This window comes from Dendrobates tinctorius, unplaced genomic scaffold, assembly GCF_039654945.1.
Source record: "Dendrobates tinctorius isolate UK_male_01 unplaced genomic scaffold, ASM3965494v1 ptg000211l, whole genome shotgun sequence".
In the NCBI taxonomy this organism is placed as follows: domain Eukaryota; kingdom Metazoa; phylum Chordata; class Amphibia; order Anura; family Dendrobatidae; genus Dendrobates; species Dendrobates tinctorius.
The window spans coordinates 28,387,851-28,459,939 of NW_027361878.1; the positions used below are offsets into that span (position 1 = coordinate 28,387,851).

The following is a 72,089-nucleotide window of genomic DNA, read 5'->3' on the forward strand; positions in this document are numbered from 1 at the left end:
GAAAATCATGTTTTTCTTGAACGATACCGACTCCTTCCTGTGCCACTGCTTGAAGAAGGTGTCTTCCAGAAACTGCCAGTAGGTCTGGGAGTTGAGCTTCTCTCCATCCTCAACCCGAAAAGGTCTCACAAGTTCATCTTTGATTATACCAGCACCCCACCTCCACCTTGCTGGCGTCTGAGTCGGAGTGAAGCTCTCTGCCCTTTACTGATTCAGCCTCAGGCCCATCCATCTGGCCAATCAAGAGTCACTCTCATTTCATCAGTCCATAAAACCTTAGAAAAATCAGTCGTAAGATATTTCTTGGCCCAGTCTTGATGTTTTATCTTATGTTTCTTGTTGAAAGGTGGTCGTTTTTCAGCCTTCCTTAGCTTGGCCATGTCCCTGAGTATGGCACACCTTGAGCTTTTTTGATACTCCTCCAGTAACATTGCAGCTCTGAAATATGGCAAAACTGGTGGCCAATGGCATCTTGGCAGCTTCACACTTGATTTTCCTCAATTCATGGGCAGTTATTTTGCACCTTTTTTAATAAACACACTTCTTGTGACCCTGTTGGATATTTGCCATGAAACGCTTGATTGTTCGGTGATCATGCTTCAAAAGTTTGGCAATTTCAAGACTGCTGTATCCCTCTGCAAGACATCTCACAATTTGACTTTTCAGAGTCCGTCAAATCTTTCTTCAGACCCATTTTGCCAAAGGAAAGGAAGTTGCCTAATAATTAAGCACACCTTATATAGGGTGTTGATGTCAGTAGACCACACTCCTCCTCATTACAGAGATGCAAATCACCTGATTCATATAATTGGCAGTTGGCTTTCAAGCCTATACAGCTTGGAGTAGGACAACATGTATAAAAAGGATGATGTGATCAAAATACTCATTTGCCTAATGATTCTGCTCGCCATGCATCAGACTACATGTGATCACATTTCTAGAATGTACCTGCCGTGTCTCAGACCACAGGTGAGGACATTCCTACATTATGCCTGCCATGACTCAAAGTGCCGCAGAAAGTTGGTCATTGTATTGTAAGTCACTACCTGTGGGGTATACTTACTGTATATACAGGGGATGTGGTGAGTATATCTAATATATAATTGCCAATCGGCTCTGTCACAGCTTCCGGCGATTGTGTCGCTATCCCACCGCGGCCAGAAGCTGTGACAAAAACGGCACCGCCATATTGGAACACCCAAGTTATGGGTATTCCGATATGGCGGCTGGGATTCAAATTGCAGAGTGGGATTTAAATCCCCCGTTGGCTGAGCCAATGAGCGTTGCCGTGCAGGATTTGAATCCACGCCAAACCACGTGGCTCCGCTCATTGTCTGAGCCGCCTGCCGGCTGAGGCTTGGCGGGGGATTCAAATCCTGCGTGGCACTGCTCAATGGCTCAGCCGGCGGGGTGTGGGATAACATACCTGACTGAGAGGAGTGTTGCTGCTGCACTTCTCACCGGAGACTGGGGCAGGAGTGCGGTGTTGGAATAGCGCATGCGCATAGTGCTATCCGACGCCATTTTACTGAAAACACATTTGCAGTGTGCCTTCAGCAATATGGCGCTGGACAGCGCGGTAATGGGCATGCATGTACTTCGGCGCCACACTCCTCCCCCGGCCTCCAGCAGAACGTGACAGCGCTAAAGCACAGAGAAGAAAGGTAAGTATAAATGTTTTTTTGTATGTGTGCAGTTTAATAAGGGTTAGAGGACCATACATACCAGGATGGGGGGGGGGAGGGGACCATGCCTATCAGGATTGGGGGTTGAGGGGACCATGCATACCAGGATAGAGGGGTGAGAGGGCCATGCATGCATTCAAATCCTGCGAGGCACCGCTCATTGGCTCAGCCAGCGGATTCAATTCCCCCGCCAAAGCCGTGTGGCACTGCTCATTGACTGATCCGCCGACCAGATGTTCATTTCACCGCACTCCCGATACAATGCTATCGGGCCTATTTCTAGTACTTCATAAAGCTCTGTGTGACCCTGTACTGTACAGTGATGTGAAAAAGATTTTGCCCCCCCTACTGATTTTTTACTCTTTTGCATGTTTGTCATACTTAAATGTTTCAGAGCAACAAGCAAATTAAAATATTTGACAAGGTTAGCACAAGTAAACACAAAATTCAATTTGTAAATGAAGGTCTTTATTATTAATGGGGAAAAATAGTGATTGCCCCCTACTTTGTTTTAATTGTGGTTTGTCACATCTTTGAAAAGCGGAGTTCAGTTTCCCTAGCCACACCCAGGCCTGATTACTGCCACACCTGTTCTCCATCAAAAAATCACTTAAATAGGACCTGACAAATTGAATTAGACAAAAAGTCTTAGTTACTCACCGGTTAACGGTATTTTTCGGAGTCCATGACAGCACCACCTGAGAGAGAGGGATCCGCCCTTCCTAGGAACAGGAAAACCTACAGATACAAAAAGGGCGGCACCTCTCCCACGCATAAGTTGGATTACAGAGCATAAAAGAGGACCTCCAAGGTTAATGCATGATTATATGTACAACAATATTAATACTTAAATTTTTATCACCCGTGGATATGTACAAAGGGAAGACGTGCACACCCAAATTGACTAAGGGAAGGGAATCTATGGGTGCTGTCATGGACTCCGAAAAATACCGTTAACCGGTGAGTAACTAAGACTTTATTCGGTCGTCCATGACAGCACCACCTGAGAGAATTACAGAGAGTAATCACTACTTTAGGGGGGGAACTACAGCCTGCAGAACCCTGATACCGAAGGAGAGGTCTGCAGAAGCACCCAAGTCTAGCCTATAATGACTATAAAAAGTGCTCGGAGAGGACCAAGTGGCCGCCTTACAAATCTGGTCGATGGAGACTTCCGATCTCTCGGCCCACGAGGTCGCCACGGCTCTGGTGGAATGCGCCTTCAATTTCTCCGGAGCTACTCTACCTTTTGAGGTATAAGCTAACGAGATTGCTTCTCTAATCCATCTGGCTAGTGTACTTTTGGACACCCTAAGACCTTTCCTAGGGCCTTGGTAGGAGACAAAGAGGGCATTGTCCTTCTTCCAGGGATCGGTAGCCGCTAGATACTCTAAGAGGCATCTCCTAACATCTAAAGTGTGTAGCTTCTCCTCTTTCTCATTAGTTGGTTTAGGGAGGAAGGATGGGAGGACTATTTCCTGCGACCTATGAAAACTGGAGGCTACTTTTGGTAGATACGCTGGGTCAGGTCTAAGTATTACCCTATCCTCTTTTACCTGAAGAAAAGGTGGGCGCCTAGACAATGCCTGAATGTCGCTTACCCTACGGGCTGACGTTATGGCTATCAGGAAAGCTATCTTGAGGGACAGGCTCCTAATAGAGGCTGACGAGATGGGTTCAAATGGCGCTTCTGTCATAGCTGTGAGGACTAGGTTCAAATCCCATGGCGTGAGTCTATTCTTTACTATTGGTCTGGATCTACTTGCTGCTTTGATAAACCTATTGACCCAGTAATTAGCCGCGATGTTGCAGCTAAAGAGGGCCCCTAAGGCGGATACCTGTACTTTAAGGGTACTGGTGGAGAGACCCAGGTCCAGCCCTTTTTGTAAAAATTCCAAGATCTGGCCTATAGGGACGGAATCATCAGTATTTATATTTGAGCTTTGGAGGAATCTTTTCCAAATTCTGACGTATATCTTAGTTGTCACCACTTTCCTACTTTTTAGTAGAGTGTCAATTAGGTCTGGGGAGAAGCCTTTACTTTTTAGCAGTGACCACTCAAATTCCACGCCGTGAGATGTAGGCCAGCCACCTGAGGGTGGAAGACCGGGCCCTGGGACAGAAGGTCCGGGATGTCCGGGAGAACCCAAGGATCGTCTACCGACATGATCCTGAGGTTCGAGAACCATGCTCTTCTGGGCCAGAACGGGGCGATGACTATGACCCTTGCCCTGTCCTTCCTGATCTTCCTCAACACCAGAGGAAGTAGAGATAGGGGAGGAAAGGCGTAGGCTAGCCTGAAGTCCCATTTTATCAGTAGCGCATCTACTGCCAGAGGAGTCTCCCTGGGATTTAGGGAGCAAAACTGTCTCGTTTTCGAGTTCTCCTTGGTGGCGAATAGATCCACCTCTGGTTGACCCCATCTCTGCACGATCTGAACGAAAATGGAGGTGTTTAAGGCCCACTCTCCTTGTTTTAACAGATTGCGGCTTAGGAAATCTGCCGCGACGTTCTCTTTTCCTCTTATGTGAAGAGCCGTGAGAGATAAAAAATGCCGCTCTGCTAGCTGGAACAACTGTCCTGCCACATTCATCAGAGTTTTGGATCGAGTTCCGCCTTGGTGGTTGATATAGGCCACGGCCACGCGATTGTCCGAGAGAACTCGTACGTGATGGCCCTGTAGATACATAAGGAGCTCTTTAGCTGCGTGTACTACCGCTGTCAATTCTTTCAAATTAGAAGACATTTGTATCTGATCCCGTTCCCATAGGCCCTGGACCAGAATTTCCTCCATATGCGCCCCCCAACCGGAAGGACTTGCATCCGTAGTGACCACGCAGGTAATGTTATACTCCCAAGGGACCCCTCTAACCAAGTTATTTCTTTCTAGCCACCACTCCAGGGACTCTATTGTGTTTCTGGATAAGGTCAGTCGACCTTCTAAGTTACCCCCAAGAATCCTCTGATACCATAAAACTTCGCCCTGTAGAGTTCTCGTATGAACTTGGGCCCACTGGACCGCGGGAATGCAGGACGAGAGGGAACCCAACAGGGACATGGCTTTCCTGAGGGACATGGAGGGGTTGTTGGAAGCGTTCAGGACCCGGCCATGCAGGTGCAGCAGCTTCTCTGGGGGCAGACGGCATTCCTGCTTTTTTTAATCTAGGGTTAGGCCTAAAAATTGTTGAATTTTTAATGGCTGCAAACGGGATTTTTTGATATTAAGTAGCCATCCCAACCGCTCTAGAGCCGCCGTTGTTTTCTGTAATTGTTCTAAACACTGCTCGGCTGAACTGCCTATTATAAGGAGGTCATCTAGATAGGGAACGACTAGAATGTTTAGCTCGCGCAGATGGGCCATCACCTCTGCCATCACTTTGGTGAATACTCGGGGCGCAACTGCCACCCCGAAGGGTAAGGCCGCGTACTGGAAGTGCTGGATTGACCCCTCCAACTGAACCGCCAGTCTAAGGAAAGGTTGGTGTGCTAGACATATGGGTATATGGTAGTAAGCGTCTTTCAGATCTAGGACCACCATGAAGCAGTTTTGAAACAGCATTTTTATTGCGGTGTTAATTGTTTCCATTTTAAATGGACATACGACCAGGAATTTATTGAGGGCTTTGAGGTTAACCAAGAACAGGGGGGAATAGAAGCCTTTCCCCCTCTCTTCCTCTGGAACGCTCGTCAGGACTTTTTTGTCCAGTAGCTCGAGGACCTCGGTCTCCAGGGCAGCTTGTTCTAGCGGGGAAGATTTGAGCGGAGTTACCCTGAACCGATCTTGGGGAACGCAGGAGAACTCTAGGTGCAGTCCTGTAGCTATCACCCCCAGTATCCAGCTGCTATTTGAGATTCTGGCCCAGGCCGGGTAGAAGGCAGATAATCTTCCTCCTACCGGAGCCACTAGTCATTGGGGCGGCTTCTTATTATCCCGTGATGGACCTTCTTGGCGCCCCCCGAACATGAAGCCCGTACCTCTGGTTTTCTTGTTGTCCCATCTGTTCTGATCTCTGGCCTGCCTCCTGCAGGAATACCCTTTCCTAGAAAAGGGACGTCTCCAGGATGTATTCGGCAGACTCGGAAATTTCTTTTTCTCATCCCCGGCTTTCTCTAACAGTTCGTCTAGGAAGGGGGCGAACAAGTATTCACCCTCACAGGGGATAGAACAGAGACGGGACCTGGCTTGGATATCTCCCAGCCAGCATTTTAACCAGAGGGCTCTTCGGGCTGAATTAGACAAACTTGCAGACCTGGCCGCCATTCTTACTGAGTCTGCCGAGGCATCTGCCAGAAAGGCAGCAGCATTCTGGATAATTGGAAGAGACTTACGGATGGAAGCTCGCGAGGTTCCATCCTTTAGCTGGGAGTCCAATTGATCCAGCCAAACCATCATGGATCTGGCTGCGCACGTGGCTGCTATTGCTGGCCTTAGGGCGCCTGCTGACATCTCCCATGTGCCCTTTAAAAAGGAATCTGCCTTTTTATCTATGGGGTCTTTAAGGGAGGCCATATCGTTGAAGGGTATAGATGACTTTTTGGAGGCCTTAGCTACCGCTGCATCCAGCTTGGGGGCCTTATCCCATCGACTTACTATTGGGTCCTCAAAGGGGTATCTTCGCTTGAAAGCAGGCGGCATAGAACCCCTTTTTTCCGTTCTTTTTCCACTCCCTGTCTATCAGGCTCTGGACTCTTTCGTTTAATGGAAAAGTCCTTTGCTTTCTGGGGTCTAGACCCCCGAACATAATGTCCTGAGCAGACAGTTCTGTCTTTTTTTCTTCTACCCCCATGGTTGACCTTATGGTTTTAATTAATTTATCCATTTGGTCCAAGGGAAAACAGAACCGGCTGGAATCCTCTTCGGAAGAAGAAGAGGAGGCCGAGGACTCTAAGGAGATATCTTCCCTCCTAGGGCCGACTGAAGATTCTGAGTCTGAAACACTAGCCCGTCTTCTTTTAGAAGAATCTTCTTTTGATAGGGCTTTTATTTCAGTCCTGATTAATTGCCTCAGGTCTGTAGCGAAGCTTGGAGCTTCTTCCGCTACCTGCATAAATAGGGAAGAGTGTAAGAGTCTGATACTCCACTCACGTTCTACCCCTCATCTCCGTCCCTACCGTCTGTCTCACGCAAGACTGACACAATCTCTTAGGGTGGCCATCTGGTAAGGGGCAACTACAGAGGGCACATTCCTTGTGCTTCTTCCCCTGAGAATCAAAAAACATAAGGGGACACTGCATCAGGGTACATTCTCGCAGATCTCTTACCCTTGCAGATGAGGACAGGTACCGGATCATGGGGGGCTGCAGGAGGATCCTTTGGCCTAGAGGAACTACTGTGGCTCTGTCCACTCGAACGTCCCTCCTTCCGCCTCTTAGGCTGGTCACTGGGGTGCTTTGCCACGGCCTGCACCTCTTGTGGGTCCATGGGGGCTTCTGTTGTGTCCATCGCTGGGCCTCCAGAAGCACCTCAGCAGCAATGCCTTCTGTCTTAAGAAGGCTTCCCCTCCGGATCAGCAGGAACTCCGTCCGGTGTTCGGGCCCCCCATTGGACCGCTCCTCGCGATCCTCCCCTTCCCCTTCAGGCCTGCCCGGCCCCCTCAGGCGGCGGGCGCGCATCGGCGCGTGTCCACAACAACCGGAAGTCGACCGGCATCCGACTTCCGGTTTCGGCGCTAGGCCCCGCTTCCTCCGCCGCGTCACTTCCGCCGCGCGACAGAGGCCGCGGGGACGCGCGGCAAGGGGCTAGCACTGCGCCGCCGGCTCGGAACCGCCGCTCCCTTTGTGGGACACCGCCGGCGGCGCCCGCCCGAACGGACCGCACCCCCGGGGGAAGGAGACACAGGGGGACACCGCTTACCTCACCGGCCCCATGGAGGAGGCGTCCACCGGACCCTGTCTCCGCCTGCTCTTACCACTGCCGTGGAAATCCTACCCGGACCCACCGTGGCGCATCCAGGGCCCCCAGCGAGACCGAGGTAGGAGAACCCCCCGCTACCTGAGTCGGTCCGCTGGCCTGGGAATTCAGTTATCCATGACGGACGATCTGTAGGGAGTTTTGTCCTTGTTAGGAACAAGAAACCAACTGATGCGTGGGAGAGGTGCCGCCCTTTTTGTATCTGTAGGTTTTCCTGTTCCTAGGAAGGGCGGATCCCTCTCTCTCAGGTGGTGCTGTCATGGACGACCAAATAAAGATCCTCTAAAGCTAGACATCATGCTGCGATCCAAAGAAATACATGAACAAATGAGAAGCAAAGTAATTCAGATCTCTCAGTCTGGAAAAAGTTATAAAGGCATTAATAAAGCTTTGGGACTCTAGCGAACCACAGTGAGAGCCATTATTCACAAATGGAGAAAACAAGGAACAGTGGTGAACTTCCGCAGCAGTGGTCTAGTCATTAAAGTGAAAAAATGCTGGTGTGATGAAAAGGTTACAGACATTTACATTTTATCAGTTGTATTTTTTATTTTATATGAAAAAAACTTATGTTCTTCAACTGTACAATATAGAAACATAGAGATACATTGTACATAGCAATGTATCTCTGTGTACCTATGTCATCTGCTTCTGAACTCACAACCTGCAATACAGCTCACTGTTAACACAGGTTGCAATCTTTTTTCAGTATGGGCTGTGGATCACTGATAAAGCTGTTACCTGTGGGCGTTATTTTTTATTGATTTTAATATGGCTTGAATAAAGTTTTTAGATTATTTCCATTTTTTAATGGTGATGCAGAGTTTTTCTATCTCTCTATATACTCCATTCTGATGTTATCACTACAATATACCTACCAGGAGCCCATACATTCTGATATCATCACTAATATATACCTGACAGGAGCCATACAGTCTATATCTACAATAATATACCTGACAGGAGCCCATACAGTCTATAGCTATAATAATATATACCTGACAGGAGCATGTACTGCCTATATCTACAATCATATATACCTGACAGGAGCCCATACAGTCTATAGCTATAATAATATATACCTGACAGGAGCATGTACTGCCTATATCTACAATCATATATACCTGACAGGAGCCCATACAGTCTATAGCTATAATAATATATACCTGACAGGAGCATGTACTGCCTATATCTACAATAATATATACCTGACAGGAGCCATACAGTCTATATCTACAATAATATATACCTGACAGGAGCCCATACAGTCTATATCTACAATAATATATACCTGACAGGAGCCCGTACAGTCTGTATCTACAATAATATATACCTGACAGGAGCCCGTACAGTCTATATCTACAATAATATATACCTGACAGGAGCCCGTACAGTCTATATGTATAATAATATATACCTGACAGGAGCCCGTACAGTCTGTATCTACAATAATATATTCGTGACAGGAGCCCATACAGTCTGTATCTACAATAATATATACCTGACAGGAGCCCGTACAGTCTATATGTATAATAATATATACCTGACAGGAGCCCGTACAGTCTGTATCTACAATAATATATACCTGACAGGAGCCCATACAGTCTGTATCTACAATAATATATACCTGACAGGAGCCCGTACAGTCTATATCTACAATAATATATTCGTGACAGGAGCCCATACAGTCTATATCTACAATATATACCTGACAGGAGCCCGTACAGTCTATATCTACAATAATATATACCTGACAGGAGCCCATACAGTCTGTATCTACAATAATATATACCTGACAGGAGCCCATACAGTCTGTATCTACAATAATATATACCTGACAGGAGCCCGTACAGTCTATATCTACAATAATATATACCTGACAGGAGGCCGTACAGTCTATATCTACAATAATATATACCTGACAGGAGGCCGTACAGTCTGTATCTACAATAATATATACCAGACAGGAGCCCGTACAGTCTATATCTACAATAATATATACCTGACAGGAGCCCATACAGTCTATATCTACAGTCATGGCCAAAAGTTTTGAGAATGACACAAATACTAATTTTTACAAAGTCTACTGCTTCATTTTTTCTAATGGCAATTTGCATATACTCCAGAATGTTATAAAGAGTGATCAGCTTAACAGCAATTACTTGCAAAGTCAATATTTGCCTAGAAAATGAACTTTATCCCCCAAAACACATTTCAACATCATTGCAGCCCTGCCTTAAAAGGACCAGCTAGCTAACATCGTTTCAGTGATTGCTCCATTAACACAGGTGTGGGTGTTGATGAGGACAGGGCTGGAGATCAATCTGTCATGATTAAGTAAGAATGACACCACTGGACACTTTAAAAGGAGGCTGGTGCTTGGCATCATTGTTTCTCTTCTGTTAACCATGGTTATCTCTAAAGAAACGCATGCAGTCATCATTGCACTGCACAAAAATGGCCTAACAGGGAAGAGTATCGCAGCTAGAAAGATTGCACCTCAGTCAACAATCTATCGCATCATCAAGAACTTCAAGGAGAGAGGTTCCCTTGTTGCCAAAAAGGCTCCAGGGCGCCCAAGAAAGACCGGCAAGCGCCAGGACCGTCTCTTAAAAGTGTTTCAGCTGCGGGATCGGGCTACCAGCAGTGCAGAGCTTGCTCAGGAATGGCAGCAGGCAGGTGTGAGTGCATCTGCACGCACTGTGAGGCAGAGACTCTTGGAGCAAGGCCTGGTCTCAAGGAGGGCAGCAAAGAAGCCACTTCTCTCCAGGAAAAACATCATGGACAGACTGATATTCTGCACGAGGTACAGGGAGTGGACTGCTGAGGACTGGGGTAAAGTCATTTTCTCTGATGAATCCCCTTTTCGATTGTTTGGGACATCTGGAAAACGGCTTATTCGGAGAAGACCAGGTGAGCGCTACCACCAGTCTTGTCTCATGCCAACTGTCAAGCATCCTGAAACCATTCATGTGTGGGGTTGCTTCTCAGCCAAGGGAATGGGCTCTCTCTCAGTCTTGCCTAAAAACACAGCCATGAATAAAGAATGGTACCAGAATGTCCTCCAAGAGCAACTTCTCCCAACCGTCCAAGAGCAGTTTGGCGATCAACAATGCCTTTTTCAACATGATGGAGCACCTTGCCATAAAGCAAAGGTGATAACTAAATGGCTCAGGGAACAAAACATAGAGATTTTGGGACCATGGCCTGGAAACTCCAGAGATCTTAATCCCATTGAGAACTTGTGGTCAATCATCAAGAGACGGGTGGACAAACAAAAACCTTCAAATTCAGACAAAATAAAAGCATTGATTTTGCAAGAATGGACTGCTATCAGTCAGGATTTGATCCAGAAGTTGATTGAGAGCATGCCAGGGAGAATTGCTGAGGTCCTGAAGAAGGGTCAACACTGCAAATATTGACTTGCTGCATTAACTCATTCTAACTGTCAATATAACCTTTTGCTACTCATAATATGATTGCAATTATATTTCTATATGGGATAAAAACATCTGACAAACACACATAAAAACCAGAGGCCAGCAGATCATGTGAAAATATAATATTTGTGTCATTCTCAAAACTTTTGGCCATGACTGTACAATAATATATACCTGACAGGAGCCCATACAGTCTGTATCTACAATAATATACAATTTTACGGATTGGAGGCTACAAGGAGATCCTCAAAAAACCCTCTCCGATCTAGATGGCTCATTGGTGAATCAGCTAGAATGAAGTTGCTAAAATGAGGTCCTCAAAAAATCCACTCCGATCCAATGTTGTAAATTATGAGGACTGTCGGTCGCACTCTGCTATGTTTTTCTCCGTGAGGCTACAACTACTCTTTGAAAACCTCAATTCCTGTCACCTCAGCAACAAACTGTACAGAATGGAGACTATATGGAGATCCTCAAAAAACCCATTCCGATCCAGACGGCTCACTAATGAATCAGCTAGAATGGAGTTGCTAAAATGAGGTCCTCAAAAAATCCACTCCGATCCAATGTGGTAAATTTTGAGGACTGTCGGCCGCACTCTGTTATGTTTTTCCCCGTGAGGCTACAACCACTCTTTAAAAACCTCAATTCCTGTCACCTCAGAACAAAACTGTACAGAATGGAGGCTACAGGGAGGTCCTCAAAAAACCTGCTCCGATGTAGACGGCTCACTAATGAATCAACTAGAATGGAGTTGTTGAAATGAGGTCCTCAAAAAATCCACTCTGATCCAATGTTGTAAATTATGAGGACTCTGCTGCTACGCTCTGTTCTGTTTCTCCCTGCAAAGCCCCACTCACTCTTTGAAAAACTTGATTCCAGTCAACTCAGCAGCAAACTGTACAGATTGGAGGCTACAATGAGATCCTCAAAAAAACCCACTCCGATCTAGACGGCTCACTAATGAATCAGCTAGAATGGAGTTGCTAAAATGAGGTCTTCAAAAAATCCACTCCGATCCAATGTTGTAAGTAATGAGGACTCTGTTGACGCGCTCTATGTTTTTCCCCTTGAGGTTCCGCTCACTTTTCCAATGTCGGAGCTGCGGCCAGTACTGGTGGAAATACAGTAAAAGTAAATTTCAGGCAAAACTGAACTATCAGCGCTATGTGTAATTATTTATATTACAAAAAGTGATAATAAAATGCAAGTTTGATTTAATCATAATAAAAAAAATTTTGCCCTTTGGAAATACATAATAAATATAACAGTTTGAGCAAGTACCTAAAAAATAAAAACATTAAATCATTACAATTATAAAGGTTTTATATATATATAATGTACGTGTACATTCCAATTCCACTACATTGCAGCCTATGAGGATCCTGGAATTAGCTCCATTCTGGACACTGGAGTGGAGTTTTTGAGGAACATCACTGTAGAATCTGAACTGTCTAGAATGGAGAAGCTGCAGAGAGATCATCAAAAAATCCACTCCGATCTAGTCACCTCACCAGTGAATCAGCTACAGTGGAGTTGATAAAATGAGGTCCTCAAAAACATGTGACTACAGAGAGGTCTCAAAAATTCAACTCCAATCTAGTCATCTCACTAGTGAACCGTCTAGAGTGGAGTGGCTGGAGTGAGGACCACAAAATATCCACTCCGATCTAGTCACTTCAGTAGTGAGACGTCTAGAGTGGAGTTGATAGAATGATGCCTCAAAAAATCAACTCCAATCTAGACGGCTCACTAGTGAAACTGCTAGAAAGGAGTTGATTTTTTGAGAACCACAAAAAGTCAACTCCAAACTAGATGCAACCGCACCGGCAGGCACGTACCGCAGCAATGAATAGAGGAGGCGGCGCAGCCTGATGACGTCACCGCTCTGCCAGGGAGCACCGCGTGGTACAGTGTGTTGTTGCGGGGAAGAGGCTGTGTGGCGGGGGGGGTCACGTGACCAGGGACGTGTGGCAGCCGCCGGCCGGGGACTCCTGTCCTGTAGGGATACCGTGCAGGAATGAAGGAAGGAAAGGTGGGATGTGTTGGCTACTTTTAAAAATATCACGACAGGCGACATTTATCCATTTACAAGTGTCCTCTTTGTAGGTTAATATGGATGGAAATGCGAAGGAGAGGGTAAAAATAGAGAAAAGTATAAAAAAAAAAAATATATCCCTTGAAGAAAAAAGAGGATGTTTATGTAAAATAATAAAAAGATGGCACCACAAGAAGTTGTCCCACACGCCATAAAAGTGACCCTGACGAATCCTGCGTCTCGGATCGCTCTCGTACCGTTTTGTGTCTACAGCTCCAATGCAGAGCAATGTGTCTCCATGGCGATAGACTGCAAGAAAAACTGCAGGCGGAGAACCTGGGCACATGCCGAGGCCTTCAGCACCTGGAGAAGGCCCACCAGACCCAGATTACTAATGGTGACTGTCACTGTAGAAGCACTGCAGGGAGGAAGTGAGTGCAGGAGCACCTGAGGCTTAAAGGGGCTGTCCGGTCAGTCACATAGACCTGTAGGCACGAAGACCACACAGCCCCTTTAACTGCTGCCATGTGGTTCAGACCTTTAGCTTGATAAATGACTGTCTATTCTGGAATGATGGCATAAAAAACCTTGAGATTGTGCAAAAATGATTTTTTTTTTTTTTTGCCATCTCCGCCAGAGCGTCCATACCTGGGACCGAGGACCCTGAACTTAGTCAAAATTTACACCCCTTTAGTAATGTAAATTGCAGCAGAAATGTAATGAAGTCCCCGGCTGGAGTAACATTTCTGATGGAGGCGCCTTCATCAAGACTGGTGTGTACAACTCCAGTAATAACAGTCTGTATTAGGCTTATGTGGCACTCTTATAGGGTGCTCAAGTAGGGTGCCAACCCATATACAAGAAGAAAAATAGAACTTGGCACTCCTTTTCAATGAAGAAAAATAATATATTTATTGCAAATAGAATAAAAAACAGACAGATCCACATAAAAAAAGCGTTGACGTTTCAGCCAAATCGGCCTTCCTCAGAACATGAGGTGGATCAATGGTGAATAATAATTTCTGTATACTGTACAGAAATGAGACAACCTGCGCTACAGAGAAAAGCACAACCGTGCTGGGGAAAGCACTTTTCTTTACAGCGCAGGTTGTCTCATTTCTGTACAGTATACAGCAATTATTCTAAACCATTGCTCCACCTCATGTTCTGAGGAAGGTCGATTAGGCCGAAACGTCAACGCTTCTTTATGTGGATGTTTTTTCTGTTTGTGCAATAAATATATTATTTCAGCATTGAAAAAGGAGTGCCAAGTTCTATTTTTCAACTCCAGTAAGGGCAGTTTCACACCTCAGTGTCTCTGGTACGTGTAGTGACAGTTTTCTCACGTACCGGAGACACTGACACACGTAGACACATTCTAATGAATGGGTCTATGCAGATGTCAGCGGTATTTCACGGGCCGTGTGTCCATGTGCAAAACACGGAGACATGTCCGTTTTAACACGGACACACGGCCCGCAACACGTGCTGCTCACGTGCACACAGAGAACTGTTCACACCGTCCTCTGTGCCAACGGACGGCACCGGGATGAAGCGCTACTGTAAGCGCTGTTACCAGCAGCTGGTGCTGACCGCGGCTGTGATTCTGCTCTCCTGCTCTGCTGGCAGGAGAGCAAAATGAGTGAAAACCCAACGTGGTTTCCCTCATTTTCTGAACCAACCAGAAGAAACTTACAGCTGAGGGCTGCAACCCTCAGCTGTCAACTTCAGCCAGGTTGGTTGTGAAGAATAGAGGGGTCCCCACGCTGTTTTTTTAATTGTTTAAATAAATAAAAAACCGGCATGAAGTCCCCCCTATTTTGACAACAAACCAGACTAAAGCCGACAGCTGAGGGCTGCTATTCTCAGGCTGGTAAGGGGCCATTGATCTTGGCTCCCTCCCCAGCCTAAAAACAGCAGCCCCCAGCTGCCCAGAAAAGGCGCATCTATTAGATGCGCCTAATCTGGAGCTTTGCCCGGTTCTTCCCACTGCCCTGTAGCAGTGGCAAGTGAGGTAATAAGGGGTTAATGGCACCTTTCTATTATAAGGTGCCATTAAGCCTGGATTAGAAATGGAGAGATGTCAAGAAGACACCGATCCATTACTAATTCTACTGTAAATAAATGGTCCAGTAAATAAATGGTCAAATAATCACAATAGGAATAAATTATTTTAATGAAAGAATACAACACACATTTTTATAATCTTTACTACACTAATTCCTTAGCAAAGCCATCGATCTTCTGAAAAAAAGGTGAACATAATAAAACAAATCTATACATTACCTGTCCGACGCTCAGTTACGTCCCGCGGTGTAAATCCATCTCGGGGGTAAATATTTACAGCCGGAACACGACTGTAAATGACTGGGGAATGAATGGAGCAGTCGGCGCCTGCTCAGTAACTAGCGGTGACGTCACCGCTCATCACCGAGTCTGGCTCTGCTCCATTCATTCCCCAGTCATTTACAGTCGTGTTCCGGCTGTAAATATTTACCCCCGAGATGGATTTACACCGTGGGACGTGACTGAGCGCCGGACAGGTAATGTATAGATTTGGTTTAAGTTCACCTTTTTTTCAGAAGATCGAGGGCTTCGGAAAGGAATTAGCAGTGTAATAAAGATTATAAAAATGTGTGTTGTATTCTTTCATTAAAATAATTTATTCTTATTGTGATAGTGTTTATTTAACCCTTTCTTTACTGTAGGATTAGTAATGGATCGGTGTCTTATTGAAATCTCTCCATTACTAATCCGGGCTTATTGGCACCTTATAATAGAAAGGTGGCATTAACCCCTTATTATCCCACTTGCCACTGCTACAGGGCAGTGGGAAGAACCGGGCAAAGCTCCAAATTAGGCGCATCTAATAGATGCGCCTTTTCTGGGCAGCTGTTTTTAGGCTGGGGAGGGCCCAAGATCAATGGCCCCTTTCCAGCCTGAGAATAGCAGCCCTCAGCTGTTGGCTTTAGTCAGGTTGGTTGTCAAAAATAGGGGGGACCCCACGCCGGTTTTTTTCATTATTTAAATAGTTAAAAAAACAGCATGGGGACCCTGCTATTCTTCACAACCAACCTGGCTGAAACTGACAGCTGAGGGTTGCAGCCCCCAGCTGTAAGTTTCATCTGGTTGGTTATGAAAATGAGGGAAACCCGTCAGGTTTTCATTCATTCTCTCCTGCCGGCAGAGTAGGAGAGCAAAATCACAGCCGTGGTCAGCACCAGCCGCCGGGAACAGCGCTTACTGTAGCAGCTTCTTCCCGGCGCCGTCCGTGTGGTCCTGATGCGGCACACGTGTGCCACACGGACACGGATAGCTCCAGTACCGGTTTTTCCAGCACTGGAACTATCCGGACGTGTGAAACTGCCCTAATAATGAATCAGACTGATTCGGGCTCCTAGTGTTCGTACTCCTATGGGGCCCCACGCAGCTGCTCTTCATAGGAGATGTGTTGTAAAATCATCTTACAGTACTGCAGTGTATTAGTACTGCCAAAAAACAAACGTTGATGCAACTCCCAACGACCACTTTAGCGTTCCCTATTTTTTAAGAAAATCCCTTTCATTTTTTTTTTCATAACTATCACGCAACACACAGCTGGGAGTCAGTGCGTGCCCGAGTCTGCTGATCAGAGTGCAAGGAGTGCATTGCATTATAACTGGTGGCACCGATATTCAGATTAGATCTGCAGATCTTCATGGGTGATGAAACCACAACTTGTTTTACAGAAGTCCCAGCATTAGACCGCCCCGAATTCTGCACCAGCAAGAAAGCACTTTGCATCCTTTGAGACCCAAATGAAACAATGGCGATTACGTCAATTGACCATAACCGCTTCCTAAGCCCTCGTCCTACTGCTCCAGAATTCCCCTTCTGAGTTTTGACCTGCCCTTTGGAGGGGACGGCTCCTGGCACCAGTGATCTCATTCCTGCAATGTTTAGTGTAGGAGCTTTTTTTTGTATGGTTATACAGCTCACTAGCGGCCTCTTATGTCTGTAGGTGAGCACAGTCATCTGCATTCTGACAACTTTCAACTTTAGCATTTCTTTTTTCAGCTCTCTGATATCATGAAAAAAAATAAAGAAAAAATATAAAACTGAAAGGGAACCGGTCACCTCGAAAACTTGGGTAAATCTGCAGGTGAATGCTGCCTTAAGGTACAACTACTGGAAGGAAATGAACTTATTTCCTCCCGGGAGCCGCCGGCTTTCAGCCATGGGGGCATGCATGGAGCGACTAGTCACAACTCCGTACCCAGCGGCTGTGAGCACGTCCCAGCGCTTTACCAGCTCTACTACATGGCAAAGCTGGAGGCTCCTGGGAAGAAATAAGTTAAATTTTAGAGATGAGCGAGCATGCTCATGTGCTGAGTGTCTTCGGGGTGCTCAAAAAATATGTTTGAGCTGCGAAACATGCAGCTGCGGGGACTCGAACATATTTTTCGAGCACGCCGAAGACCCTTGGTTACTGAGGAATAAATTCTTGGACTTTACGTGCGCTGCCAGACAAATTCCATGGTTATGGAATTTGTCTGGCAGCGCACGTAAAGTCCAAGAATTTATTCCTCAGTTACTTTGTTGCGGTTCCGCTGTGGACCGTTGGACGTGCAGCAGGCTGACATACTATACAGGCTTTACTTTCTCTTGGAGAAGGTGAGTATAAATATCGCTATCATTTATACATTTTTCTCGGATAAGACCCTATTGCGCTCTTGTCTCAACCTTTTAGTGCATACAATTATTGAAGACCCTTGGTTAGCACCCGAGCATGGCGGACAACTCCTTATCTCAGCAAGTTAGCTCATCACTATTCATTTTCTCCCAGTGGTCACACACGTAGACGTGTAGCCCCCAGTTTTAGAAACATTTACGACTATTGCAGCGACTGTAGCTCAATGCAACTCCATAAAAAAAAATCATTGTGATGTAACGTGACATGTTGCCATGCATCCCTAAAATCAGGGCTCATTCAGACATCAGGTTTTCTCACTGATCGCACTTGTAGCTATGACCGTCAATGGAGCCGTTCATAAGTCCATGATTTTCACAAACTAAGTGATCTGCACAAAGCCGCATAGGCTGCCCGATATTCTTCCAAGTTTCTCTATCTTCCTTTTGTTTCCCCATCCAAGGAAAACTGATGAAACTCAGCCCAAACTATGATTGTTAACATGGATGCTGACAAAACCTCCGATAAAAAAAAAACAAACACTGTTAAAACTTGGAAGGATTTTCTTGCATCAGAAAAATCACTAACATCTGCATAAACTCTTATAGGGAGTCTTGTACTCCAGAGGGAGAGCGATTCTTTTCGGCAGCTCTCTAGGGTTTCCTATTAAAAGTTTGATCATCAGGACCCCTTATCCCACCAAGGAAAGGACGAAACATTTGAGGCATTAAAGCCACTGGAAAAAACAGTCAAATGTACTCTACAGTAGGGTCACATCACTATTTCTTGCCTGCAAAATAAGAGGTTTGTGAATCCAGCAAAACAGACAGCAGGTTTACTTATATAGTGTAATATATACTGATTAGTGCATTCTCCGCTTACCAGCGCCACTCCGTTACTCTTCTGGCCCACATGATGTGCAAATAAACTAACCTAGATCACATGTGTGGATCGGGGCTACTTTCTCAGTGAAATGCTATGGAGCCTCCTTGGGCTTATATTGGAGGACAAGGCACTGCCTAATACAAGATCCTTGTGTGAGCCAGCAAAGAATGGCACTGGAATCCAGAGAACACCACAATTGGTAAGTCACTATTACTGAAAGCTACAAGCAGCAGTGTGATGGACAGGTGCCAGCCTCCATGCAAGCTACTTTTTTCTTATCCTTCTGACATGCCATATCCCCGGTTTTCATTGTTTGGGTATATAGTCGTAATTAAAGAGTTATTCCATTCTGTAGAAGTGATCACCTACGTGACCCTACAGATCAACACAATGGGGCTTTGCAAAGCCGCATCTGAATGGACCTGTGGACAAGCACAAACACCTCTGCTCCATTCATTCCCTATGAGGTCACACAAAAAAGTTAAGTACTCAAGTTGTCCATGCAGTCCTATAGAACAGGGTTCCGCAACTCCAGTCCTCAAGGCCCACCAACAGATCATGTTTTCAGGATTTCCCTAGTATTGCTCAGGTGATCACCTGAAAACATGATCTGTTGGTGGTCCTTGAGGACTGGAGTTGCGGAACCCTGCTATAGAGAATAAATGGAGTGGCGGCGCAAGTGGAGCTGCCAAGGTTTTTTTAAGCCTTTGCCTAACAAAAAAAAAGTAACTAATCTGACTTTTTTCCTAAAGCAGCTTAGTTGGCGCTTGTGCCTGCTTTTTTTTTTTTTTAAATACAGGAGAATCTTTTCCCTATACTTTCTGCTACAGTTTCAAAACAAAGCCGCCCCAGAATGAGCATGTTAAAGACTGCTTCAGAACCCTGAAGAGGTTAAAAGTAGCAATAAAAAAAAAAAAAAAAAAACTCGAGATGTGCACAGCATGGTTGTTTTATACATTGCTGTGCAATTATTGCAGCTTTTTTTCCCCTTTTAAAAAGGTAGATTTCAGGCAGACTCCACCTGAAGGAGATTCCTGTGCACAAACCCTTATAGATTCCCTAGTGCCCAAGCGTCACTGATCTTGCATGGCTCTTATCTGGTCTGATCCCTCAGAAGCACAAATTGCTGAAAAAGTGAATGCCTGCTGTGGAAAAAAGAGGTCACAGTGCATTGCAGCTTACTTTGTAGCCATAGACCAGTCTGATTGCTCCTGCTGACCCCTCATCCACCCATGAAATCCCCTACAATGGGCATTTGAGCATCAGAACTGGACTGAAGGTGCCACCTTCCAACTTATGAAGGCTTTCACTCATGTCTATATTATCAAGCAGATGGTTTAAATTTGTTGTTCATTACTCAGACAACCCCTTCTTAACCATCACAGCCCCCCCGGTAAAAGTTATACTCCCCTCGGGTACGGGTGCCTGCACTCCTGGGATGATATTGTGCTATGTGAACCTTGCAGCCAAACCATGTCATGAGCCCCGAGAGAGGAGGCGCTGGAATGGCACCAGCAGCGGAGGAGAGCACAGCTGCTATTATTTTACATGGAGGAACTATCATGGTTGGCCGAGTAGTGGACAACCCCTTTAATGTGTTCTGGATGATGTATTATTGGAAGGTTTGTTTGGTTTATTTTGTATTTCCAAAAAGGTGAAAAATCTGTATATGATATTCATCCTACATCTTTTATTAAAAAACATTAAACAAGTTTCTTTATATTTTTATTTCTCATTTTATCAAAACATTTTCCGACTGAGATATGGATCCACTTCCACAAAAAAAAAAAAAAAATCCTTGACAGGTTGTTATCTTTCTTATGTGTTCACTAGCAGACCGAAAAAGATGGAGGGATGTAGACAGAAGCCTCCCCAATCATAGCTACACAGGGTGTCACATTAGTGGGCTAATCTTTGCACCTCCTCAGGTACGAGCTCGGTTGGGGGGGGGGGGGGGGTTCAGGGGAAAAAGGGCAGTTATCTGTCGACAAATTTTACTTTTTATTAACTAATGATCCGAACATTTCTAACAACGGCTGCAGTCCTGAGAATTATTTACTAGTCATTTATGTATCACGTGAAAAATCTGATCACCCCTCCTACCACCCTAAAATTTGGACATTGGGGAGTGTTGTAAGGCAGATCAAAGGAACAGAAAAAAAGATCTCAAATCTGAGAAGAAGTGATCCAGTGTCTTACTGTTAATTGTGACAGTACACTATCCGTATATACACAAACACATACACACCATAAGTGCAGCAGGGCAGTGCCCAGAATCATGGTCGGACATTCACACACACATTCAGCGCTCTGACACTCTCTGATCTCTTAATTCTCACATTTGGTCCACATGGAAAAAAAAAAAAAAATCCACCTTACAACACTCGTTAGTTAGGGGGGAGATCACCTGCCTCTTCGGTCTTCCCCCACCATTTCCCTGAAGACTTGGTAAATCAGTGGTGTTATCGAAGAGAAATTGTAAAATCTGAAGCGATGTTAACGCCTGGTTTTCGTACAGTTATCACAGAAGTTTGTGCATCGTAGTCAAATTCCAGCTGCACTTCTGAGCCACCTACAAAAGAAAGAAAGAAAGAAAGGTTAATAAATGAGCAAGTGTTCCGGTCGCAGACCCGTGGGGGTGCGTACTCCACAATGGCGGCTTAGGCATATAACCGGCAATAGGTTGTCCACTACTTTAGCATTGATCGCTTATCCATAGGATCGGTCAGGGTCTGAGACCCGGCACCCCCGCTGAGCAACCCGTAGAGCTGCACCGTCTCCTGATCGTGGCAGCCTCAGGGTACTGTACATTTGCCTATTGATTTGACTAAAAAAGGTAAATGTGCAGTACCCTGCATGGGGAATCTATGAAAGATATCAATCATGTCAAGGGAGATGCGATTAGGAGAAGATCTGTGGCTGTCATCTCCTGTAGTGTATACGAGGATTTGGGGTACACACCGTAAAATCTCTCTATCGCTTCATTGGGGGACACTGGTAACCATGGGGCTACTCAAGATCAGCAGGACAGGAATCATAGGGGAACAGGAATGAATTAAAGAGGAATCTTTAGCACTAAGGAGTGCTTTTTATTGATGACATGCGAGTCGGAGAGGTTATTAATAAAAAAACAAAACCTTCCCTTTATAATAGGATTCCTCTCTAATCAATAACAAGCTCTCGTTAATAAAAAGATTCCTCTTCTTTAATTCATTCCTGCTCCCTTGATTCCTATCCTGCTGATCTTTGGGAGCCCCACAGTTACATGTGTCCCCCCCAATGAAGCGATAGAGAAAAGGAGATTTTTGTGTACTCACCGTAAAATCTCTCTTAGCCTCTAATTGGGGGACACAGAACCGTGTGTTATGCTGCTGTTCACTAGGAGGCGACACTATGCATAATCTGAAAAAGATTAACTTTGGCTCCTCCTCTGCAGTATACACCCCTGGACGGCGTCAGCCATCTCCAGTTTTGTACAAAAGCATTAGGAGGAACAGAACAATAACAACATAACCATGCCTGTAATAGGGCTACTATGTACGAGCTCAAAGAACAATATGAGAACTTAACCATAACAACGGCCCGTAAGGGCAACAGGGTGGGAGCTGTGTCCCCCAATTAGAGGCTAAGAGAAAGAGATTTTACGGTGAGTACACAAAAATCTCCTTTACTCTGTCGCCTCATTAGGGGACACAGAACCGTGGGACGTTCTAAAGCAGTCCCTGGGTGGGAAGCAATGGACGAATATTGTGCTAGCAGGTCCCTAAACTTGGGGCACTGCCGCCTGCAAAACCCGTCTACCCAGGCTCGCATCCGCTGAGGACTGGGTATGAACACTGTAGTGCTTCGTAAACGTGTGCAGACTAGTTCAAGTGGCCGCCTTACACACTTGTTGTGCCAAAGCTTGGTGCCGAATGGCCCAGGAGGCCCCTACTGCCCGTGTAGAGTGTGCCGTGATACCGGCCAGAAGAGGGGAACTGTTAAGTCGGTAGGCCTCATGTATGGTGGACTTGATCCACCTGGCAAGGGTAGCCTTGGAAGCCGGCAGTCCCTTGCGACCGCCTTCCGGAAGAATGAAGAGAGAATCAGACTTCCGGAAGGGAGCAGTCCTGGACACGTAAATCCGCAATGCTCTGACGAGGTCAAGCGTATGCAGAGCCTTCTCCACTCTATGAACCGGGACCGGGCAAAGGGATGGCAGTGAAATTTCCTCATTGAGGTGGAAGTTGGACACAACCTTCGGAAGGAAGGATGGTACTGTACGGAGAACCACCTTGTCCTGGTGAAAGGCTAGGAAAGGCCGTCTGCAGGAAAGTGCTGACAATTCAGACACTCTGCGTAACGAGGTGATTGCCACTAGAAAAACCGCTTTCTGTGACAGAATGCAGAGTGGAACTTCTTTAAGGGGTTCGAAGGGTGGTGCCTGCAATGCTGTCAGGACGAGATTGAGGTCCCACGTGTCCAGCGGACTTTTGTAGGGAGGAACCAATCGGGAAACTCCCTGGAGGAAAGTCCTTACTTGCGGTTTGGTAGCAATGCGCCTTTGAAAAAGGACTGAAAGCGCTGACACCTGACTCTTAAGCGAGCCTATGGATAGCTTGGCGTCTAGGCCCGATTGAAGAAAACTTAGGACCTTCGGGAGAGAACAAGGGAGTGGGACTTGTCCATGAGATTCGCAACAGGAAAAGAAAGCTCTCCAGGATCGATAATAAATCTTGGCGGAGGCTGGCTTCCGTGCCCTGATCATGGTCGCAATGACTTCCGGTGAAAACCCTGCCTGGGTTAGAATCCAGGTTTCAAGGGCCATGCCGTCAAACTGAGAGCCCCTGAATTCTGATGGTAGAACGGACCTTGAGACAGAAGGTTGTGACGGTCGGGTAAACGCCAGGGGGTATCTGCCGTAAGTTGAACGATGTCTGCGTACCATGTACGTCTGGGCCAATCTGGCGCGATGAGGATGGTTGGAACTCCCTCTTGTTTGATCTTCCTCACGACCCTGGGGATCGGGGAGGGGTGGAAAAATGTACAGGAGTTGGAACTGGGACCAGTCCTGGACCAGGGCATCTGCTCCGAGCGACCGCGGGTCGTGTGTCCTGGCCATGAAATTGGGGACCTTGGTATTGAGATGGGATGCCATTAGGTCCACATCCGGGGTTCCCCAGAGTTGACAGATCTGGTAAAAAATCTCGGGATGGAGAGACCACTCCCTCGAGTCCATTCCTTGCCTGCTGAGGAAGTCGGCTTCCCAGTTTTCTACACCCGGAATGTGGACCGCAGAGAGTACAGACCTCGTGTCTTCCGCCCAGTGGAGGATATGTGCCACTTCTCTCATCGCCTGGGCGCTGCGGATCCCGCCTTGGTGATTCACGTATGCCACAGCCGTGGCATTGTCCGACTGTATCCGTATGTTCGAGGCTGCAAGCAGGTGATGAAAGGCTCTCAGTGCCAGGAAGAGGGCCCGGATTTCCAGGACATTGATGGGCAAGGTCGCTTCCCTTGGTGACCACTTGCCTTGTGCCCTGTGATGTAGGTGCACCGCCGCCCAGCCTGTCAGGCTTGCATCTGTAGTCAGGATCTTCCATTGACCTGAGAGAAAGAGTTTTCCCCGTGCAAGCGAGGTTGGCTTGAGCCACCAATGCAGGGACCTCCTGGTTGACGACGTCAACCGGAAGTCCCTGTCGAGGGAGAAGGGATTCCTGTCCCAAGATCTGAGTATGGCTAGTTGAAGAGGCCTGAGGTGAAACTGGGCAAATGGCACTGCCTCTATTGCTGCTGCCATCCTGCCGAGGACTCTCATGGCAAACCAGAGAGATCGGGGAGGACTGTGGAGGAGTGTACGAACTCCCAGACGGATGGCCAGTGTCTTGTCCTTGGGAAGGAGCACCAGGCCCCTGGAGGTGTCAAATAGCATTCCCAGGAAGGGTAGAATCTGACACGGGGTAGTCGACGATTTTTTAGGTTGACTAACCATCCCAGACGACTCAGTGTGTCTATTGTGATTGAGACACTGACCTCGCAGTCCTTGAAGATGGAAGACTTGATGAGGAGGTCGTCCAGGTACGGGACGACTAGAATGCCTCTTGAGTGCAGAACGTCCATGGTGGCTGCCATGACTTTGGTAAACGTTCTTGGAGCCGTGGCGAGTCCGAACGGAAGGGCGACAAACTGGTAGTGGTTTTGGTTTACCGCGAACCTGAGAAACCTTTGATGGGCGGGAGCAATTGGTATGTGCAGATATGCATCTTGTATGTCTATGGAAGCAAGGTATTCTCCCTGCTCCATGGACGCAATGATGGACCGGAGGGACTCCATGCGGAAATGACGGACCCGTACATATTTGTTGAGCCGTTTTAGGTCTAGTATGGGCCGAACGCTGCCTCCTTTCTTGGGAACTACGAACAGATTGGAGTAGAACCCTCGGAATCTTTCGTTCGCGGGAACCGACACCACGACTCCTGCTTGAAGGAGAGAGGAGACCGCTTGGTGGAAGGCACGAGCCTTGTCTGATGGTGTTGGAGGGGTAGAGAGGAAGAACCGATTCGGTGGAGTGGAAGTGAACTCTATCTTGTATCCGGAAGACACTATTTCCCTGACCCACCTGTCTTCTGTAATAGGCAGCCAGACTTGTTGAAAGAACAAAAGTCGCCCGCCTACTGGTGGGGTGTCGTCCGGAGTTCGTGAGTCATGATGAAGCGAAGTTCTGAGGTTTTCCTCCCTTGGGTTTCGCTTGGCCTGCTTTCGACTGCCAAGTCCTGTCCGGTCTCTGCGCCGTCCTTGGGTTGTCCCTGCGTGGATAGTGGTTCCGGTTTAGCGCTGGGTGCAAGACGGACCAGCCCGAGGAATTCCGAAAGGATCGGAATCGTGTCTGGTTTCTTCGTTTAAACGTGCGCTTCGGTTTTAGTTGAGGGAGAAAGGTACTCTTACCCCAAGTGGCATTGGCTATCATTGTGTCCAACTTTTCGTCGAAAAGCCTTCCAGTAAGGTACGGAAGATGCGTGAGGGACTTCTTTGAGGCCGCATCCGCTTTCCATTCTCGCAACCAGAGGATACGCCGAATCGTAATGGCCTTCGCCGCTATCCCCGCCAGATCTCTTGCTGAGTCTAGGGCTGCGTGACGCATGTAGTCTGCTACCACTGCTACCTGGACCGCTTGGTCCGAGAGCCCGGCATTTGGAACTTGAAGACTCTCCTGTAGTTTGTTGGCCCAAGCCAGGATGGCTTTGGCTGCCCAAACTGAAGCAAACGCAGGGGCCAGGGAGGCCCCTGCTGCTTCGAAAATGGAACGAGCCATGCGTTCTACTTGCCGGTCTGCTGCGTCCCTGAGGGTTGAGCTGTCTGGCAGAGAGAGTAAGGTCTGCGCTGCTAGTCTAGATACCGGGGGTCCACCTCGGGCGTATCTGTCCACTGTTTGGTGTCTGTGAGAAGGGGTATTTCGCTTCCAAATATTTGCGATTGGCAAATTTTTTCTCAGGCTGCGAAAACTGTTTAGTAAGTATCTTCTGGAACTCATGGTGATTAAGGAACACCTTAGGTGGTTTCTGAACACTTTCAAAACAAATCTTATGTTCTGGGGCTTCCGAGACTGGCTCTGAAATTTCCAGCACCCGATGAATGGCAGAGACTATGTCCTCAACTAGCGCTGTATTGCTAGGGGGGGGAGGTACCACGGACCTCTCCGTTTCGTTGTCCGAATCGGAGTCACAGATGCCTTCCGAATCCTGTGTATCGCTAAGGTGATCCCTGGTGGGCGACCTGGGGCGGGGGTCTTCTGTGGTGAACTGCATTGTCTGTCTCTGACAGGGGACTGCCTAGGAGACCTGGAATGACGGTGTCTCTCCCTGGGATGGGATGACCTTGTGCTATAGGACAACTCAGGCGATCGTGACCTGTGGGTCCGCTTACGTCTGTGAGTAGGAAGCAGCATGTCCCTGAGACAAGCTGTCCGTTTGCTGGGTAACGTTCATAGCCGGGACCCGACCCTGCAGAGCTTGCAGCAATGTGGTGGTTAAGTTATCTATGGACTGAGTCATAGACTGTGACATCTGAGTAGCCCATTCCGGCGTGGTATCTGACACTGGAGCGTTGGTAGGTACTGCCTGGGGTTCTGACCCAGAGCTCTGGATGCAATCCCGGCAGTGCGGATATGTGCTGCCACTGGGGAGCGTGGCTTTGCAGGCTGTGCAGAATGCATAGAAACATTCCTGCCTGGTTCTCTTTCTTGAGCCCGGCATAGTGCACAGAGGCTGGCTATCAGGGATCCTACAGGGGTGGCTACGCAGAGGGAACCCACAGAGAGCCTTATAGGAAGTATGGATTCACAGCTGAGTAAAGAGAACCCAGCTGTGATCTTACCCCACCAGTGTGCCTCTAGGTCCAGCGCCGACAGATCCCCGTTCTGTGCCCCCCGGAGACTGTTGTGGTTCTCCTCTGCTGAAGGCGTCCGTTATCAGGGTGTCTGCAGCCAGAAAAATGGCCACCGGGACGCTGAGGAGAGGAAGGAGGGGGCGGAGAGTTGAAAAGGGCACGCTGGGCTATGTAGAAACGCGCCCTTTCTGCCTCGATCCGCCCCCTCTATGACACTCTAGTGTGTCATTTTAGTCATCCGGGGGGCGGGCCGGGAGAAGGCGACGGCTTCAGCTAGGCCAAAGCCGCGGTCTCAAGTAGAGGCCTGATGCCCAGGAGGGCTCCAGAGCGGCGCGGTAGTCTGGGAGGGGGTCGGATTTGTACCAGACCCCCCCGGAATGGGCGACTACCTAGCGGTGGGGGCAGCAGGGGTAGCGGTTCCTGTGTGTGGGGTCCCTGGAGCCACTGCTGCTGCAGAGACAGGGGAGCAGAAAGCCCTGTCTCTGCTGTGCCACGTCTGCCTGCACCATCCCCCGGCCTTCACAGGATCCCACAGCTGGTCTGGGGTCCCTGGATGCTGCAGTGCCTATTCTCCGACCCTACCTGCGGCGTCTTCACCTAATGCCCCCTGCGGGGGATTAGGGAGGGTGCGTCTGTCACCGTCAGGGGGTCTTCATCCTCGCCTCAACCTCAACCCAGACCCCAAAGGGGTTGGGGAAGGAGGGGGGTCTCAACTTCGCACCAGTACCCGAGGGACTGGGGAAGGAGCGACATGGGGAATAGCCGTCTCCACTTCAACTGGGCACCCCTAAAAAGGGGGCCAAGGAAGGAGCCATGCCGGGAGTCTCGCTGGAGACCCACTTTTCTTCATCTGTATTTCCGGACGAAAAAAGGAAAAAACGTAAGAAAAAAAAGGTGTGCCTCCTTGCGACACTAAGCAAAAACTGGAGATGGCTGACGCCGTCCAGGGGTGTATACTGCAGAGGAGGAGCCATAGTTAATCTTTTTCAGATTATGCATAGTGTCGCCTCCTAGTGGACAGCAGCATAACACACGGTTCTGTGTCCCCCAATGAGGCGACAGAGTAATAACCCTTTAAATCTCATTCACCATGCCGCAGTGCCCATCTGCTGTATGCAGCCAAATGGGGTCATAACCTCTAATTCTAAATACATTTTTCAATCCATTTCTTCCTATGTAATGCAGCTATCAAAGCACCGTACACACCATGCTGTACTGTCTATACAGAGAGAACAGAAAAATTATATATAACTCTAAGGAATAGTTTCCTACAGATGAGCGCTCACCTGGCTGATGTAAGGTTATGTTCTTTGGCTTTGTTGCTCCAATTATCACGACACGCTCCAACCAACTGGGGGTCTCAAACTTTCCATTAAGATCCAGGGAGCTGGTAAAAGACAGATTATGTTACACAAGTACCAATTAGGCCATGTTCACACATTCAGTATTTTCCATCAGTATTTGTAAGCCAGAATAAGGAGAGGAACAATCAGAGGAAAAATATAATAGAAACACGTCACCACTTCTGTCTTTATCACCCTCTCCTGGATTTGGCTTACAAATACAGGCAGTGTGAACGTGGCCTTACTCAGATCCCTCCATTTCTTCTGATAACGTCTCCATCATACTGACGTTACTCAGCCTCACCTTGATGTCAGTTTTCCATGGCTATAGCTGAATTTTCTGTATAAGAACTCATTTTGTTGGTAACTGAAGCTGTGACCATCATCCAAGTACAGTTCACCTTGGGCTTCCCCCTAAAACAAGGGGAAAGATCTGCTGCTTATAGGAAAGTCATAGACAAAGTGCCTAAGAGGTTCCGTTAGATGATGGCATCAGCCGTAGAACGACCACCCAGAAATGTCCAGTTCACTCACCTGCAGATTCAGGGCCACGTGCAGAGTAAACGGATCATCTTGCATACAATCTGAGGAACGTCTGGCTCGATCCTTCCGAGGGATTATAGACCCACCGCGCTGAAACACTGGGATCTGGAAAAGTCACAAGGACAAACACAAATTATCAGGAGCTCTGAATGCCAAGAAAGCAGAAGTACATGTTTTACTAGTTAATAATAAAGAAATAATCCACAAAAATATTTTTCTTACAGTCGCCATATTCTGAGATCATTTTTCAGTCTTTTTATTCCATTTCTTTTTTGGAGGAAATCTGATGTGACCACAGATTCTGCCATTTTTTGTTTCCCATTTTGATGTTCACTGTATGCGATAACTATTCTAATATTTTATAATTTCAGGAAAATATGTACGCAGTGATAGCATATCATTTTTTTTTTCTCCTCTAATATTTAGGGAAAGGGAGCATATAAAAGGGAATCTGTCAGCGGGACTTCACGCCTCCAGACTATTCATATATGCATATGTAGCCGTTTCAAAAACAAGTCCAGCAATATCTTCACATGGCCAGTTCATTCCTCTGTTACTGAGAAATCAGTGTTTGAATTGATATGTAAATAAGACTGAAGAGCTATGGTAGATCTGAAAGCCTCTGTCACTCCAGCTCTATTCCCTGCCCAGTGCTGCTTCCTCCTGCTTTACTGTGATAAAATGAAAACCTGGCACTCAACTTAATGCTTAGTGAGTCGATTTATTGTAGCACCAGAAAACGTTTCGGTCGATATTGACCTTCATCAGTTACGTGCTAGTATGACTGAGTATAGTTTAAAGGAGGGCGCTTATTACGAGTTTCACTGGAAAGCCGAAAACATGGATTTTTGTGATAACTCACCGTAAAATCCTTTTCTCCGAGACGCTCATTGGGGGACACAGGTACTGTGGGTGTATGCTACTGCCGCCTGGAGGCTGATACTAAGTGAAAAAAAGAGGTTAGCTCCTCCTCCGCCATATACACCCTCGGCCCTGACTGCGGGCGGAAACCAGCTTGGTGCAAAAGCAGTAGGAGATCAAACAAAAATTAGACAACATCAACCTTAATGCAGGCAACAACCTGTCTAGAAATAATCACCCTAATCTCATACAGAGAGCATATTAAATAAACAGAAGCCAACTTGGCCATCAGGGTGGGTGCTGTGTCCCCCAATGAGCGTCTCGGAGAAAAGGATTTTACGGTGAGTTATCACAAAAATCCATGTTTCTCCTTCGCCTCATTGGGGGACACAGGTACTGTGGGACGTCCTAAAGCAGTCCCTGGGTGGGAAGTTGACTCACCGATCCAAGCTACATGCACCTCCTGTCTAAAGATGCGCCACCGCTGCTTGGAGAATCCTTCTACTCAGGCTCGCATCCACTGAAGCCTGAGTATGGATATTGTAATGTTTAGTAAACGCGTGCAGGCTGGACCAGGTTGCTGCCTTGCAAACCTGTTCCGCCGAAGCCTGGTGCTGAAGCGCCCAAGAGGCGCCCCCTGCCCGAGTAGAGTGTGCTCTGATCCCTGCTGGAATCGGCGCGCTTCCTATGCGGTAGGACTCCTGAATAGCCAAACAAATCCATCAGGCTATGGTCGATTTTGAGGCAGCAAGTCCCTTCCTGTGACCTTCAGGGAGCACGAACAGCGCGTCTGACTGACGAAAGGGTGCTGTCCACGACATGTACCCCCTGAGTGCTCTCACCAGGTCCAAAGTATGAAAGGCCTTTTCCACACGGTGTACCGGTGATGGACAAAAAGAGGGCAAGACAATATCCTCATTAATGTGAAACGAGGAAACGACTTTTGTCAAAAAAAGGAGGAGCTGGTCTAAGAACCACCTTGTCCTTGTGAAAGGTCAGAAACGGGGCTCGACAAGCTAGTGCTGCCAGCTCAGAGACCCGCCTGATTGATGTTATAGCTACCAGGAACACCACCTCCCAGGAAAGGTCTGACAAAGACATCCTGAATCGGCTCAAATGGAGCTTCCTGCAGAACACTTAGGACCAGGTTAAGGTCTCAGGCGTCCATAGGTGCCTTATAGGGAGGTACCAAGTGGGAGACCCACTGGATGAAAGTCCTTACTTGCAGGTTGGTCGCAATCCTGCGCTGAAAAAGGATGGATAAAGCCGATAACTGTCTCCTGAGAGAACTGGGGGCCAAGCCTGAGTCTGTGCCAGACTGGCGAAAAACTAAGATGTTAGGGACAGAGAATCTCAGTTGAGAATAACCGTGGCGTCGGCACCATGCAAAGAAAAACTTTCCAGGTGTGGTGGTAACTTCGTGGCGAGGTAGGATTCCGGGTGCTAACCATTGTAGCAACCACTTCGTGCCCAAACCCCACCTGAGTCCGAATTTAAGATTCAACGGACAAACAGTCAAACCCAGGGCCCCCAAGTTCGGGGCAGATCGGCCCCTGAGAAAGTAGATCTGGGCGTTCTGTTAGTCGCCATGACACGGTGGCGAGCAGCTGCATTAGATTTGCATACCACGCCCGACAAGGCCAGTCTGGGGCCAGCAGAATTGCTGGCACCCCCTCTGCCTTGATCTTCTTGATGACCCTCAGAAGTAGTGGCAGCAGGAAAAATAGGTATGTGAGGCAAAACAGGTTCCATGGCAGAACCAGCGCATCCACGGCGATTGCCTGCGGGTCCCGGGACCGGGCGACCAATACGGACACCTTGGCGTTGACCCTGGAAACCATCAGATACACATCCGGTGTTCCCCACCGTTGGCAAATCTGCTGAAAGACCTCGGAGTGCAATGACCATTCCCCGGACGCAAGTCCCTGTCGGCTGAGGAAGTCTGCCACCCAGTTTTCTACACTCGGGATGTGGACCGCCGATATCACTGAGCGGCTCCTCTCGGCCCAGTGAAGAACGTGCCCTACCCCGTGCATGGTTGCCCTGCTGCGGGTGCCTCCTTGGTGATTTATGTAAGCCACCGTCGTGGCGTTGTCCGACTGGATTCGGACTGGACGGCCTGATAGATGGTGATGAAAACGTTGCAGAGTAAACCGGATTGCCCGTATCTGCAACAAGTTGATCGGGAGGCGTGCCTCCTGCGGCGACCACCGTCCCTGGGTCGTGTGGTGGTGAAAAACCGCTCCCCAGCCGAAGAGGCTGGCGTCGGTTGTGACCACCAGCCACTGATCTGGGGGAAAGGGTACCCCTGAAGAAGGGAGGAACTGGTTGTCCACCACTCTAGTGATTGTCTGACCTGAGAGGACAACCGGCATCGGTGATCGAGCGTGGACAGGTTCTTGTCCCAGGATGACAAGAGGGCGAGCTGCAGGGGGCGAAGGTGAAACTGGGCGAACGGGGGTCGCTTCCATCGCCGCCGCCATTTTTTCCTATAATCCTCATGCAGGAAACGGATGGTGTGAGGGACTGGTTGGCGCAATACTAGCACCCCCTGCCGGCTAGGGCCTTGTCTCGAGGGAGAATTATCAACCCTCGGAACGTGTCAAAGACCATCCCTAAGAAGGAAATCCTCTGGGTTGGGACAAGGGATGACTTCTATACGTTGACCAACCACCCTAAACGGGCAAGAGTATCTAGCGTGATGCTGACACTTTCCTCGCATGCCCGCCTTGAAGGGCTCTTGACCAAGAGGTCGTCTAATTAAGGCAATACGACTATGCCCCGGGAGTGCAGGATGGCCATGGGGACTGCCATGACCCTTGTGAACTCTCTGGGGGCAGTGGCTAGCCCGACGGGCAGCAAATTGAAAGTGTAGACCGTTGATGACGAAGCATAGAAACCTTGATGCAGAGGGAAACTGAGGATATGCAGACAGGCGTCCTGGCTATCGATAGAGGCCAAGTACTCTTCCTGCCCCATCGCCGACATAACTGAACGGATAGACTCCCTCTGGAACTGTCTGATCCTGATAAATTTGTTCAGGAGCTTTAGTTCCAAAACGGGCCTGACCGACCTGTCCTTTTTGGGGACTGCAAACAGGTTGGAATAGAAGCCCCGAGTTTTCCGGTACTGGAAAGAAGACTCCATTGTGGCTGAGCGAATTGATGGCTCCTAGTAGCGCCTTTGTCCGGCTATCCACCTTGGTAAGACGGGAAAGAAAAAAAAAAAAAAAAAAATAGAATTTGTCAGGTACCCCCAAGACTATCTTGTACCCCGTGGACACCAGCTCTCTCACCCATGTGTCGAGCGCGACATTGAGCTAGGCGTGGTGGAACCAGAGTAGGCGACCGCCAACCTTGTTGGTGTCGCCTGGCAGATGCCCTGAGCCATTTGGCTGCAGATCTTTGGGAAATGGATCCTCTTGACCTGGATTGGTTAGCCCGCATTCTGCCCAATGGGTTGGCTCTATATGAGACCTGTCGGTCCCTATTCTGGTTGGGGCGCCCTGACGCGGCGTAATTAGCCGCTGTTGCCCACTCGGGGTTGCGACAGGCCCGAAAAATGCGCCTGAAACTGGTGACGAAACAGCGGTTTGACCTTTTGTTGAGGAAGAAACAACACTCTTGCCTCCTGTGGAGTCAGAGATAAGCTGATCTAACCTCTCTCCAAACAGATGGCCACACTGGTATGGTAGCGCTGTCACTGACTTCTTTGAGGCCGAATAGGCCCGCCATGCCCTAAACCATAGAGCTCTCCTAATGGAGATTGCATCTTCGGCCGCAAGTGCCGCGCAGTTGGCCGCATCTAAAGATGCATTGATCAAGTAGTCCCCCGCCATGGCTATTTGATTTATGATTTCTGATACTTCAGCTGGTAGGTCTATGTCTTGCAAGGCTCTATTCAACGATTCTGACCAAGAAATCATGGCCTTGACTACCCACGTTGCTGCAAACGAGGGAGAGAGTGCTGATCCCGATGCCTCAAAACACTGAGCGAGCCAAGTTCTCCATGAGACGATCCGTGGGATCCTTAATAGAAGAACCACTAGGTACTGATAGTAGAGCTTTCCAAACGTGACACAGGTGGATCCACCGTTGGAGATTCTGTCCACTTTTTACAGAGATCCGGGGCCAAAGGATACCTCGCCTCTGTGTCGTTGCGCTATGTCCTCAAATTCAGTGTGAGTGCAAAATACTCTAGGGGGACGCTTGACTCGCTTAAATGACACCTTATGGCTCAAAGCCAGAGTGGAATCATCCTCAATCCCCAGCGTCTGGTTGACTGCTTCTATGAGACTGTCAACAGTTTCCTGACCCCCCGGCGTATCAAGGTCAAGGGGTTCGTCCGAGTGGTAGTCCGAGCCCTGCGAGCTCATGGATGCCGAGGCACCGGATGAAACGGGAGACGCCGTGTGGGTTCGTTTCCCTGGGTCGGCCTGGAGTGAGAGTGGCCCCTGCAGGCCGGAGGCTCCTGTGAGGTAGGGGACCCCTCTAAGACAGGCGAGCCACTGTCCCTGCCCCTATCTGAGGCCTGAAGGGACTCAATTGATCTTGTGACGCCATGGATTGCGACAGTGATAACGCCCATTCCGGGGGACCTGGTACCCTGGGCTCGGTCGCAGGGGAGGGCTCCTGGGTGCAATCGGACTCGCAGGCTTCGCATACTCGCTTGGTCTACGCCTGCGGAAAAGCGGACCGACAGGAGATGCAAGCAGCGTATAAAAACGTATGCGTCTTAGGTTTTCCTGACATGCTGTACCCGTCAGACCTCCGTGCTGAAAACACCGCCGGGGGAGGGCGCTCTTCGTTTCTCTTAGCGGCACTCTGTGGGGCTAGGGGGCAGCACTTACTCCAGTCCTGTGTCCCGTGTCCTGGCGTGCAAGACACTGCGGGCGGGCCCCCGGAAGAAGAAAGGGATCCTGGGGGCGGTACTTCCAAGTGCGGCCTAGCTTCGGCCTGAAGCCGGGGCCTAAATTTCTTCGGCGTCCGCCCAGGCCACAGGGCAGCTGCAACGCCGGGGGCGGGGATTTCCGGCCGCGGCCTAGCAACGGCTGAAGCCGCGGCCTTGATTTCACTATCTGCCCGGGGGCCAGAACCAAGGCCGGGAACCGATCCGTTCCTTCCAGAAGCACCCATCTCTGCTCACCCAGAAGTTAAGCGCCGCTGCAGGAGCCCTCCCCGGCCATCCTCCTCCATCCAGCTCAGGTAGAGGGGAGGGGAGGCTATATGAAAAAAAAGGACGGTGCAGGCACCCTAACTCCATCTAACCCTTTGCAAGGGTGAGGAGAGTGACCGTCCGCCGCCTTGCCGCACCGCAGTCTTAGCATTGGTGGGACAGTGGGGGCCGCACGGACTACACCTGAGCCTCTGTGCAGCCTAGGGTTTCAATACGCCAGGGTGGACAGGGATAAGTCCGGCATCATGTCCCACGGTGCGGGAGAGGATGCATGGAGGTACACTCACACGTGCTCGCCCGTTGTAGGTTGGGGGAGATCGGCCCCTTTCATTAGGGTCCGTCGCCCGTATCTCACCTCCGTGGTTTGACAATATCCCACGCTGCGGGAGAGGATACGTGGAGGGATACTCGCATGTGCTCGCCCGTTGTTGGTATGGGGAGATCGGACCCCTTCAATAGGATCCGTCGCCCCTAGCTCATCTTTATGCGAAAAAAAGGACAAAAAACCCTGGTTGCGGGAGAGGATACGTGGAGGGATACTCGCAAGTGCTCGCCCGTTGTTGGTTTGGGGAGATCGGACCCTTTCAATAGGGTCCGTCGCCCCTGTCTTATCTTCATGGGAAAAAAGAAAATCAGCCTGGGAAACAGACAGACGTGTGCCTCCAACGGACACTAAGCATGAACTGATTTCCGCTCGCAATTAGGGCGAGGGTGTATACGGCGGAGGAGGAGCTAACCTCTTTTTTTCACTTAGTGTCAGCCTCCAGGCGGCAGTAGCATACACCCACAGTACCTGTGTCCCCCAATGAGGCGAAGGAGAAAATCAAGAGTGCTGCTGTAATGCAGAATAATCTTAATGAATGGCAGTGTAAGCGCAGCCTGGTCCTCCTGGACGCGGGTAAACACCGGCTTTCCAGTGAAACTCATAATAAGCGCTGATTTCACAGGAATGGATCAATGGACTGGGCATGTAAAAGGTATTGCTGGACTTGCCTTTGAAAGCGCTACATGCAGTCTAAGGCTACTTTCACAGTGTTTTTTAGCGCTGCGCTTCGTTCGCAATAGAAACGCATGCAAAAAAAAAAAAACGCATCATGCGTTTTGCATGCGTTTGTGTTTTTTAGGCGAATGCGTTTTAACCAGTTTCTAACCATGTTAACTCTTAAAACGCATGCGATTTTAAACGCAGACGTGCGCATGCACACGCCTGCGTTCCCATAGACTGTAATGCGTTATTTTGTCGCATTCCGTGCGCATGCGTTTTTTTTTTGTTTTTTTTTACACAGTTGGACGGACCCGAAAATGCAACAGGTTGCATCCGGCGCGCCTAGGCGCACACTACAAAAAACCGCATGCGCACGAAAACCCATACGAACGCATGCAAACGCTAGACCATGCGCCCGCCATGTTAAACAAAGGGGCGCATAGACGCGCCCGATGCTCTGCGCTAAAAAACACGTGTGAAACCAGCCTAAGTGATGATCTATGTGTATAGTAACGTGGCAGAAATGGGGCCACGGTAACCCATCAACACCCTCCGATCGCATAGCACACTGGCAGATAGATCGGAGAGCTGCCATATTTGGTAGCTTTTAAATGCCGTCATCTCTACTGACTGTGGCATTTAAGATGTTGACCTGTTGTGATCAGAGCTACCTATATACAGAAGATGTTGTTAAGTGCTTAAGAACGCGCATCAGCTCATCTATCACGGTAATGATACTCACTGAACTCATGGTGACCGACTGGTAGAACTTATGAGGAGACTTGTACTGCTGATATGTGTGGACATCATACCAGACCTGTGAAGAGTTACCAGGGGTCAGCAACATGTGTGTGATCCTTGGAGGCTACAATCACAATGATGGACTGGTGCACTCACTTCTCCGGTCCCAGGAAGATAGATCTGCACTCCGCGAGCATTGCTCTCTGTTACAGGGTGCACCAGAAGTCCAGAGCCTGCACAATGTTCATAAGCAGAACCAAACATTACAGGCGCTACCGAAATACCATAATATCTACAAATAATAATGGCGTATATTTCGCTTTTCAAAAAAACAAAGTAATTATAGGGGTTTTCCACATACAAAGAAGGGGTGACAACATGGTGGCAAGACACAAATAGAACGTCTCCGGGTCCATCGGTGACGTCTTGACAAAAGCGAACATCACGGCTGCATCCACTCACGTGGCTCAGCTGCTGTGCTGAAACACACGACATGAGTCACTTAGCTCGGTGATTGGCCGCAGCTGTGCTGCACGCTTCAGTTGTGACGTCACCGTTGCAGCCCAAAGAAGCGGTGAAAAACCAGTGATGGGACCTGGAGAGGGGCGAATACTGTGATTGCTGGCTGCCAACCAAGCAATTGATTGGGCACCACTTTTGTGAAAGTGAAAAACCACTTTAAGTGTCAAAATAAAGACTCCTAGAGTTGATAAGAGAGGTACATATGCACAGACGTGGATAATCGGCTCACCCAATAAATACTGGTCGTCCATCGCAAATGTGGAGACGTCTGATGGAAAGTCGATCCAGAGAGCCCTAAAATATACAAAGCCTCCATATTTAGATCACTACTGACATCTGCTTTCCATGATTTCTAATGTTAAAAGGACGCTGACATCGCCAGCGACATCGCAGCGCTGCAGCCAAGCACTGAGCTCAGCGATGTCGGCTGTGTCTCCCGGCAGTTAGGTGATCAGTTCACAATCTTAATCCTTAAAATGAGACAGAACTGTTCCAGGTGAAACAAAGCGCGTCGGTACTGGTAGAGGACCAAGGACTAAAGGGGGGGACAAACCCTCTAAACCCCACATTTCTATCCCCCCCCAGTTTGCCAGCATTGAACAATCCCCTCACCTCATTACGGGCTCGCCATCACGATGTGCGGAGTAGAACAGTGTATACCAGTATGGAAGGAGCGCGTATCTTTCCTGTAGGGCTTCACGTATAATATCTGCATTGGTTTCTCCGTGTAACCAGGGCTCACGTCGAGGTGTGTCCAAATGCGCGTGAGCACGGAAGAAAGGCTGATATGCCCCGGCCTGGTACCAGCGGACAAGCAGTTCAGTTTCGGGGTTCTTGAAAAAACCGCCAACATCCGCTGTAAAAGTTGAAGCAGACTATAGTTTATAATCACTTACTATTCATATATCGCTAATATAATCCAGGGCGCAACTGATTGCAATACTGATGACCTAGTAATGATGTTACTTGTAGGTTCCACTTGTCTTTAACCGTGCAGCCACATGGACTACACTGTGGCATGAAGCAGATTTGTTCTATTGATTAACCCCTTCATGACCCAGCCTATTTTGACCTTAATGACCTGGCCATTTTTTGCAATTCTGACCAGTGTCCCTTTATGAGGTAATAACTCTGGAACGCTTCAACGCATCCTAGCGATTCTGAGATTGTTTTTTCGTGACATATTGGGCTTCATGTTAGTGGTAAATTTAGATCGATAATTTTTGCGTTTATTTGTGAAAAAAATCAGAAATTTGGCGAAAATTTCGCAATTTTCAAATTTTGAATTTTTATTCTGTTAAACTAGAGAGTTATGTGACACAAAATAGTTACTAAATAACATTTCCCACATGTCTACTTTACATCAGCACAATTTTGGAAGCAAAATATTTTTTTGTTAGGAAGTTATAAGGGTTAAAAGTTGACCAGTGATTTCTCATTTTTACAACAAAATTTACAAAACCATTTTTTTTTTAGGGACCACCTCACATTTGAAGTCACTTTGAGGGGTCTATATGGCAGAAAATACCCAAAAGTGACACCATTCTAAAAACTGCACCCCTCAAGCTACATTCAAGAAGATTATTAACCCTTTAGGTGTTTCACAGGAACTAAAGCAACATGGAAGGAAAAAAAGGACATTTTAATTTTTCCAACCAAAATTTTCTTTCAGCATCAATTTCTTCATTTTCACATGGGCAACAGGATAAAATGGATCCTAAAATTTGTTGGGCAATTTCCCCTGAGTACACCGATACCTCATATGTGGTCAAAAACCACTGTTTGGGCGCACGGCAGGGCTCAGAAGGGAAGGAGTGCCATTTGACTTTTTGAATGGAAAATATGCTGGAATATTTAGCGCTTGCCATGTCGCGTTTGGAGAGTCGCTGTGTGCCTAAACACTGGAGCTCCCCCACAAGTGACCCCATTTTGGAAACTAGACCCCCCAAGGAACTTATCTAGATGCATAGTGATCACTTTGAACCCCCAGGTGCTTCTCAAATTGATCCGTAAAAAAAAAATAAAAAAAAAAAAAAGTACTTTTTTTCACAAAAATTATCTTTTAGCCTCAGTTTTTTCATTTTCACATGGGCAACAGGATAAAATGGATCCTAAAATTTCTTGGGCAATTTCTCCTGAGTACACCGATACCTCATATGTGGTCATAAACCACTGTTTGGGTGAACGGCAGGGCCCGGAAGGGAAGGAGCGCCATTTGACTTTTTGAAATGAAAATTAGCTCCAATCGTTAGCGGACACCATGTCGTGTTTGGAGAGCCCCTGTGTGCCTAAACTTTGGAGCTCCCCCACAAATGACCCCATTTTGGAAACTAGACCCCCTAAGGAACTTATCTAGATGCATAGTGAGCACTTTGAACCCCCAGGTGATTCACAGAAGTTTATAATGCAGAGCAGTGAAAATAAAAAATCTTTTTTTTTCCTAAAAAAAAATTTTTTAGTTGGCAATTTTTTATTTTCACAAGGGTACCAGGATAAATTGGACCCCAAAAGTTGTTGTCCAGTTTGTCCTGAGTACGCTGGTACCCCATATGTGGGGGGGAAACACTGTTTGGGCACACATTGGGGCTCAGCAGGGAAGTAGTGACATTTTGAAATGCTGACTTTGATGGAATGGTCTGCGGGCGTCATGTTACATTTGCTGAGCCCCTGTGTGCCTAAACAGTAGAAACCCCCACAAGTGACCCCATTTTGGAAACTAGACCCCCCAAGGAACTTATCTAGATGTGTGGTGAGCACCTTGAACCCCCAAGTGCTTCACAGAAGTTTATAATGCAGAGCCGTGAAAATAAAAAATCATTTTTTTCCCTCAAAAAAAATGAATTTTAGCACGCAATTTTTTTTTCACAAGGGTAACAGGAGAAATTGGACCCCAAAAGTTGTTGTCCAGTTTGTCCTGAGTACGCTGATATCCCATATGTGGGGGATGACCACTGTATGGGCACACGTCAGGGCTCGGAAGGGAAGTAGTGACGTTTTGGTATGCAGACTTTGATGGAATGGTCTGCGGGCATCATGTTACATTTGCAGAGCCCTTGATGTACCTAAACTGTGGAAACCCCCCACAAGTGACCCCATTTTGGAAACTAGACCCCCCAAGGAACTTATCTAGATGTGTGGTGAGCACCTTGAACCCCGAAGTGCTTCACAGAAGATTGTAACGCAGAGACATGAAAATAAAAAATCATTTTTTTTCCTCAAAAAATGAATTTTTAGCCCGCAATTTTTTATTTTCACAAGGGTAACAGGAGAAATTGGACCCCAAAAGTTGTTGTCCAGTTTGTCCTGAGTATGCTGATACCCCATATGTGGGGAGGGACCATTGTTTGGGCACACGTCGGGGCTCGGAAGGGAAGTAGTGACGTTTTGAAATACCGACTTGATCGAATGGTCTGCGGGCATCATGTTACGTTTGCAGAGCCTCTGATGTGCCTAAACAGTGGAAACCCCCCACAAGTGACCCCATTTTGGAAACTAGACCTTCCAAGGAACGTATGTAAGATGTGTTGTGAGCACTTTGAACCCCCCAAGTGCTTCACAGAAGTTTATAATGCAGAGACGTGAAAATGAAAAAATCATTTTTTTCCACAAAAATAATTTTTTAGCCCCCAATTTTTTATTTTCCCAAGGGTAACACGAGAAATTAGTCCCCAAAAGTTGTTGTGCAATTTTTCCTGAGTACGCTGATACCTCATATGTTGGGGTAAACCACTGTTTGGGCACACGTCAGGGCTTGGAAGGGAGGGAGCACCGTTTGACTTTTTGAACGCAAAATTGGCTGGAATCAATGGTTGCACCATGTCGCGTTTGGCGACCCCCTGATGTGCCTAAACAGTGGAAACGCCTCAATTCTAACTCCAACCCTAACCGCAACACACCCCTAACCACAGCCCTAACCCCAACACATCCCTAACCACAAGCCTAACCCTAATTCCAACGCTAACCCTAATTCCAACCCTAACCCTCTTTCCAATCCTAACCCTAACCCTCTTTCCAACTCTAACCCTAACCCTCTTTCCAACCCTAACCCTCTTTCCAACCCTAACCCTCTTTCCAACCCTAACCCTCTTTCCAACCCTAACCCTCTTTCCAACCCTAACCCTCTTTCCAACCCTAACCCTCTTTCCAACCCTAACCCTCTTTCCAACCCTAACCCTAACCCTCTTTTCAACCCTAACCCTCTTTTCAACCCTAACCCTAACCCTCTTTTCAACCCTAACCCTAACCCTCTTTTCAACCCTAACCCTCTTTTCAACCCTAACCCTAATGGAAAAATAAAAATAAAAATATTTTCTTTATTTTATTAGTTCTGCCTACCTATGGGGGTGATAATCGGGGGGTTTATTTACTTTTTCTTTCATTTTGATCACTGTGAGAGTGATCAAAATGAAAGAATGGAATCTGCAGCCGGCAGATTCGGGCGGGCGCACTGCGCATGCGCCCGCCATTTTCTAAGATGGCGGCGCCCATGAACCGGACCCGCCGGACACCGGGAGCGACAGGGGGACTTAGAAGGTGCCGGGGGAGGTGAGAGTGGGTGAGGGGGGGGATCGGAAGCTGGCGGGGAGCGGAGGGAATGGGAGGGGGGGCAGATGATGACAGCGGCGGCAGATCGCCGCTGTCATTCAGTTGCGGGGGGGGGGGCGATCGCCGGTGGGGGGGTGGAATCGGTGTCTCCAGCCATGTCCGATGCTACAGCAGCATCGGCCATGGCTGGATTTTAATATTTCATCAATTTTCATTGATGAAATATTACTATCGCTCTGATTGGCTGTTTCACTTTTAACAGCCAATCAGAGCGATCGTAGCCACGTGGGGGCGAAGCCACGCCCCCTGTGGCGAAGAACAAAGCCCCCTGTATCTGCGGGTCGGGTGACCTTTCAGTGACCTAGGTCACCCGACCCGCAGGGGGGCTTTAAAGTCATGACGCCACATAGGCGTCATGGGTCGTTCTGACACGACTTTTCATGACGCCTACGTGGCGTCAAAGGTCGTGAAGGGGTTAAAGAGGGTCACAGAAGTCAGACCCTGGCCAAAATCAAGAATTAGTGGCACTGTCCCTGCAAACCATAATTAAAAATAAATAAAATAAAATTAAATGGCTCAAACCTCCACAGAATGAGATCCCAACAAGAGCCAGACTCAGGCACATGGGGAGAGAGATCTTCAAGTGCTCCCACTCTGCAGCATTATCACCTGTCCACACCGCACCTGGGTAACGACAGGAAAGTTCTCCTGTAACCATCAGATGTCCAGTGTACCAGAGCAGCCCCGTTTTTTACCGTTACTCTTACCATAACGCTGTGACCCTGCAAAGAAGGCTCGGGTCAAGACGAACGGTCTCTCCTTCCCACCGGAACGATGGATCAAACCCTCGGCGGTGGCTTTGTGCTATACGTATGGAATAGCAGAAGGTTGGATCTAGACCACATACCATACACCATATACACATACGATGCAGTACTCACCACATACAGCCCATAAAGGTTGTGAACCTCTCGGTGCTCCCAGCCACCCCAATGTACGGCATCTTTGTGCATAGTCACTTCAGGGCCGTTGAATACAGACGGTTCGTTCATATCGTTCCAAACAAAAAGGTTATCCATAGATCCCTGACGAGGAAACAAGAACATAAGCAACGGCACAAAATAAAGACTGAAGAACAATTGGCAGCACTTCACCTCATACTGGTCATAGGAGAACATACTGGACCACCAGGCTCGCATGTCTGGATTGGTGAAGTCGGGATAGGCGGCAGAACCTGCAAAGGAAGAGCGTAAGAAAACACGGCAGCCCGAGACGTGACCGCAGTCTGCGATGGATCAGACCTACCTGGCCAGCACCATCCCTCGTAGTCACTCCCGTCTTTGGATTTAATATAGAAATTTCGAGACCGGATCTCGCTATGAATCCGATAAGCGCTGTCTATTTTTATGTGAGGATCAACAATCGCCACCATCTGCAATACAGGAAAAGAGCAATATAAAAACAAATGCTACACCAAGTCAAAAAACTGATCCTCTACTATAGAAGAAAGGACTGAAGAGAGGGTGCTTTTTTTTTTTTTTTTTTTAAAGTTTGAGTTTTTTCCTTTGTAACGCGGAAAACCCGTCACTAGGCTAAAGTTTGATACAAGAAAAACACAAAACTACTTTATAAAGCGATTTTCCATTTTGAAAAACCTGTCCCAAGTTGCAGATTTTTTTTTCTTCTTTCAAAAAAACAAAACAAAAAGGTGCGCTTTACTCACCCTCCTCGGGTCCAAGAAAGCCTATGCACCGAGTGAGTTATAGTCAGCAGCACCGACCTGCTGTCAACTTGAGCAAAGCAGCAGCTGAGCTCAATTATTGTCTGCAGTGCTGTCGACGTGATGTCAGCGCTGCAGACAGTAAGAAACCAATAGCAGTGGAAGAGACTCCGTGAACTCACGGAGGGCTAGTAAAATAGTTTTTTTTTTTTTTTTTAAGTTTTTTCTTTTTTTAAAGGCAAAACTGCATCCCGGGGCCCAGAGAGTTTCCGAAAGTGGCCAACCCCCCCTTTTAAAAGAATTCTGAACTCCTGCTCTGCTACAGGAACAGAAAAACAAAAATTTCTATCAAATGACAAATACAAACGGCACCAGACAAGTAAATAATGGTGTTAGCGGGGGTCAGTCATTACTGGAGGTGTCGACACTGTGCCATCTCTTTGGATAAATATGAAGGCTGTCCCGCCAATGCAGACGTCAGTGGAGCCTTATGCAGTCTTGATGCAAGCTGACCATCTTACCTTCCTGCGCTTCGCTTTCAATCCAGTCAGCATATTTTTGGGAGTGGGGAACTTGTGAGGGTCCCAGGTGAAATATCTCTTTCCATCAGCATGCTCAATATCTAACCAGATGACATCGTAAGGCATATCGTGCTCGTCAAAGCCGGCATCCACATTACGCACATCCTCCTCGTCGTTGTAATTCCATCGGCACTGGTGGTAGCCCAAGGAGAAGTATGGGGGCAGAGCCTGGGTGCCTGTAAAAGGGTGGAGAGAAAGAAACATTTAGCAAAGATGATCATTTTTCAGTTTCCTGGTGATGTTCCTGAAATCAACATATGCAATCTGGGATGCTAAAGTGGTTGGTAAGATGAGGAATATTCGAGGTTGCGTTGCTCCTCCTGTAATCACCAGGGTGTACAATAATGATAGTTGCCCATGGTCAGCAGATGATACAGCTGCCTGGTACTGGGGTGTGCTGCTGAAATATAGTATGGATTAACTGGTGTAATGTCAGCAGGACGCTACTAGAACTGCAGAACATCAGCTGTGATCAGGGATTTGTAAGTTTTACTAAGAGTAGTAAAAGTTGGTCTATTAAGACAAGAAACTGCTGCTCTAAGGGGACAAAAGCAGTGAGCAGTCTTGTTACCTTTTATATAAATATCACTGCCTCCTGCATGTTTGCACTTAGCCCTTTTCAAATGATACCCAGAAGCCTCCATGCTGTGCCAGTCAATGCACTAGTTGCCCATGCACCACAGCATACAATATAAGCTTATCCATCTCCCAAACAAAGCTCTCCTCAGTGCTGCACCATCCCACATCTTAGCCCTCCTTGTGTTCTCCTTTTCTAATGATACAAGACTAACATCTCCAAAATCTGTTCTCACTCTAATCTCCAAGACGTTTCTCGTGCTGCACCATTTCTCTGGAATGCACTACCCAAGACAGTCAGATTATTTCTCTGTGTCCACAGTTTTAGTCGTGACCTGAAAACACATTTTTAGGCAAGCATCTTATGAATCTAACTGGTTCTGCACTTCCGTCCTACATTCTTGCTCAGAATTCAATCACCTATTCCAGCATCCTCCGTGCATTCAGAGGCATATGATATCTGGACATATACAGATACCAGCTGATGATCGGTTCGTGCAGCTGTGCATGAATACCTGGACCGCACACCACAAGTACTTTGTGTCATCTCTATTTTCTTGTGTATTGGAAGCTCTTTGGCATCAGCCCCGCACTCCTTTTGATAAAACAAAAAAAAAAACACAACAGACCTATCACCTTGGAAATTGCCATATCCCTGCAGACATAGGGTTAATCTGCAGGTAATTAGCATTACAATGTTGCCCGTCCACCTTATAGAAAGTGCAGCTATAGGGAGAAAAGGAACTTATTTCCTCCCAGGAGCCACAGGCTTTGTCATGCACGGAGCAGCTACAGTCATCGCTTAGTATACTGTGCGGCACAGGTTTGCACAACCCGGCACATTGACAGCTCGCTCTGCACATATGCCAATCAACGTGGGGAGCACGATGTATCACAAAGAAGAATTGCTAGATACCTGTCAGACTGGCATACTGCTTAAAGATATCGCTCGGTGAAGGCCCAAGTAAAATGAACACATCGATGATCCCACTCTCCGACATCCAGCGCACATCCGTCTGTGGTGTCTCATCACCTCCTTGCATGTACTGCAACATCTTCCCCAGAAGAGTCTGCCGGGAATACAAGCATATTAACAACCAGCCATCCCCCCGATGTGTCATTCATCGCTTTCAGACCCACGTTGCCCTCACCTTGCCAGCTGTGTTGGAGCTGATGTCAACCCAGGTCTCAGCAGCATTGAGCCAAAATATACCTAATGTGCGCTGAACATTGTGAGCTAGCAAGAGGGGCACGGCGCCATACAAAGCCATGGTGTTGTACAGCTCATACTGAAAGACGTCCAGGTTATAGAGCCGATAAGGATCTGTGCTCCTACAAGGACAAAAACAGTCATTTCTAATGTGATCACAGACGCAGAGAAAAGGGGCAAGAGGGCAACAGAGAGAAAGACCACCACCATGATTTTAAGAGACAGCCCCTATAGTATGCTTCCATGACCTCAGTGTGGGGTTTTTCAGGTGAGGATGGGCATGATATATTGAGAACAGAAGATATTGAGGGTCCACAATTATGGGACATCAGTAAGCGAGGTGACGACGGAATTAATGTAATGAGAATCAGAAAGAAGTGCACAAGATCTCCTCACTCTGTTGTCCGTAGTCGGAGGTTGTCCGCGTGTTCTGGAATCCCGTAAACATGTTCAAATCCCGGTAAAGAGAAATCAAGACCCACAGAAGAAGGACCTGCAACAAATGAACACGTTACACCCGAGTCACATTTTGGCTGGTTTCAAAGTGTCCAACACTGACGGTCCGGGCACGGCCTATGAGGTCCGGACCCTCAGCTGGACTCCTGACTTAATAGTTTCACATGAGGCTGATGAGTTTGGGTCAGATGAGCTGTGACCGGTACAGACGTCGCAGTACTCGGACCACAAATGTTGTGTTGAGGGAGGGCTAAATTAACCCTTCACGGCTGACCAGGTGATTTCCAAATTAATTCACAGGATGTTGCTAGCAACTGAGAATGACCACACGGAGATGTGTCTCTGTATGGGAGGATCAAAGCAGACCACTAACCCCGTTTATTGAATCTCACATTACATAGCATTCTGCTTAATTATGCAAAGAATACAGCTACCAATAGATTCGTAATACATTTAAGCCAATAGTATTGCAAGAAAATCGGAATATGTCCCTAGCTGCGTGACGTAGAAAACAGAACAATAGCACATTCTTTTAGGGTCTCATATCTTGTACAAGCTGGAACAGTCTGGTTTCATAACAACCGTGAACTTTCATCTAGTTAAGTTACAAAATTTAACTCGTAAACAAAATGGCGTCGCAAGCACAAAAATGGATCCCGGAGAACAAGATGTCCCGTACATCTGAATACTGTACTTCACAATTGTATGAAACATCCATATCTGTGAAAGTAATGTGAAGATAACAACACCGCTCCAGGACCCAGTAATCGTAAAATCCATTTTGTTAATCTCATTGGGGTACACAGACCCATGGGATAGTCTGCTGCCACCTAGAGGCTGACACTATCATTGCATTTAAATAAAACTTGCTCCTCCCCAGCAGACTATACCTCACCTGCTGGACTCAGGCTTCCACAATCTTTGCAGTCTCAGTTGAAGGCAAAGTCTGTCTCAGACCTGTCTTCGGTTAAGGGCCTGTTACACTAAGCGATATCGCTAGCAATATCACTATAACGTCCCTGGTTTTTGTGACTTAGCAGCGATATCGCTATGTGTGATACTTACCTCCGACCGCTCCCCGCTGATCGCGCGAGAACGTCCTGCACCGTTTCTCATCGTCAGCTTTGTGCTGGGCTTCCTGTGGCGCCGACGAGCGACGCATGGACGCGGGCGGGAGGACGTCAGGATCGCCTCGTCTAACAGGTAAGTAACGACCCCCGACCGCTGCTTTGTCGCTGGCGAGATCTGCCTGTGTGGCAGCTCATTAGCGACCACTTAGCGATGCACCAGCGATCCTGACCGCGTCATATCGCTGGTGCATCGCTAAGTGTGACAGTACCTTTAGGCGCTAATCATTTTGCTTGTGTGTTTCAGATGGATGTCTCTGGGTAACAGCGATCATAGATGGTTTCACCCACTTAACGACGGAGAGTACAGGCTGCAATTGTTCAGTCCGTATTCTCTGACGTCGTGTGGTCAGACTAATGTACCTTGAGACAGTCGGTAGTAAGGTACTGGGATGGAAGTCCATATGCTAACTAGCTCTTGTCTGCTGCCCCACATATCACCTGTTTGGATGGAGAAGATTAAGGATCCAAATCTTCAGGACAGGCGTAACGCTGTTGTGAGCCTTTTCTTACCTTCTCCTCCCTGGTTCCGCACTCTTATACGCCTCTATTTCTTTGCTTGGGGTGGTAGTTGCTAGAGGCTGTATGGATCAGGAGAAAAGGAGACAGTCCTGTTGCAGGGGCCAAGTGCTGCTGCTGGCTGTTTTACTTGCCCATCGGAGCGCCCCTTGGTTTTATCTGGTCGGGGTTAAACAGGTTGCTGGGCTGGAGTGGGGCCTTGCCGCATAGCTGCTCTTCTCTCTCTGCCGGTAGCAGGCCAGACCCTGTTGGTGTGGATCCATAGAGAACGACGCCTGAAGGAATACACAGGCAGTCGCGCAGCAAAAGCCTTCAGACCACTGACCTTTTTAACCCTGACCAGACAAGGAGCGCTGAGAAAAGCAAGTAGGACAGCCAGCAGCAGCACCTGGCCTCTGCAACAGGACCGTCCCTTCATTCCTCCTAAGCCGTAAAGCCTCTAGTAAGCACCACCCCAAGGACAGGAATAGAGAGTGGGGAACAGGGGGAACGAGAGGGTTATATTTACCTGTCCAGAAGATCCGTATCCCTTTAATTTCAGTTCCGCACTATTTGGGGTGGTAGGCAAGAGGTAGTTGGCTTACGGACCTCCGTCCCAGTACCTGACTACCATACTGTCTCACGGTACGTTGGTCTGGCCCCACCGATGCAAGTAGACACGTACTGAACAATTACAGCCTGTACGCTCTGTCGCTACATGGGTGAAACAGTGCACAATTACACTTTTCTACCCTGAGACATCCATCTGAAACACCCAAGCAAAATGGTTAGCGCCTGCCTAACCTAAGACAGACCGTGCCTAAAACGGACACTACAAAAACTGAGGAAGCCTGACTCCAGCAGGTGAGGTATAGTCTGCTGGGGAGGAGAGTTTATCTACATGCAAAAATATCGTCAGCCTCCAGGTGGCACCAGACTATCCTGTGTACCCCAATAAGTCGAACGAGACATACGAAATTCACTCCAAGAGGTGCATTATTTATTGGGGTTTTCTAGGTCCCTAGCATTTTAAAAGAAAAATATGGTGGGAGAAAAAAAAAAAAAAAGTAACATACACAGAGGTCTTGATTTTTTTTTTTTTTTTTTAAATCTTTAATGGGACATGCCTTGGAGTCTTGGCCTTCAAGGGAACCCTGAAGGTAGGAATGCCTGCACAATGTCCACATGCTGAGATGTCCAGCAGTCCTATCATGTGTCATGCCAGACTAGTTTGGGGTAAGAGATAACCCTCCAACCTAGTCCTGCCACATCTCATATGGCATTGTGCAGAATGAAAGAAGCAAAGTTTGTCTGCAACATAAGAAAGTATAGTCACTACAGTGGTGGATGGAAACAATCAGGGGACCTGATAACTTGTGGCGGGAAGCTGTCTCATGGCAGACAACATCGGCGTATTCACAGGGTATGCCGTTAACGAAAAGATGCCCAACACGGAGCTAAGCACCCACCTCCTATAATTGGTGCCTCGGCCGCAGTGACAGGAGAGATAGCTGCACCCAGGAGCAGCATTCTCCATTTACCACTGTGGTCGGCTTATACGCCAACCTCCCCGTCTCTTAATGTGATCAGACCGCACCAGCTCAATATATTATTATACAGAGGATGGTTTGTGATTTCTTAGAGCAACCAGGGCATCTCCTACTAAGCTCGCCAGAACCTCCGATTTTGGGGATGGCTTAGAAACTGGTCCTTGACTCGTCTGAGGACATTTTATGGGCACATGTGAACTGTAATGTCGAGAGGAAACTTCATGGATTTGCCCTCCATTATTGAGCTGGGATCTCCATTTGCAGTCACCACAGTCCTTACCATTTGGTTTACTGTCCGTGTGAGTTTTAAAGGTTTCTTCCCATGTTCCTGGCTCATCCTCCTCTTCCTGGCCAAAAATAAAAAATATAGGAAGTGTTATTACATGGACTAACCAGATCACTGCCCAAAAGGGGTCCTGCAACACGTCTATCACTGCAAGGCAACTGTCTGATGCCCGGCACGGCAGGTATCGCGCCAATCTGAGATGCGTATGGTACCCGCCAGGCATCTAAATGTTGGCCATCTTGGCCGGTGTAAGGCCTGTTTCACACTTGCTTTTTTTTGCAGCGCGTTTTTCCCGCAAAAAAACGCATTGAAAAACGCATACAAAAGCATACAACTGCTGCGTTTTTTTCAAGCATTTTTATGAGCATGTATGAAAAAAACGCAGCGTTTTTATGCGTTTGTATGCGTTTTTAGTGCGTTTTTACCGCGTTTGCGTTTTTTTCCAACATTAGGTGGCCCCTCACACTAACCCAAACCATGACTTTACTAACCCTAACCCTGACCCTAACCCTTAACCAAACCATACTTAACCCTAACCCTGACCCTAACCCTTAACCAAACCATACTTAACCCTAACCCTGACCCTGACCCTAACCCTTAACCAAACCATACTTGACCCTAACCCTGACCCTAACCCTGACCCTAACCCTTAACCAAACCATACTTAACCATAACCCTAACCCTGACCCTAACCCTGACCCTAACCCTTAACCAAACCATACTTAACCCTAACCCTGACCCTAACCCTAACCCTGACCCTAACCCTTAACCAAACCATACTTGACCCTAACCCTGACCCTAACCCTGACCCTAACCCTTAACCAAACCATACTTAACCCTAACCCTGACCCTAACCCTAACCCTGACCCTAACCCTTAACCAAACCATACTTAACCCTAACCCTAACCCTAACCCTGACCCTAACCCTTAACCAAACCATACTTAACCATAACCCTAACCCTGACCCTAACCCTTAACCAAACCATACTTAACCCTAACCCTGACCCTAACCCTAACCCTAAACCCCCTTAACTAACCCAAACCCCTAAATTCCATGGTTAACAAAAAAAACGCATGTGCAAAAAAACGCATACATAAGCATGCCAATGCGCACATATGCGCACCCATAGACTTATATTGGGTGTCTTGCTGTAAAAAAACGCATTGCGCGCGCATGCGTTTTTTTGAGGCAAATCGGACGCACAAAAAATGCAACAAGTTGCATTTTGTGCGCCCGAGCGCATACCGCAAAAAAACGCATGCGCGGTAAAACGCGTACAAACGCATGTGTATGCGCACATAAGCGAATCCCATGCAAAGTATAGGAAAAAAACGCATGCGCTATTTAGCGCTAAATTACCGCAAAAAAAAACGCAAATGTGAAACCAGCCTAAGACAGGAAAATGAACGCCACTTGCACAATCCTCCTTAGAATCACTGTGCCCGAATATCAGACGCACATTAGCATTCTGTCTATTATTCCCCTCCCTTGTACATTATCCCAGAAAAATATCAGTCATCCCCCTTTCTCACCTTCTTGCTCTCCTCTTCCTTTGCCACTTCCTCCTCTCCTTGGTTTTCATCATCACTTCCAGTGGGTTCATCCGTCTTCTCAGAATCACTACAAGCCGAACAAAGACGAGGGGTGAGGAGTGACGCTTCCAGGAGGATGGGACATAGAGAAACAGAGGCAAGGTAGAGAGGAGGGAGAGGGTTAGAAGATGAAGAGGGCACGTGATGATGAAGGGGCGTGACGTCTAACGCTATGTGTAATGGGTTACTGCCGTCATCCTCTGCCGCTCGGTCGTGAAGCTCTCTATCGGTAGTCTTAGACTGGAAACCCGGACATGGCCCGTACTACTGTCATCCCAGGAAAATGTACAAAAATGGCAGCCAAGGAACAAGTTAAAGTATCTCCTGTTCTGGGGAAAATGACTGATACTACTGGAGTAACCATGTCTCTAATCTGCTTTCATTAGCGGCACGGACCGACTGCCGTCTCCGGTGATCAACCACCATATTACATTCAGTAGGACTGGAGCCGGCACCTCTCCAGCACTCTCCTACCGAGCCGCCAAACAGAAAATGTACATGAAATGCAGAAAATAATTTGTAATATTCTCCGCTTCTCTACTGCAATGAAATCCTAGACATATGTAAATGATTTTTTTCCCTGCATGTTATAAGTGTCCCTTCACAACAGTGGCCATAGCAGTGGATCGCTGTAGGACAAATCTCTGCTCCATAATGGCTAGACCCTTCTGGATGAGGCTCATCTTCACTGGGGAATGGATAAGAGGAGAACTGGGAGACCCCAAAACACATTACAAAGCTGGCAATCCAAGCCTGCAGTGTATGGGCACCTTAACTTAAGGCAACTGCTGCAAAAAAATCCGCTCTACTCATCCTCCCCAGGTCCACCAGTCTCTCCATGCACTGACGTCCCATCAGTAAATCTCAGCGACTTGTGCCCAAGCTCACAACTGAGTTCAAAGTAACGTCAGCGCTGCAGACAACAGATACTGGGAGCAGCAATGGAAACTCTGATGTGGACCTGGGGAGGGTGAGTAAAGCATGTCACTGGGGGAAAATAGGTCTTTTGAAATCAGAATACCCTTTCTAACCAGTGTCTCACTTGAAAATGGAAAGCACCATAGAAAAAGTAGCACTTGGTCCTCTACTAGAGTTCTACCTGCCGCCTTTAGTTCTCCGTTAAGTCTCACCTGCGTTATTCTTACGTCAAAGCTCGAGTATGTCAGTCATGTATGTCAAGTCAAGTTTGCAAGCGGGATCAATGATTACCTAGAGAAAAGATTCTTCACTTTATGCCACATGTTACCGACAGCGCTACTAACTTTAGCCGAGAGACTGGGAGGTGATGGGGCACGAGAGGAGAGGGCAGAAAGAAAAAAAAGGGATGGGGCATAGAGCAAAAAAGAAAGAAAAACACATTTCAGTTTCAATTCCCAGGTCAAAATAAGCCCAACCCATAACCCCAATAATTCAACGATTGATTCCCAAAATTACGTCCCAATCACTCGTGAGCGCCCTCCATTACTTACGTGTCTTTCCTTTCTCTGTACTCCTCAAAGTAAAGCAAGCCACGAGAGTTGACGCTCAGGACCAGATCTCGCCCGGCCAGGATGTCCAGGCGGAAAGGCGATCCGGTCACCAGAAGCTTGTGCTCCTCGCTCCCCAGGGACAGCTCCAGGGTATTATCGTCCTGTCCGGTTACCTGCAGACTGTCGGAACATTCGTGAGTACACATGTACGCGAAGAGAGCTGTAAGGACGTAACGTACACCAACGTGGGTTCACTTACTTATCAGGGGTGGGTGTCCCGAGCAGCACATCGGGAACCTCATAACGGGGTCTTAGAGGCTTGATCTCATTGATCTTAATACGGGTCATGTTCCCATGGAGCCCAAAGACTTCCAGAAGGAGGGAAACCTAGGAGGGATTAAATCAAGAACCGCTCAGGAAATAAACTAAGACGTAGGCCTCACTCGGACGTCATTTTTATTGCATCCCAAAAATGGATCCATTTCCATCAGTATTATAAAAAATAAAAGATTGAAAAGTTATAGCACAAGGATGCAACTCAGAAGACATCAGTAGGCTGTGAGAGACCTTCGCGGACCTATAAGTTTGAATGGGGGAGATTGATCTGCATCTTCGATAGAAAAAAAAAAAATGTTGTTTTTTTTTTTTTGGGGGGGGGAGGGTCTGCCAGACATATAGACATGTGAAAAGCCCCGTAGACTTTACTGGTTAGGCCGGGATCACACTACCGTGTCTGATGTGAGAAACTCGTATCAACACCCGGCGGCACTCATAAAGATACATGTAGCCGCAACTCTGGTCCTGATGCAAGAGACTCGTGCGAGTTTCATCACACACGGTAGTGTGATCCCAGCCTTAAGCCTTCTATCCATGAAAAACAGATGTGTGAATGAGGCTTAATACAGACCTAAAAATTACCCAGGGGCTGTGAGGACTTGCAGTGCATACACTGGGGAAAGGATAATCGATCCTGCCGAAATCTTACCTGGGTCTTGTCGTTAATCAGCTGGATTTCAAGTTTATCCGCAGTCAGTTTTGCACTTCCCAGCAAAGCCCGGTATTGAGAGGGTCCCGGCTCCAGCTTGCGCTGACGTCTACAAGAACATCGGTGATAAAAGACAAATATTTATCCCAACTGAAAGCAAAGAACAGACTATGGGGGGCTGTAAATAAAAATCTGCTCTGCTTTCCATCCTGGCTATAACAGGTCTCCTCAACTATAAAAGATTATAGGAGATCTTGCTGATCACAGGATCCCTTCCTTAATAATTGAGACCAGGGACTGCAACCCCTAGAACCAAATTCTGCAGAGACCTTCTGGAAAGATTTGGGAGGTGGTCACATTAAGGCTCCGCTCTATTCAATGTCTATGGGACTGCCGGAAATAGCCGAGTGCTGGACTTTCACAGACAATGAATGGAGGTTAAACGTGAGCTCTCTTCAACAAGGTGCTGTGCAGAACCCCATTTTGGGCTTATTTCCTTCTACCTATTGAGCTGGAGTATAGAAGGTGTGGGGATCAGAGGAGTTAAAAAAAAAAAAAAAAAGAAAAAAAAATCAATTTACCCCCCAGTGTCTCTAACTCCTCGATACTGACACTGGAGTTGGCCTCCCCTGCTTATTCAGCGTCTATAGGGATTTCTAGGAACGTCTGAACTTCAATTTGCATCTCACTCAGAATCAGAGAGAGGAATCCCAGACATCAAGATCATAAATTGATGGCGTAGCCTTGCAAGAAATAGATTAATGAAAGGCAAACGGCCCTTTTTAATTTCTAACACCAACTAATTATTAGCGGACCTTTTACTTAAGTGCAGTCGTGTGGACTGTGTGTGACCGCTGAGGGAAAGCCTGCAGCGTGAGATCTGTATTAGAGCAATTATTAATACGCCCGCTTCGAGAATGGCTGCACTCTCGACCTCATCAGTCAGCGGCGGCTACCAATGGAGGCCATAACTGCAGTCTGCCGCTCACCAGCCCTGCGGCTCCATCCTGTGGTTTTGGGATTAGGTAACTCGTCACTTAAAACAGCAGATTCCCCGGAATCCAGAGACGAGATTTCTGATGCTCTCTGTGGAAAAGGGGTCCGGCGACCCCCCTGTACTTTCCATAGAAAGATCTAAGCAGCCGCGTGGCAGAGCGAGTCTTGCACAATGCAACAGCACTCCGGGCACTGCCAGCGCCACGCGTCCTCCAGTGGGTGCAGTCATTGTGATTTTGTAGGAGAAGGTGCACAGACCTATGAAATATTCGGGTCACTTACTTGCAGAACGAGCTCTGTTCACATGTCTTGAAGTTGCTCCTATCGACACTCAGGCCGGGAGTAAGACAGACCGAAAACACGAGAGCGAGCCCAAGGAGCCTAGAAGAGAGCAGGACGAGATCAGACAGGAGACGGTGACAAAGGGGGAAATTATACAAAGAAGGAACTGGAAGGATCAGAACGGGGGATCGGTGAGGGGTTCACGTTTATCACCCCCCCAAGACTATCTCAGTCCTGAAATATGGCAAGGTGCAGCCAATCATATCCAATATGGTTGACCAGTATTTCCCGTGGCCAGGAGGAGTTTTTCTGACAACATCACAAACAGATCTTCCCTTATAAACCTTCACAAAAGTAAGAAAATAAATGTAATGTGCTGCCAAGACACACAGAGGGACAACATGCAGACACCTTCCGGGTATGGAAAGAGGATCTGTCATCACTCCTGACGTCTGTAAACAAATATCTTATTAATAGCTCTTATAAATCTGCAGAAGGTGGGTCCCCCGTTATTCCCCCTGGAAATGGAGGCGCCCCTAAATAGTGACGGCCAGCTGAAACTTCAAGGAGGGATAACAGAGGAAAAGGAGATCGATCTCGGTTCTAAGAAAGGAATGGGGAAGACAATCATTGAGTAAAACTGCCAAATTCTGGGAGATCAATTATTAACCATCCAGTGTACAATTCATGGGCTCGCCCCATTGCAGAGACCTCCACTGATCACTAAAACTGTCATCCCAAAGCGGAGGTTTAAGCCCCCCGAGAAGATAGTAGGCTGGTGGGTGAGAATCAGTAGCAGAGGGGGCGTTGTGGTCTGGGACCACCCAGGGACGATTAGGCACAACCTGTAGAGTACGGGACAATCCCTTTAAAAAGGGGACCAAACAGCATAGTTCTGATAATATAACGTTAAGTTAACCATTTGAGCCCCCACAAAGATCAACTCCGAGCATATACAAGCCAATGGAGTCAGAATGTTGGAAAAGCCGAACATCTCTGCAAACTTCCCTCCGTCCCCTGTATATTGGGCAGGTTAGACATAAGTAGTGCGCTCTCAGAATGAGAGAACACGGGGCTTGTGTGCCATTTGTTACCATGGAAACGCATGGGTCAGCAAAGGAGCTGTGGACCCAACCAGTGGAAATTTTGCGCTCGCTTCACTTTCCTCATAATTCGATGCACTGGAGCTCACGATTCCGCCACAATAAGTCACTAAACCAAAAACGTTTAATAAATAAAAGAAAAATGAGAAACACAGAAGGGAATCGCTGATCTGTAACTGGAAAAGTCATGAACAAAGAACTGCCGGCACGTTATGTACTATGGTGACATGCCACGGGAGAGGGGAGGCCTAGAACTGAGGCACGACTGCTAAAGAGCTCTGCCCACCCTGATACAGTAATATCCTACAGTACATGGTGGAAGATGGGGGTAGTGATCAATCCCTATCACACAGTACATGGTGGATTCTGGGGGTAGTGATCCATCACTATCACACAGTACATGGTGGATGCTGGGGGTAATGATCCATCACTATCACACTGTACATGGTGAATGCTGGGGGTAGTGATCCCTCACTATCACACTGTACATGGTGGATGCTGGGGGTAGTGATCCCTCACTATCACACTGTACATGGTGAATGCTGGGGGTAGTGATCCCTCACTATCACACAGTACATGGTGAATGCTGGTGGTAGTGATCCCTCACTATCACACTGTACATGGTGGATGCTGGGGGTAATGATCCATCACTATCACACTGTACATGGTGGATGCTGGGGGTAGTGATCCCTCACTATCACACTGTACATGGTGAATGCTGGGGGTAGTGATCCCTCACTATCACACAGTACATGGTGAATGCTGGTGGTAGTGATCCATCACTATCACACAGTACATGGTGGATGCTGGGGGGTAGTGATCCATTACTATCACACAGTACATGGTGAATGCTGGGGGTAGTGATCCCTCACTATCACACTGTACATGGTGGATGCTGGGGGCAATGATCCATCACTATCACACAGTACATGGTGGATGCTGGGGGTAGTGATCCATCACTATCACACAGTACATGGTGAATGCTGGGGGTAGTGATCCATCACTATCACACTGTACATGGTGGATGCTGGGGGTAGTGATCCCTCACTATCACACTGTACATGGTGAATGCTGGGGGTAGTGATCCATCACTATCACACTGTACATGGTGGATGCTGGGGGCAGTGTTCCATCGCTATCACACTGTACATGGTGGATGCTGGGGGCAGTGATCCATCACTATCACACAGTACATGGTGAATGCTGGTGGTAGTGATCCCTCACTATCACACTGTACATGGTGGATGCTGGGGGCAATGATCCATCACTATCACACAGTACATGGTGGATGCTGGGGGTAGTGATCCATCACTATCACACAGTACATGGTGAATGCTGGTGGTAGTGATCCCTCACTATCACACTGTACATGGTGGATGCTGGGGGTAGTGATCCCTCACTATCACACTGTACATGGTGAATGCTGGGGGTAGTGATCCCTCACTATCACACAGTACATGGTGAATGCTGGTGGTAGTGATCCATCACTATCACACAGTACATGGTGGATGCTGGGGGCAGTGTTCCATCGCTATCACACTGTACATGGTGGATGCTGGGGGCAGTGTTCCATCGCTATCACACTGTACATGGTGGATGCTGGGGGCAGTGATCCATCACTATCACACTGTACATGGTGGATGCTGGGGGTAATGATCCATCACTATCACACAGTACATGGTGGATGCTGGGGGTAGTGATCCATCACTATCACACAGTACATGGTGAATGCTGGGGGTAGTGATCCATCACTATCACACTGTACATGGTGGATGCTGGGGTCAGTGATCCATCACTATCACACTGTACATGGTGGATGCTGGGGTCAGTGATCCATCACTATCACACTGTGCATGGTGGATGCTGGGGGCAGTGATCCATCACTATCACACTGTACATGGTGGATGCTGGGGGCAGTGATCCATCACTATCACACAGTACATGGTGGATGCTGGGGGCAGTGATCTACCACTATCACACTGTACATGGCGGATGCTGGGGGTAGTGATCCATCACACTGTACATGGTGGATGCTGGGGGTAGTGATCCATCACACTGTACATGGTGGATGCTGGGGGTAGTGATCCATCACACTGTACATGGTGGATGCTGGGGGTAGTGATCCATCACACTGTACATGGTGGATGCTGGGGGTAGTGATCCATCACACTGTACATGGTGGATGCTGGGGGCAGTGATCCATCACACTGTACATGGTGGATGCTGGGGGCAGTGATCCATCACACTGTACATGGTGGATGCTGGGGGCAGTGATCCATCACTATCACACTGTACATGGTGGATGCTGGGGGTAGTGATCCATCACTATCACACTGTACATGGTGGATGCTGGGGGTAGAGATCCATCACTATCACACTGTACATGGTGGATGCTGGGGATAGTGATCCATCACTATCACACTGTACATGGTGGATGCTGGGGGTAGAGATCCATCACTATCACACTGTACATGGTGGATGCTGGGGGTAGAGATCCATCGCTATCACACTGTACATGGTGGATGCTGGGGGTAGAGATCCATCGCTATCACACTGTACATGGTGGATGCTGGGGGTAGTGATCCATCGCTATCACACAGTACATGGTGGATGCTGGGGGTAGTGATCAATCGCTATCACACAGTACATGGTGGATGCTGGGGTAATGATCCATCGCTATCACACTGTACATGGTGGATGCTGGGGGTAATGATCCATCGCTATCACACTGTACATGGTGGATGCTGGGGGTAGAGATCCATCGCTATCACACTGTACATGGTGGATGCTGGGGGTAGTGATCCATCGCTATCACACTGTACATGGTGGATGCTGGGGGTAGTGATCCATCGCTATCACACAGTACATGGTGGATGCTGGGGGTAGTGATCCATCGCTATCACACTGTACATGGTGGATGCTGGGGGTAATGATCCATCGCTATCACACTGTACATGGTGGATGCTGGGGGTAATGATCCATCGCTATCACACTGTACATGGTGGATGCTGGGGGTAGAGATCCATCACTATCACACTGTACATGGTGGATGCTGGGGGTAGAGATCCATCACTATCACACTGTACATGGTGGATGCTGGGGGTAGAGATCCATCACTATCACACTGTACATGGTGGATGCTGGGGGTAATGATCCATCACTATCACACTGTACATGGTGGATGCTGGGGGTAGAGATCCATCACTATCACACTGTACATGGTGGATGCTGGGGGTAATGATCCATCACTATCACACAGTACATGGTGGTTGCTGGGGGTAGAGATCCATCACTATCACACTGTACATGGTGGTTGCTGGGGGTAGAGATCCATCACTATAACACAGTACATGGTGGATGCTGGGGGTAGAGATCCATCACTATCACACAGTACATGGTGGATGCTGGGGCTAGAGATCCATTACTATCACACTGTACATGGTGGATGCTGGGGGTAGAGATCCATCACTATCACACTGTACATGGTGGATGCTGGGGGTAGAGATCCATCACTATCACACTGTACATGGTGGATGCTGGGGGCAGTGATCCATCACTATCACACTGTACATGGTGGATGCTGGGGGCAGAGATCCATCACTATCACACTGTACATGGTGGATGCTGGGGGTAGAGATCCATCACTATCACACTGTACATGGTGGATGCTGGGGGTAGTGATCCATCACTATCACACTGTACATGGTGGATGCTGGGGGTAGTGATCCATCACTATCACACTGTACATGGTGGATGCTGGGGGCAGTGATCCATCACTATCACACTGTACATGGTGGATGCTGGGGGCAGTGATCCATCACTATCACACTGTACATGGTGGATGCTGGGGGCAGTGATCCATCACTATCACACTGTACATGGTGGATGCTGGGGGCAGTGATCCATCACTATCACACTGTACATGGTGGATGCTGGGGGCAGTGATCCATCACTATCACACTGTACATGGTGGATGCTGGGGGCAGTGATCCATCACTATCACACTGTACATGGTGGATGCTGGGGGTAGTGATCCATCACTATCACACTGTACATGTTGGATGCTGGGGGTAATGATCCATCACTATCACACTGTACATGGTGGATGCTGGGGACAGTGATCCATCACTATCACACTGTACATGGTGGATGCTGGGGGCAGTGATCCATCACTATCACACTGTACATGGTGGATGCTGGGGGCAGTGATCCATCACTATCACACTGTACATGGTGGATGCTGGGGGCAGTGATCCATCACTATCACACTGTACATGGTGGATGCTGGGGGCAGTGATCCATCACTATCACACTGTACATGGTGGATGCTGGGGGCAGTGATCCATCACTATCACACTGTACATGGTGGATGCTGGGGGCAGTGATCCATCACTATCACACTGTACATGGTGGATGCTGGGGGCAGTGATCCATCACTATCACACTGTGCATGGTGGTGGCTGGGGGCCGTGATCCATCACTATCACACTGTGCATGGTGGATGCTGGGGGCCGTGATCCATCACTATCACACTGTGCATGGTGGATGCTGGGGGCAGTGATCCATCACTATCACACTGTACATGGTGGATGCTGGGGGCAGTGATCCATCACTATCACACAGTACATGGTGGATGCTGGGGGCAGTGATCCATCACTATCACACAGTACATGGTGGATGCTGGGGGTAGTGAACCATCACTATCACACTGTACATGTTGGATGCTGGGGGCAGTGATCCATCACTATCACACTGTACATGGTGGATGCTGGGGGTAATGATCCATCACTATCACACTGTACATGGTGGATGCTGGGGACAGTGATCCATCACTATCACACTGTACATGGTGGATGCTGGGGGCAGTGATCCATCACTATCACACTGTACATGGTGGATGCTGGGGGCAGTGATCCATCACTATCACACTGTACATGGTGGATGCTGGGGGCAGTGATCCATCACTATCACACTGTACATGGTGGATGCTGGGGGCAGTGATCCATCACTATCACACAGTACATGGTGGATGCTGGGGGTAATGATCCATCACTATCACACAGTACATGGTGGATGCTGGGGGCAGTGATCCATCACTATCACACTGTACATGGTGGATGCTGGGGGCAGTGATCCATCACTATCACACTGTACATGGTGAATGCTGGGGGTAATGATCCATCACTATCACACAGTACATGGTGGATGCTGGGGGCAGTGATCCATCACTATCACACAGTACATGGTGGATGCTGGGGGCAGTGATCCATCGCTATCACACTGTACATGGTGGATGCTGGGGGCAGTGATCCATCACTATCACACTGTACATGGTGGATGCTGGGGGTAGTGATCCATCACTATCACACTGTACATGGTGGATGCTGGGGGTAGTGATCCCTCACTATCACACTGTACATGGTGGATGCTGGGGTCAGTGATCCATCACTATCACACTGTACATGGTGGATGCTGGGGTCAGTGATCCATCACTATCACACTGTACATGGTGGATGATGGGGGCAGTGATCCATCACTATCACACTGTACATGGTGGATGCTGGGGTCAGTGATCCATCACTATCACACTGTACATGGTGGATGCTGGGGTCAGTGATCCATCACTATCACACTGTACATGGTGGATGATGGGGGCAGTGATCCATCACTATCACACTGTACATGGTGGATGCTGGGGGCAGTGATCCATCACTATCACACTGTACGTGGTGGATGCTGGGGGTAGTGATCCATCACTATCACACTGTACGTGGTGGATGATGGGGGCAGTGATCCATCACTATCACACTGTACATGGTGGATGCTGGGGGTAGTGATCCATCACTATCACACAGTACATGGTGGATGCTGGGGTCAGTGATCCATTGCTATCACACTGTACATGGTGGATGCTGGGGGTAATGATCCATCACTATCACACTGTACATGGTGGATGCTGGGGGCAGTGATCCATCACTATCACACAGTACATGGTGGATGCTGGGGGCAGTGATCCATCACTATCACACAGTACATGGTGGATGCTGGGGGCAGTGATCCATCACTATCACACAGTACATGGTGGATGCTGGGGGTAGTGATCCATCACTATCACACTGTACATGGTGGATGCTGGGGGCAGTGATCCATCACTATCACACAGTACATGGTGGATGCTGGGGGTAGTGATCCCTCACTATCACACAGTACATGGTGGATGCTGGGGGTAGTGATCCATCACTATCACACTGTACATGGTGGATGATGGGGGCAGTGATCCATCACTATCACACAGTACATGGTGGATGCTGGGGGTAGTGATCCATCACTATCACACTGTACATGGTGGATGATGGGGGCAGTGATCCATCGCTATCACACTGTACATGGTGGATGCTGGGGGTAATGATAAATCACTATCACACTGTACATGGTGGATGCTGGGGGCAGTGATCCATCACTATCACACAGTACATGGTAGATGCTGGGGGCAGTGATCCATCACTATCACACAGTACATGGTGGATGCTGGGGGTAGTGATCCATCACTATCACACTGTACATGGTGGATGCTGGGGGCAGTGATCCATCACTATCACACAGTACATGGTGGATGCTGGGGGTAGTGATCCCTCACTATCACACTGTACATGGTGGATGCTGGGGGCAGTGTTCCATCGCTATCACACTGTACATGGTGGATACTGGGGGCAGTGATCCATCACTATCACACAGTACATGGTGGATGCTGGGGGCAGTGATCCATCACTATCACACTGTACATGGTGGATGCTGGGGGCAGTGATCCATCACTATCACACTGTACATGGTGGATGCTGGGGGCAGTGATCCATCACTATCACACTGTACATGGTGGATGCTGGGGGCAGTGATCCATCACTATCACACTGTACATGGTGGATGCTGGGGGCAGTGATCCATCACTATCACACTGTACATGGTGGATGCTGGGGGCAGTGATCCATCACTATCACACTGTACATGGTGGATGCTGGGGGCAGTGATCCATCACTATCACACTGTACATGGTGGATGCTGGGGACAGTGATCCATCACTATCACACTGTACATGGTGGATGCTGGGGGCAGTGATCCATCACTATCACACTGTACATGGTGGATGCTGGGGGCAGTGATCCATCACTATCACACTGTACATGGTGGATGCTGGGGGCAGTGATCCATCACTATCACACTGTACATGGTGGATGCTGGGGGCAGTGATCCATCACTATCACACTGTACATGGTGGATGCTGGGGGCAGTGATCCATCACTATCACACTGTACATGGTGGATGCTGGGGGCCGTGATCCATCACTATCACACTGTGCATGGTGGATGCTGGGGGCAGTGATCCATCACTATCACACTGTGCATGGTGGATGCTGGGGGCAGTGATCCATCACTATCACACAGTACATGGTGGATGCTGGGGGCAGTGATCCATCACTATCACACAGTACATGGTGGATGCTGGGGGTAGTGATCCATCACTATCACACTGTACATGTTGGATGCTGGGGTCAGTGATCCATCACTATCACACTGTACATGGTGGATGCTGGGGGTAATGATCCATCACTATCACACTGTACATGGTGGATGCTGGGGACAGTGATCCATCACTATCACACTGTACATGGTGGATGCTGGGGGCAGTGATCCATCACTATCACACTGTACATGGTGGATGCTGGGGGCAGTGATCCATCACTATCACACTGTACATGGTGGATGCTGGGGGCAGTGATCCATCACTATCACACTGTACATGGTGGATGCTTGGGGCAGTGATCCATCACTATCACACTGTACATGGTGGATGCTGGGGGCAGTGATCCATCACTATCACACTGTACATGGTGGATGCTGGGGGCAGTGATCCATCACTATCACACAGTACATGGTGGATGCTGGGGGTAGTGATCCATCACTATCACACTGTACATGGTGGATGATGGGGGCAGTGATCCATCACTATCACACAGTACATGGTGGATGCTGGGTGTAGTGATCCATCACTATCACACAGTACATGGTGGATGATGGGGGCAGTGATCCATCGCTATCACACTGTACATGGTGGATGCTGGGGGTAATGATCCATCACTATCACACTGTACATGGTGGATGCTGGGGGCAGTGATCCATCACTATCACACAGTACATGGTGGATGCTGGGGGCAGTAATCCATCACTATCACACAGTACATGGTGGATGCTGGGGGTAGTGATCCATCACTATCACACTGTACATGGTGGATGCTGGGGGCATCAGCCTCAGTGAGGGTCTGAAGCAATTGGACAAAGGTCTGCATTTGGGCCATGGCTCACCAGAAAAAATGGGCGTTTGGATATAATGTCACGATATGTGACTGGCCCTGCGTGACGCGACCCAAAGATCGGTCAGTCACCAAAACAACTGGACAAACAAGGGGACACTGGGGAAACAATTACAATGGTGGGCCCTGCGATACGAAATGGGGAAATTGACACCTGCAATCTCCTGAGCATGTGCCCTGTTCTTACTAGCATCCCTATACAGGTTCTTTTAACCTGTCGCCAAGCAGGATACCTTGTCCCTCACTTAACCTGCACCTATCCCTCACTAAGGAATTGGTAAGTGCAGACACTGGTCCCACCACTGCACTAATAAACACCAAGGGGAGATACAGACAGGGCTAAAAAAAACATTTAGCTTTCTCTGCTGCCAATGCTCCAAGCAGCAGAGTAAGGCTCCTGAACTCAGCTTTCAGCAGTATCACCACTGCTCCAGATAAGCTGAACCACCACTGCACCAGGTAGTTCCAGTCTTCACCACGGTTGGTATCCCTAAAGGACCTGTCATAACCAACAGTCAGCTGATGCACCAGGTGACCTTATATAGGAAGATATAGGAAGGTGGGATTGGTCACCACCAGCACACACAGACTAACTAAACATGTAGTAACACCAGTGGCCACCGGGGGAAAAAATAATATTAACCCCCAATGGCCTGAAAGGAAAAAAGTTTTTATGTGGGCAGCCCAAACCGACACAGATCCAAAAATGGATCGTGATAGAAGGTTCTGGAGTGGCCTTCTCAGTTTCCTGACCTAAGTATCAATTGAGCCACTCTGGGAAGATCTCAAGCACGCAGTTCATGCTAGACAGCCCAGGAATTTACAGGAACTGGAGGCTTTTTGCTAAGAAGAGTGGACAGCTTTACCATCTGAGAAAATAAAGAACCTTGTCCACAACTACCACAAAAGACTTCAAGCTGTCATTGATGTTAGAGGGGGCAATACACGGTATTAAGGAATGGGGTATGTAAACTTTTGAACAGGGTCATTTGTATGTCTTGGGTTGTCATTATGATTTTAAAAGAGAAAACACAGAAGTTTGACAATAAATGGCATCACCTATCCACTAACCATGGGTGTAGAAAAAGTTTTGGTCTTAACATTCATATTCTCTGAAAAAAGGACAAGAAAGCAAAAATTCTGCTGGGGTATGTAAACTTTTGAGTACAATTGTAGGTGTATCTGCAGAAATATAAAAAAATGGAGTCCAGCAAATTACACCACAAAGCAAACTTTTTCTAAGTTCTTTTAAAAGCATAAATTCAAAAATAAAATCATTAAAAACAAGTCCATACAGTTGTCATCACAAAACAATCAAATCAAATCAAATTCAATCAAATTTATTTATTATCGCCAAGTACATATTACATATATACAAGGAATTCTTTGTGGCAAAGAGGCAACATAATATATAACAACAGATACAACAAGTAACATCTAACAAGACAGATACAGTATATAGTCTACACATGACGATTTAATTGTTGAACAGAGAGTGGATAGAAGCTGTTCATATGGCGGTTGGTGCTGCATTTGGGGACTCTGAAGCGACGTCCTGAAGGGAGTAGTTGGAATGAGGAGTGTCCCGGGTGAGAGGGATCGGATGACATTTTCAATGCGTGGGATCGAATACTCTTATCATAAAGATCCTGGATTTTAGGCAGGGGGGACCTATAATTCTCTCTGCTGTTCTGAAAGTCCTTTGTAAGCGGAGTTTGTCATGCGCAGTGGCTCCCCCATACCAGACTATCAGAGAGGAACAAATCACAGATCTGATGACAGCATTAAAGAATAAGATCAGCAAATTCTTAGACAAACCATATCTTTTCAGCTGACACAGAAAGAACATCCTCTGTTGTGCTTTTCTTAAAACAGCATCCACGTTTTTCCCCCATTTAAGATCATGAGACATGATAACACCAAGGAATTTGGTCTCTGTGACCCTAAGAACCACTTCGTCATGGATGTAGATTGGAAGTATCTCATGTTGATCTTTCCTAAAATTCACAACCATCTCAGCAGTTTTTTTAGTGTTGAGTACAAGATTATTGGCTTTACACCAGTCACATATTCTTTCCACCTCTCTCCGATACAAGTCTTCAGCATTTCCCCTGATGAAACCAATCAGTGTCATATCATCGGCAAATTTCAAGATTTTTACTGAGTCTGCTGAAGAGATGCAATCATTCGTATAGAGAGAAAACAGTAACGGTGACAAAACACACCCCTGAGGTGCCCCGATGTTTGTGACCAAGGTGTCCGAAGTGAATGGTCCAACTTTTACACTCTGTATCCTGGCTGTCAGGAAGTTATAAATCCACAAGCATAAGTTGAGAGGGACTCCAAGAGCTACCATTTTCTTATGAAGCAAATTCGGATCAATGGTATTGAACGCTGAGCTAAAGTCCATGAAAAACAGCTGTACAACAACTCTTTAAACCAATGAAGGCTAAAAAAAAGCTAATAAATACCAGTGGATCCCATGGATTATTAAGTTAGGATCCTGTGACACACAGTTTATTCATCGCTTTTTCAGTGCTTTTAGGATACAACTTTTCCTCCTCATTGATCACTTTAGTCGTAACAGTGCCGGCTCTAGGTTTTCGTGGGCCCAGCACGACAGAGTCTCAGTGGGCCCCTTAAACCTATACTATAATGCATGATGTACAGATACGTCAAAGAAATATAGGTATAGTACAATGCCAAAGATTTCACTTCTTTTATTACATGAGTGATATCTATTGTAAGTTCTACAATAGCTCTGAAATCGGACAGTATAGTCATCCATACAATATTATGGCCACGACGTAGTGCTCCATACAGTATAATGAGCTCCATATATTTCTCCATACAGTATTAAGGACACCACACAGTTCTTCAGACAGAATAATGAGCCCCATATATTCCTCCTTACAGTACCATGGGCACCACATAGTGCTCAATATAGAATAATGAGCCCCTCATATTGCTCCATACAGCAAACTTTTTCTAAGTTATTTTAAAAGCATAAATTCAAAAAAATAATTAAAAACAAGTCCATACAATTGTCATCACAAAACAGCTGTACAACAACTCTTTAAACCAATAAAGGCTAAAAAAGCAAATAAATACCAGTGGATCCCATGGATTATTAAGTTAGGATCCTGTCACACACAGTTTATTCATTGCTTTTTCAGCCTTCTTAGGATAACAACTTTTCCTCCTCATTGATCACTGATAGTCGTAACAGTGCCGGCTCTAGGTTTTCCTGGGCCCAGGGCGACAGAATCTCAGTGTGCCTCTTAACTAGTGTTGAGCGATACCACCCGATACTGAAAAATATCGGATCGGAATGGATCGGCCGATCTAAAAAAAGTATAGAGTATCGCCGATTCCGATCCCGGAAGTCCCATTCAAGTCAATGGAACAGAAATATCGGAATAAAAAAACCCCTTTTTTTCCCTGTAGGTTAATTCTACATGAAGAAAAACAACTAATAATAATGTAGAATGTATTGTGGGAGGTGTAGGAGATATTAAAGCCATAGAGGTTTAGCCCAATCAAATGGAATAGCAGTAATTTTTTTTTTTTTTTTAAAGACGTTCGTAGTTACAAAGATATTGACTATGTTAAAGTCTTTAATATTTTGTCAGATATGTATGTTTCACTACTTCCATGCTCTTCACCTTCTTTTTTACTTCTCCCACACTTTCTCCTTCATCATCCTCAGCAGCATCTTTTTCATCAACTTCTTCTTCACCTTATTCATCTTCTTCTTCACCTTCTTCCTATTTTTTTTTTTTTTACATTCTTCATATTCTTCTTATTCAACTATTATTCTTCTTCATATTCTACTTCTTCATCTTCTTCCTATTCTTCTTCATCATATTCTTATTTGTGTCAGGCATTCCTGTAGTTATAATCTATAAAAGTTTGAAGATTACACCTTCCGTTCAGCCTGTCACAAAAGATTTACAACAGTATTTGTCCGCGTTCAGTTTGGCCTGCAGCAGCAGGCCTTTTCCAGGGGCAAAACGAGGAGGAACGGACTCACCCCCATACACTGCTTAGTCTTCTTCTGCTTATAAATTAGATATCATTTGCTCAGATTTTTAATCTTATGCTTAATGTTCTTCTGCTTTTGGTTTTTATGCTTCTTGTTCTTCTGTCTCTTGTTGTTCTGCATCTTGGTGGTTGTCTTCAAGTTCTTTGTCCTCTTGGTCATCTTCTTCAGGGTCATCTTTTCGGTATTCTTCTGTGTGGTCTTCAGGGTCATCGTCTTCAGGGTCACTGTCAGGGAGAACCAGAGTGAGAATCAAAAACCATTTCCAAAAGCTTGAACTTGGAAAAGTAGCAGAAGGTACAAGAAGGCTGAGGAACTGCCGAGAACCAGCTGACGGTACTGGAACCCGGATGGGTAGCAGAAGGAACAATAGCAAATGAAACTAGCGAGGACCAGTTGACAGTGCTGGAACCCGGAGGGGCAGAAGAAGGAACAAGAGCCAATGGCACAACTGTGGACCAGCTGACGGTGCTGGAACACGGTTACTAAGCAGGAGGTACCTGTGCTACAAAGCACTACCAAGGACCAGCAGACGTTGCTGGAACTCGGATACCAAGAAGGAGGCACCTAGGCCAAAGGCTCTGCCGAGAACCAGCTGACGGTGCTGGAACCCGGATGGGTAGCAGAAGGTACCCATAATCAACAAAGTTGCAAGGCCGCGAGCAGGATGCAGTTACCGAATCCCACAGTCCAACAGGGGGTGCTTGTCCTATTGGCACTACGGAACCAGCCTTTAGTACCAGAACTCGCAGCCCACAAAGGAAGCACCGAAACTGCAGGCACCATAGACTCGGCTAACCCAACTGCAACACGACAGGACAACATATTGGTGGCAAAGTGACATTGACACTACCCAGAAACAGCAGGCGTGCTGGAACCAGGCTGGGCAGGAGGGAGTACCCGTGCCAAAGACACTGCCGAGAACCAGCTGGCGGTGCTGGAACCCGGATGGGTAGCAGAAGGAACAAGAGCCAATGGCACAACTGTGGACCAGCTGACGGTGCTGGAACACGTTTTCTAAGCAGGAGGTACCAGTGCGTTAAAGCACTACCAAGAACCAGCAGACGTTGCTGGAACTCGGACACCGAGAAGGAGGCACCTCGGCCAAAGGCTCTGCCGAGAAACAGCTGACGGTGCTGGAACCCGGCTGGGCAGGAGGGAGTACCCATTCCAAAGAAATTGCCGAGAACCAGCTGATGGTGCTGGAACCCGGATGGGTAGCAGAAGGTACCCATAATCAACAAAGTTGCTGTGACGGACTCAGCTCCAGCTGAGCCCATTTTTTGAGTGGACCCTCTGGGTCGTGGCACCCACCCACCGAGAGCGAGCTGACCTTGTGAGAATCCACCCCCTATACAGGGAGTGTCAGGGGCAAGACCAAGGGGGTGAGCCACCACGACTGCTGGGACCAGACGGCCAGCTCAGGGGACACTAGACTAGTGTCTGACGACAAGGACGAGCAGGAAGCAAGACGAGACTAGACGTAGGTGCAAGGTATCTTCATTAGAATAACACAGGATCACATACAGAGTAAACAAGCAAAACGTGCAAGGTGCGTGCGTGGGCTCACCAAGGTCCATAACATGGTACGTGCCAGGTGGCACGCCTAGGCACAGGTAATGGCATGATGGCATCGGACTCCGGACTGCTGGCAAACCGACAGGGTCCAGGAATCAGGCTGCGGACGTCAGCTCCGGACATCAGGCCGTAGTCATCTGGTTCCGGACCTCTGGCAACGGTCGGCAGGTTCCGGGCATCCGGCAGGTAAACCAGTGTTCAGGCAAGGAGGCACGACAGATATCCAAGCAGGGTGCGTGTTTAGGGAACACGCCAAGGTCCAAGGCTAGGTGCGTGTGTAGGGGACACGCCAGGGTTCAAGGCTAAGTGCGTGTGTAGGGGACACGCCAGGGTTCAAGGCTAGGTGCAAGGCAAGGTGCGTGTGTAGGGGACACGCCAGGGTTCAAAGCGAGGTGCGTGTGTAGGGGACACGCCAAGGTTTAAAAACGAGACAGGGTACGTGTGTAGAGCCACACCAAAGCATAGGATAAGAAAGAGTGCGTGTAGAGACACGCCAAGACACAAGGTACAAGACAGAGTGCGTGTAGAGACACGCCAAGGCACAAGACAGGGTGCGTGTGTAGAGCCACGCCAGGGTCCAAGGTACAAGACAGAGTGCGTGTAGAGACATGCCAAGGTTCAAGGCAGGGTGCGTGCTAAGAGCCACGCCAGGGTTCAAGGCAGGGCTGCGTGCTAGGAGCCACGCAGAGACGCACACCTCACTGGCCAATGCACACGGCTGTAACGCCAGCACGAGGCATGACTAAGGCACAGGAGGCGGGCAAAGGAACCTTCGTGCTAGGAACCACGCCAGGTTCAGGGCAGGGTGCGTGCTAGGAGCCACGCCAGGGTTCAAGGCAGGGTGCGTGCTAGGAGCCACGCCAGGGCACAAGGAAGGGCTGCGTGCTAGGAGCCACGCAGGGGGCAAGCCACACTGGCCAGTGCACACGGCTGTACACAAACACGTGGCACTTACCACGGCACAGGAGACGGCCAAGGGGAACCCATACCGGGGTTCAATGCAAGGACAAGGCAGGGAGCAAGGCAAGGAACACAAGCAGAAACAGAGCCAGGTCGGAGCGAGGACAGAGTCTAGCAGCGGAGCGTAGGCAGAAGCCCAAAGCCGGGCCAAGGGAAGACCTTGGGACTAGACATAGAAACGAGCACTAAGGAGAGGAGAAATGGTGCGTGTGCCAGGGAGCACTACAGAGCACCATAGGAGAGAGCGAAGCAGAGCAAGCAAAGACTGAGACCATAGGGAGGAACACAAAGCAAGGAATAGCAAGGCAGAGAACACAGGGAGGACTACAAGTCAAAGCATAGCAAAAGCAAGACATGGCAAAACAGGCGAGGCAGAGAACACAGGAAGGACTACAAGTCAAAGCATAGCTAAGGCGAGACATAGCAAAACAGACTAAGACAAAGAACAGCAGAAGGACTACAAGGCAAAGCAAGGCAAAGACAAACATGGCACGAGAGACAACACAAGACAAGAGGCGGAATACGAGCACGGAGCGTGTGCAGAGACGCACTACAGAGCAAAGTGCAAGGGCACAGAATAGAGGGAGCAACCCCACAGACCCAGAGCCTTGCAGGGAAGCAACACAATAATCAGGCCCTGAGCATAGGAAGAGGCGGCCTGATATAGGGCATAGCACCTCCTCCTCCAGGTCAGGACCAGGGGAGCACTTCCGGGATTCTAGACATGACGAGATGATAGCAGAACCAGACAGTGCAGGATCTTAGGAAACATCACATGACCAGGGTTTCAGACATGACGAGAAGATCACAGAAGGCAGAGCAGAAACGCAGGCATCCTGCAGCTCAGACATGAGGTGAGTCTGCACACTGCTCTAGGGAACATGCAGGACAGCAGACAAAACATGCACATGCACATCGCTCCAGGAGTTCTTGAGACAAACAGACATGGCGGACGTGACAGTTGCAAGGCCGCGAGCAGGACGCAGTTACCGAATCCCATAGTCC

The 72,089-nt window shown here is 47.9% G+C and overlaps 1 protein-coding gene across 2 annotated transcripts; it reads right to left on the reverse strand.

Moving 5' to 3' along the window:
• Positions 1 to 20,336: 20,336 nt before the first annotated feature.
• LOC141058412 (neutral alpha-glucosidase AB-like) lies at positions 20,337 to 55,161 on the reverse strand. 2 transcript variants are annotated; one of them, XM_073554661.1, is made up of 24 exons: positions 55,037 to 55,161; positions 53,759 to 53,867; positions 53,033 to 53,160; positions 52,774 to 52,953; positions 52,514 to 52,579; positions 51,245 to 51,332; positions 49,706 to 49,772; positions 46,191 to 46,287; positions 45,736 to 45,916; positions 45,501 to 45,654; positions 43,949 to 44,184; positions 43,013 to 43,139; positions 42,862 to 42,941; positions 42,649 to 42,792; positions 42,475 to 42,571; positions 42,290 to 42,391; positions 37,775 to 38,018; positions 37,392 to 37,456; positions 36,797 to 36,873; positions 36,642 to 36,716; positions 28,870 to 28,983; positions 28,640 to 28,749; positions 28,279 to 28,379; positions 20,337 to 21,200 (listed from the first exon to the last, which is right to left on the reverse strand). In XM_073554661.1, the coding sequence occupies exons 3-24, from the start codon at positions 53,119 to 53,121 to the stop codon at positions 21,091 to 21,093; spliced, it is 2,604 nt and encodes an 867-aa protein (XP_073410762.1). In that variant the 5' UTR covers positions 53,122 to 53,160; positions 53,759 to 53,867; positions 55,037 to 55,161; the 3' UTR covers positions 20,337 to 21,090. The 2 variants fall into 2 exon arrangements, with proteins under 2 accessions (XP_073410762.1, XP_073410763.1); XM_073554662.1 differs by lacking the exon at positions 52,514 to 52,579 and having other exon boundaries at positions 55,037 to 55,160.
• Positions 55,162 to 72,089: the final 16,928 nt, after the last annotated feature.

Excerpts from the sequence above, each read along its gene's own strand:
- LOC141058412 (XM_073554661.1), bottom strand. The coding sequence starts at position 53,121 with ATGACCCGTATTAAGATCAATGAGATCAAGCCTCTAAGACCCCGTTAT. Across the intron at positions 42,392-42,474 it reads TGCAGGGTCACAGCGTTATG|GTGCGGTGTGGACAGGTGAT; the intron begins GTAAGAGTAACG and ends GTCGTTACCCAG. Across the intron at positions 38,019-42,289 it reads TGGGATCTCATTCTGTGGAG|CGGATGTTGGCGGTTTTTTC; the intron begins GTTTGAGCCATT and ends CAACTTTTACAG.